A 72,089-nucleotide genomic window follows, 5' to 3' on the forward strand; every position below is an offset into this window, starting at 1 on the left:
TTTAATATCATGAGTCGAAATAGGACCCGTATCAGATATTAAATCACTCTCTAGGTGCTGATAATCTCTAGGAAGTAACTTTCGAAGAACAAGAGCGGATGAACGCACATCGCGCATTTGAACTCTACACTTTCTCTAAACTAGTAGGCAAACCTAATCAGCGGGACCGTAGACATGGCACAGTACTATACGTGCTTTCTCCGTAGTTTGGTTGTACAATATTTCTGCGCACTTAATTTTCTCCTTCAGGAACCGTTTCAGTAACAATAAAATATTCTCTCTTTCATTTTGTCGTATTCCTTGCACTGATATTTGCAGTGGTGTCCTGGAGCAAGCGGGCGCTGTCCTACCGCAATATTTCTTGTGCGCTGTCGTTTTTAGCTGATTTCACTGCACTAATTCAAGTGTAACCTTTAATGGCCCGCACTTTTAAACATAATAATTTGGAATGAAAGTGCACTCTTAGTACAAAAAATTGACACATAGGATTATATGTAAACCTCAACACTACATGAATCATCTTGTAAAAATTTATGATGTATGCTCGCCTCTTACTCTTCAAGCGCCGCTTGATTCCTCGTGTGCCTTATTTATCTACGCTATAACTGGGGCTCTAGACAAATACATGAGCTTAATCGTATCCGATACAGACCAGTTATGACAACCGCTTCTTCAGGTTGTATGTTCTATAACCTTTGTTTCAACACTGTTTTCTTCTGATGTATGGATGCCAATCTTGCCCAAAACATATACTGTTCCCAAGTAGGCTGCTTTCTACTCAGAAGGAGAGCAGAAAGGCGTAATCTAGCAGCGCTCGCCAAAGTCAAAATGAAACTACGAAGAGGCGAACGGCGAAGCAGTACCTCGATCCTATTGCTGCTCAGCAATATGTCGTAAGCAGGTAACCAGCTGAGCTAATGTTCATTACTTTCCATCGCAATGAAGCAAAAGTTTCATTCATTGTTCGGTCGGCGAGGTGCACGAAGAAATGGAGGATATCATATCTACTAGAAAGATGTCATAGCTTCTAGGATGTAGGGCCCTAGGACTCGTAATGCCCTTGAGGCTTTTTTGCTCGGCCCTCTTCGTCCTTGCGATGAATAAATCTCACTTGTATTATTAATATGTAAACACTAGTGTGAACCAAAGGGAAGCCTTTGAAAAGATATATCTTTAAAAGAGAGCCATAATCTCTATGCAGTACTTTTAGTCATATCCACACAGGCCCCTTCAAGCACCAGGAAAGTAAAATTAAAATGCCGAGCGTTGTTTAGGGACCGATAATTAAGTATTTGCGATACAGAAACATTAAGTTTGGCACATCGAGCATGAAAATGAAATCTTTTTGTGAACGAGCAGCGATATTTCTTGTAATCACCATGGCGTACTTGAATTTATAATTAAAAACAAGCACAATTTAAAGCTTCTGGTGCAGGTGTGTTTCTTCTATTTTCTTCGTGCAATTCTTTCCAACATGTATTTAAAATCTTCCACAAATACTATACAAGTTATGGCAGTAGGAATCACAACAAAACATCAATGGCAGGCCTTCTCAGCATTATTGTTGCTTTGTTGGCGTATAGGCACTATATAATTAAAAATCCGAGCCTTTACCGTCATCGAAAGCAGGTGCAGGCATGAAATTCATTGCACCAAAGGTATCCTCATTGTAAGGCCAGTGCGTCGGTAGGTACAGGTTCCTCGACTAGTTTTATGTGTTGAGAAGTAGTGATGTTTACCCTCTGGTTGTGTGGTAACGGTAATTAGAACAAACACTATAAGGAACACCTACAGGAACAGCTTACCGGTGCTGAATTTTTTAGCAGGTGGTGGAACATGTTTTTATGCAACGCGTCACGTCTGTTCGTCATTTGGCTCCAAGTCGTGACTGGTGTCGTCACCCTTTCATAGGCACGCGCGGCATCCTTCCGCTAAATAATTCGAGACCAGTGAGCGCTCGAATTGAGCACTGCGCCGGTAACGCGGGGAATCTTCACTTCACTGCCATTCGATATATTCGAGCGCCCGCACGGAATGCGTCCGCTCGTGGTGTGTCGGTTCCTCGCGGACGGAAAAGTGCGCTTAGTTTGTGTCAGGTTACAGCTCATGTTCTGCATTGCGATCCCCATTGGTCGCGGCGAAAGCTCTCTTAGTGTGCCAAGAGTGGCAGCTAAATGCAGTTCTGCCTTAAAATACCAGAAGCATCAAACGAAACACAACCAGGGACAAAATTACCATTGTTTAGCAAGTCTGGGTACTACGTCTTCTTCAAGTTACTTAAGCTGTGAATTAGATATTTCTTATCCCAGAATAACATAGGTGTGTCATTTTAGCACCCGCAGTTTGGCGTATATTAGCCCAAATATGGTATAAAATGTTTAGGGTTTGTGAAATGTTCCAAAGTTCAATTTTCTGCTTGTTAGCCTTTTAGTGACTTTTGTGACACTGCCCAAGCATGAAATGTGCGTAAGGTGATGACTACCGTGCTATGGAAGAGCGAATATGCTCTGTGCCCTTCGGAAAACGCGGTACGCTAGCTCTACCGGAAATTAATGCCTACTTACCGTCTTGGCTATGCAATGACTGCTCGCGCATCATGGAATAAGATTGTCCGGCAAATGCCAAATGGGCTTCAAGCACGGAGAGAAGTAAAACCAACAGCATCATATTATGCATCCCCTCCTTTCTGCAGCACCTAATGAAAGAAAGTGAGCTTGGTTTAAAGGACGTCATAAAAAATGTGCCTCTTATATCAGCTGTAGTTGATAAATAATACCTTCCAAAACGCTTAAAATCATAAGAATCTATGAATGTGCTGTTGAATGAAGACAATTTCTCTTTTTTTGTCATGTTTCGGAAAAGCGCCGAAACATACGTTGGCACTAGATTTCGTGTACTGGAGAGTGTTTAATTACCGGTCGTGGCTTCCTAATCGCTTTGGCACTTGGATGCTGATCGTAATGCTGCAGGATCCCGTCCTGGCTGCCGCGGTCTCATGTCGATAGAGGCGAGTTACAAAAAACGGCCTTGAGGTGTGGTTTGGCTCCTAGGTCGTCCACGTAATCCCGTAGCCGTCCACTACGGCGTACTGCGTACCCCAGGTGACGCTTTGGGGAGTTAAACGTCCCAATTTACACTTCTGCTATAGGCTCAATCAACATGTCGGCAGCGAAAGCTGGTGTCTTAGTGTCTATGAGCAGACAGTCCTGAGGATAAAAGCTGCAATTTATGAAATGGTTATCAGCAGCCACCTCATGAAACAGTAGGTATCACCTTTGTAAAACAAGCAAAGATTAGTTCATTTGCTGAAGTTCCATAAAAAAGAGCAATTTTGAAAGCACCTAATGTTGTCTTTAAAAGAACATAATTGCCCTATTTTTCACCACTCCTTTGCAGTGGAACATCGTGTCTATGGAACGCTTGTTTCTTTGGAACTAGTTTACACCCACTCGATTGTGAAATAGCCAGCGGTGATACCTACTCTATTTTTAAGCTGGAAAGAAAATACTGTACTTTTCAAAGTCGAAGGCATCCACGATTCAAACGAATATTGCATTATGCGACCGAAACAGAAGAAAAAAACGCTCTAAGTGTCACTTCTAACCTGCTTGTAATTTCCGCGTGGGGAAAAAAAATGTGCGAACGTTTTTATATTTTCAGGTGGAAACAGGATGTTCATTCACCTGAACTTCATTCACTGTCGCTCTCGGTCAGCTCCTTGTCACTCTCCAACCACAACATCTCAATCAATGCCGTCCATAGCATTAAAAACTCCGCATTTCTTGAATGCCTTCACAACACTACCAGATGAAGCCTAAAACCAAGCTTCGGCCACCCACCGAACCATTGTCTCGATTTTGGCACGCTTCAGCCTATTGGTGGCTGTGAAGGTGTGGTAGCCGTTCGTTAGCCACTCACTGTAGAGTGACCGAATGCGGTCCTTCATGGGTTTGTGATGCACATATCTAGTGGCTGTAGTTGCGAGATCACTCCAGCTGGAATCCCCACAAGGTTCGTGTTGCAAACTGCAAGCTTGTATTTAATACGCTGGTCTAGGTGGTATTTGAAGGCGTCCAGAACAAGCATGGAGCGGAACCCCAAGCTACCGCCTTGCCTCTGGCGCCATATAGAGTCTAGGCAATCAATGACGAGGTCCGTGTCCATCCAACCCTCCTCGTTGGCTCGCACTATAGCGCCTCGCAGAAAGTTCACAGCCGTGGGGAACGACTTGCGCTTGAATACAAGAGGAGGAGCCAACTTGCGACCATCTGCTGTACAAGCCAGCATCGCGGTTACCCGGGTCTCCTCGTTTCCGGACGTAAGCACGCGAAACGTTTCGCCCTGTCAACTCTACAGGGGTACTGGAGAGCATATCGAAATAGACAGGAGTTTGTTCGGGGCTCCCGACGTGCCCAAGCAGATATACGTTTGTGTGTCGCAACGATAGAACGTATCGCTGAAATATAAGTTTTTTCTCGAAAGTCTTGTCAGCTTCTGGCACACACCTCTCCGCCAACGAAGCGAAAATCTTTTGGGCTTCATGAATCTTGTGATCCAATTCCAGCTTGCCTTGAAATGGCATCTTGAAGGGCTTCAAGTGCCAGCAAGCTCAGGGGCTTTCACCTTGACCACCTCGGTGGTCACGGGCATGTGATTCACCAGCAGATGTTTCGTGAACTCCGCCAGCTCTTGATCAAGTTCCGGAAGCCTGTCCACTCGCGGTTTGTGGTGGCCGTAGCTTGATAATATGCACTAGAGTATTTACGTTTTCAGTCTTCGCCAATCGCGAACATAAGTCTCTGGCACACTAAAATGACGGCCTGCATCCCTACTGCCGCTCTCTTCTGCACGTATAACATTACGTCTAAAGCTGCTCTCGTGGCGGACACGACGCGTGTTCGTTGCCGCTGCATTCATTCTCGAACAAATTAGCCTACATATTGAACAAGGACACCACCGACACCGATTAAAAACGGCATCTGCCACGCAGAAAGCGACGATGGTGATGGTGATGATGGTACCCCGCATAATGGCGGTGGGAAGCTATAGGGCACTCGTGTTGCCCCAGAGAGCTCGTGTGATCTTTAGCGCTCGTGTTGCGTACCTTCCTCGTTATGCGCTCAGGAACCTCATATGCGGCAGCTTCAGTTTGTACCAGAATCTAACACGCATGCCATTTTAAGAGCTATTTTTCCCGAAAAAGTGCGCGTCGTAATTGAGTGAATAAATTATTTTAAAAATATGCCGCACCGTATTTAAGACTAAGTAGCGCATTCTGAGAAATTTTCGACCCCTCCCCTTCCATGCGTGAAACTTACTGCCCGTTGAGGCGTAGTTTTGCTTATTTTTCGGTTCGCCTAGAGTTTGTAGGATAATTACGCTCGAGGTAAAACACAAAGACGTTGTAGAAAATTCGGAAGAAGACTTAAAAATCAACTTCCAACTGCAGCGCAACAGCGAATTGCGCAACTGAGAAAAATAGTCCCTTGGGCTGACATTCTTCGATGAAGACGTGCAGAATACATGTTTTTTCAAGGCGGATTGGTAGGCCTGTTATTTATAAATGTTCAAAATGGTTACAACCAGCCAGAAAGACGCACACACTAGGGAGACAAGGGCCCAATACAAGGGCTGGGCCCGCTGCCCTGTGCGGTTTTTGTCCGTATGAGTGCCTTTTTTGGCTTATTTTAATCTTTAAAGAACGCAGTTTCTGATTTTGTAGGTTGGTACAATAATCTTATGTACTTTGGCAAAGCTGTTCACCTTGTTCTTTTATTGCGATGAAATGATCCTTGAAACGACATACAGAAAATTCTACCGCGAAGCAAGGGTAAGCTGGTGGACCTTCAACTTGGCAACCTCTCAGCATTAAAGCATATAGTTAAAACAAAATCGCTACGTTTCATTACCAACTGAGTCACTTTTTCAAGAGCGTCCCATTGGTCACTACACAGGAAACAGTAGACTTCTTGTATTATTTCAATAGCATTAGAATAGTGTGTGCAAGCAGAAATGGCTATCTCCGTGTGTCAGCTGCCCGTAGCAGGTGGCACACCTGCTGTCATCGAGCTACGAACGTTGTATACTACCCATACGATCTTAGTATACTACCTCAGAGAGAACGAATCTTGCTATGACATCTCGGACCTAAAGAAATTAAGTGCGTTGACCTCGGATAGAACACTTTCGTTTGTTACTTTGGGTATAGCAGACACAAGTATGCCACCTTCAGCATAACGAACTTTCCTGTCTGGTCCTCGGATGTAATCGTCTGATTGAATTGACCTCAGACTTTACGAAGCTGAGTACCACCTCGGATACAATGAACATTAGTGCGTCATCCTTAAATAAAGAACGCTTGTCTGGTAACGCATTCGCACTATACAGAAAGGCATACCTCAGAAATCTTCTTTGCGGTCACGTGGCGGATGCCATTACACCGGCATTAGGAATAGCCGTTGCACAAATTATGACTATTATTTAGCTCTGTATGAGCCATGATTCCAGACGAAGCCTCTTCAGTGGATTAAACGCCACGCCCAGTACGCTCGAACGCGATGATGTGGCCGAAAGTTTCGGAGAGATAGTGCTGTTGAGTTCACTCGCCTAAATTAATTTTATCGCCATTGTAAAAGGAGGAATATGTCGCACAGTATCTTTAAAATAACTCCTTACCGCTTTTTGTTGATGAAGCACTCATTGATTAGAGTAATGGAGCGGTCTAGCGTCGAAAAAGGTTCGCGCAAAACACAGATGTTTTGCTTGCGCAGAATGAAGGCCAGCGCCTCGCTGATTGATCTGATGTACAGTACCACAATTCGTGTCTTTTGACGCGCAAGCCTTACTAGCCCCATTAGACGAAATACCTTCGGCGATCATCATTGCTGAGACCGGGAGATGGTTCAAAAAGATGGCATCGCAGCTAGTGCGACGCTGGCATGCGCAACAGACAACAGCAATTAAGTCCCAAAAACATAACTTTTCAACACCCTTCGTCTATCGCCAGTAGAAGTTTGTCGACAATGGCACGCACAACAGACACCTGCAGCAGGCACCTCCCTTTCCCGCCCATCACGTCCTACACGACGTTTGGTCATGCGGTATGACAAGCGGACCTCCATGCGGCGCCAGTTTTTCAGACTTTCATATCAAAATTGGGATGCAACTGTTCGCCGTGCAGAGCTCCGGATGATGTCACGCGATTTCTCATCCCACATAGTGTACATCTGCCAACCGATGACATATGTACTGTAGATGGTGTGCCTTTCACCGATTTTCATTTCATGACTGTGACCCAACCTTTCGTCGTACAGCGCTCCGGATGATGCCTTATGATTGCTCGTTGCACATAACACACTGGTAAAGTTGGAAGCTTGCTCCCAGCAGGAATTTGAACCGAGGATATAAAATCTCACAGCGAGACAGTCATGTTTTTGCCTTCAAAGCACCTAGGGGGAGTTTTAAGTGCAGTCCGTATTTTTTCTTAGCTTCATTAGCAGCTTCATTAGGGCCTCATGATCAAACACGCGCAGAAGGAACCTCTTGGTATTGCCTACTGTTCTTCCTTTCTTCTCTTTTCTCTGCCAACGACCTCAACATGGCACACGTTCACCGAATATTTGCAGGTTTAATTGTTTGAACGCAAGGGCAGGTAAACAAGAATACAGTGTTTATACGGGTGCACTGAAATGATTCAACAGTACGGTGCCTGTAAGAATGCATTCAATATTATTGATCCCCAAAATTTACTCCAGTGACGGATTGATTATCTCCAACGATCATCCCAAGATACAATGAAGTAAGAGCAATACACTTCATGTCTGCTATATAAGAAACAGTAATTCTATCTTTTGTCCTTTGCCTGTAACAACAATTTTGGTTGTGCTCGGTTGCCTGCTCCAATTTGAACTACATAAATCTCTAGTAATGTGCCAGATTTGAGGCTGCGCATGGCAACTAAAACTCTCTTCGAGAGTCGTGTATGAAATGTGACCGTATGCCTATGTAAGTTTATTATGAAATTTTGAGACTAGCTATAGTTTAGGATCGCTAAATATTTGGTAAATGATTACAAAGTGAAGTCTTGTTCGGTCAACCTCATGTGAATAATTGTGTGAAGACAAAATGCACACCTCCTTGGAGTAAAATGCACTTGTACCTTTTTACTATAAACCAGCTCCCTTTATCTCTTTCCATGCTTGGTATTCATAAAAATATTACCTGAAGTATACGATGCATATCTATAAGTTTAACTACAATCACCTTAAGATAATGAAGATATATACATTTATGTAAACCTTTAATTCATCTGCAAAGTCTCATTTTGTATCAGCAAATAAAGAATAATTTTACTGTCACTCTTTGAAAAATCCGCAGCACGTATTGATAAAATTAAGTTGGCATCTAAGCAATTCCTATGATTTGTAAATACGAGAGCATCGCTTGTAGCTGAGTACGTCGCAGAGTGGTTGTCGGGGACCTGAAGGGGGGGGGGGCGTTTTATGTTGCAGCAGCTCCCTTCGCACGTTTCGCTTCGTTGCGATGGTCGCGTACTTTGTCGCCATAGAACTACCGCCTCCGGCCACGCTTTGCTGTCTCACCTGATGAAGTAGACACGAGCAATTAGACTTGGACAATGAAGACTCCATAGCCTATCAACCTCACTCTCCATAGTCTAGCAACGTCAATCTCCATAGTCTAGCAACCTCACTCTCCGAAAGCTGAAAGCCAACTGACAGCGTAGGTTGGGACTTTCCCTTTTGTGCAATCTCTAACCTCGTTTACATGAATACGACAGTGGCGCATCGGTATTTCTTAGCGTATCTCAAGGAGGCGACATGCCATTGTTTAAATGAAACACATGAAATCAGGCGGGACAGTGCCATCTCGCCTAGTGCATGCAGCGGAGGGGGCCAGCCGCTTGCATCTTTTGCGCTAACACCTTTCTAATCCGTGTGAATCGTACTGAATACCGACCCACGGAAGAGGCGGGGCGCTCTCTAACTTGTTTCCATTCATCGAAGAACTCGACTTGCCCTTCTCGAATGTGGAGAGTCGCATTCCGCAGTGCGAGGAACAGTCTTCCCCTCTCATGCCTGGGCAAAGGCGGTTACACACAACTTTTCCGGGAAGGATGATGGCATCCCTCGCGTGCGGTATTTCTGCTACGCGTGTGCCACGGCTTTATTACGAAAGTGGAGTTTTCGCACAACGAGCCAAGCAATGCTCTCGCTTTAAAAACTCAAGCGTATAGGCAGAATATAACCGACCTTTATGTATAGCCTTCATTGATTACGAGAAAGCATTCGACTCAGTGGAAACCTCAGCAGTCATACAGGCATTGCGTAATCAGAGGGCAGAAGAGCCTGATGTGAAAATGCTGGAAGATATATATATATAGCAACTGCAAAGCTAGTATAGTCCTTCATAAGGTCAGCAATAAAATTCCAATAAGGAAGGGTGTCAGGCAAAGAGACATGATCTCGCCAATGCTATTCACCGCCTGTTTGCAGGAGCTATTCCGAGGCATGAATTGGAAACAGTTGGGAATAAGAGTAAATGGAGAATACCTAAATAATTTGCAAATTGCTCATGACATTGCCTTGCTGTGTCACTCAGGAGGAGAACTGCAAATCATGGTCAATGAGTTAGACAAGCAGAGCAGAACGCTAGGTCTAAAAATTAACATGCAGAAAACAAAGGTATTGTTCAACAGTCTAGCAAGGGAACAACATTTCACAATTGGCAGCGAGAGGCTGGAAGTTGTAAAGGAATACGTCTACTTAGGGCAGGTAGTGACAGCTGATCCCAATCATGAGAGGCAAATAACTAGAAGTATAAGCATGGGGTGGAGCGGATATGGCAGGTTACCAATTTCTCTCAAGAGAAAAGTGTACAACAGCTGTGTATTACCGGTACTCACCTACGGGGCAGGAACGTGGAGGCTAATGAAAAGAGTTCAGCTTAAGAAACCCGCAGTGAGCCATGGAAAGAAAAATGATAGGGGTAACGTTAAGTGACCGGAACCTCGCAGAGTGGGTGAGGGGACAAACGCTGGTTAGTGATATTTTAGTCGAAATCAAGAGGACGAAATTGACTTGGGCAGGGCATGTAATGCGAAAGCAAGGTAACTGCTGGCCCTTAAGTGCAACGGAGTGAATTTCAAGAAAACGTAGGCGTAGCAGGGGGCGGCAGAAGGTTGGTGGGCGGATGTGATTAAGAAATTTGCAGGCAAAGGGCGGATGCAGCTCGCAAAGGAGACAGTTAATTGGAGATACATGGGAGAGGCCTTTGTCCTGCAGTGGGTGTAGTAAGACTGATGAAGATAATGATGATAATGACAGGCAATAGGCGAATATGCGAACTGGCTCTACGTTCCTCGTCTCATACAGCAGCTTGGCCAGTCTAACACTTCTTCCTATATTCCCTGTGTTCTCCTCATGTATTCGAAGAGAAACACCAACCACGTCGCAGTGGCCGAAACCCACCAAATAGTTACTTGAATTCATGATGGCTAAGTGGATAGCCTCCAGAGGAAACAAAATTATAAACTATAAGTTATAAGTAAATTCACTCACGTGAGCAGCGAAAAGGTGAGAATGAATGCCAATTAGAAATAACGCTGTGAAAATTAAGATTAGGAAAAAGGACACAGCCTGGAAGTAGAGCGCAGAGAACGGGTATACAACTGATATCCCTCCGGATGGCTGGGTAAACACACGCTAAAGAAAAATAGAGCCAGAGGTGGCAGGTTGCAGGTGACAAGTTGTAACAAGAATATATATATATAATATGTGCGTGCGTGTGTGTGTGTAGGCGGCTTTGACGCCGTGACAATCTCGCGTTAGTGGATCGATATTCTTGTTCTTGACGCTAATGTCTCTCAGCTAAAAAATACATTGGCGAAAACTAGATCGCGCAAAGACCACCTCTTGGAGAATTGAACTGCTGAAGCCATTCGGGGGATATTGATCGTGTGCGTGGAAAGCAGCTGTAATATATCTGCGTTCGTAAAAAATCGCACCATGCGAAATAAAGTGGTGCAGAGCAGGCTCGCACAGAAAACACCGGAATAAGAAGCCGGGACACGAATACGGAATAAGCTAGCAAATAAGAGCATAAGAGAAGGCGTTATCAGCGACCTAATAGGTAATATTTATTTATTTTTTTCAAGGAACCACTACAGGCCCTCGTGAACACGGGATTTTACATAGGGGGTGGTAAAAATTCCAACATGAAGGTCTACAACAAGGAACATCTAACATGAAAAACTGACCAGAAACAAAACAATAAAAGTGCATGAATGATAGTCAGCAAGTATAAAAAATTGCGGAACAACAAAACGCAAAATGAACATAATGAAGAAAAACAACGTAGCAAACAGACCGAAAAAAATGGCGGTGGTTTCCCCATGGTTAAACCTGGATTGACGCGACAGCTACAGCTGGCCGATTGGAACTTGATCAGTTGGATTGCAAAATCAGTCTTTCGCCGCTCCGTTTCACTGGACGTTCCTTCCTCATCTTCGTCCCACTTGACAAAGCGCATGCGCATAGCTGTGGCAGCTCGGTTGCACCGGCGCGGCGCCGCCGGCAGCAGCCGCTCAGGTTAGCCCGAGGTTAGCTCATTTTAGCCCGAAAATATGGCGCTACACACACGCAACAACATTTGTTTTGGGGAGTCATTTCTAAGAAGGAAATAAATCAGCTTTGGAATTTTACGGACAAAGGCTTAGAAAGCCTCGCATTAACCAAGCCGTGCGAACGTGCTAGCGTGGGGTGAGGGTACCATGTCATAGTCTCAATTCAAGGTTACGGATTCAATTCGCGACTAATTACCCCAATTTTATTGATGCTCAAGCAGCCCATTCTCGCTTTTTCTGGAGCACTGCCCTACACAGCAGCAAGGATTTAGTTGAAGTTTTGGACCTTATTCCTTGATTAAATTGCTTAATTACATTTTGTTGAGCTGCTGTCTGTATTTCTCTTGAGACAAACGATTGTGGAACATTTAAGTAAATAGTTTGTGTTGGCCTATATAACTTGCTCGCTGCAATGAAAATCCATTAGACATCAAGCACGAACTCCACAGTTCTCATTTATGTCAATGGAAGAAGTTCTTCTAAGCAAGAGACAACACTTTCTAGACGAACACCTTCATAGCGTTGACTCATAATTCGTGCAGTTATCTTGATGCTTGTTGCCAGGGGTTAACCTATTAAAGCTTTTATCACCTACGCCAATGCAATTCAGCTCCGTCCAAATGTATCTGAGAACTGGTACGGTTGTTCATGGAGGAAAGGTTTTGAAGTCCTCGAAAGTCGAGGAATGAATGAAACACATATTAAAGTCTTGTTTGTACCAAATACAGAGTTAAACCTCGTCTATGTGTTGACTATGGTCATGTGAGCAAAAAAAAAAGCCGCCACCTACTGAAACACGTTCAAGTAACGAGCGTTGGCTTTATTGGTCATGCGTAAAACAAAGGTCTTTCCGCATCCAGCGGGGCCAGTGAAGAAAGCCCTCTGCAGTTCAGGAAAGTAACATGACTTTTCCACCTAGGGGACCGATCCACGCCTTGCGCCATCTATCAGAGAAATTACGATGCACGTCTAGCCGATGCTGAGTTACACCCCGTCAAGGCACGTCCCAAACGAAATCTGCTTCTTTTGGGGGGTCAAGTTGGGCGTAGAATTCGGCTTGCGGTGCGATATGGTAACGCTTCAATCAGTAATTGCATGTATACAATGTTTACCTATTATTCATTTCTGGTTTTATTTCTATACCGCAACCTATAGGGTTTCATTTGCCTACCAAATTCGGTATGCAACTCTCCCCGGATGGGTGCCCCGTGTTGTCGGAGTATATATAGTGGAAGAAATGCACACATACACAGCGGCCCCTTAACAGGACAGTTTTCCCAACCGTTCTATGATATTTGCAGGTCGAGGGCGAAAGAGATGGGAGGGCACAACCAATTTTATGGCCGCCATTTGCATTCAAGAAACCGAAACAATGGCGCAATTTCTTCGTCCCTTGACGTCATACTCGCATAGTTCCACCTCTATCCACCATTAGACCGTGACGTCAACATCGGCATGCGGTAGGTGATTGTTTCTACAATGCTGTTGTAGACAGCGCTACAAGTCTCAATGTGAGATGTGCGGTTTTCTAGTTGCTGCCACAGATCGCGCTGGGATCTCAGGGTGGTTGCAGACCGCACGAAATCTCGAAACAAGATGAGAGTTGCTGCCACAGATAGCGGGGTGATCTCAGGCTGGTAGCAGACCTCAGGAAATCTCGAAACGTGCTCAGTAAGAGCTAGCGCTCTTAAAACAACCGTCACAGTTATCAAAATGTTGTTTAGTCTTACCAGCTTTGCACATTGGCGTTGAATATCAAACAAGCCCGCGATTGCGCTAGCCATGTTCTGCATGATGTAAGTGTCATTCTTTAAAAGGCAAACACTGGCTTCCAGTGAGGCACATAGACCTAAAACCAGTTATAGAACTACGATATCGGAGTTACCATCATTTTCAACCCAACTATGCCCACTACTGGGCAAATGCCTCTCTCATATCTCTCCCATTAATCCGGTCCTGTGCAAGCTGCAGCAACCCACTGCCCGCAAACTTAATCTCATCCGCGACAGAACCTTTTGCTACTCCCTGCTACGCTTACCTTGTCTTCGTATCTAGTCCATTACTCCTAAGGACCGTTGGTTATCTTGCCTTTGCAATGTATGTCCTGCCCCTGGCCATTCCTTCCTCCTGCTTTTAACTATGATGTAAATAACCCGGGTGTGTTCTTTGACGGACTCTGCCTTCTTATTGTCCCTTAACATTGCAATAATCATTTTCCCTTTCATAGCTTGTTGCGTGGTCCTTAAATTAAGACGAATCGTTTTCGCTATCTTCCAAGTTTCTGCTGCCCAGGTGCGTGCCATTAAGATACAGCTGTATCAGAGCACACAAGCTTAAAGCGAATTAATTGTGAGAACAGAAACTTAAGAATTTGCGCTTGGCTCTTACCGAGATATCTTTCCTGAGCCTCACTGAATACGTTAGCTTCATGCTCCAAAATTTTTAATTAAGGTGTACTTAAGCCACACGTACAAAAGCACTCTAGAAGCAGCCAAATATTTGGTACTGTATCTCCCCTGCTACCATTAAATACAGTTATTGGGTTTTCACAAAAAAAATCTTCTGGAAAATAATTGTCCATGCCTGAGAGATTTAAAAGATATCTGCATTTCACTCAGGCATTCAGAGCATACTTACACTCAGGCGAAGATTATTCGGAGCGACAGTTCTCCTACTGCTCTGCTGAGAGCGCATAGGTCTTGTTTTATAGCCCTCTGTTCAGCAGTTGCTAGCTGCGATTCGCACTTCATTGTGTTCCGTATTGCTTTTTTTTTTACCCGGTATGCTGTTGACCTTCATGTCAGAAAAACTTTCAAGATGTGAGTCACTCGCTTCTAGTTTTGGCACACGAAAAAAAAGGATTTTTAGTTTTCTTATCGCTCACTTCTCCGGCGACCTTTTGCAGAATACCAATAAGCGAAATCTGTCACCTTCGGCTGAGTTTTCTGACGCACTTACGTTTTTTTTTGTGCTCGGAAACTTCATAGCACTTTGGCTGATTCTGAGTAGGCTTTACAGAGGTCGGCTATATATTCGCTATAAATAATGCTTTTGTTGTAAATGTCTGCCACGCGATGCTCGATGCTGAAATACTTAGATCAGCACCGTTACTTGATATTTAGACAAACAAGAAAGTAACTCCGCAAAATTAATATTGAGGTGCTTTTTAGTGCTATCAAAGGTACGCCTCCTCGTCATATCCTACCCTTTGAAGAAAGGGGTGGGTAGCATGTGCTGGCTTGTTCTACCACCAGGATATATTGCAAGAAGACGTCCTCTGTTCCCTGTAGCAAACAGCTCAACATTGGATCGCTATCGCAGATTTAAAACCAGCTCTGCAACAGCCTTCCCGCAATTTAACCTGAGGTATTCCATATCGAAACGGCATGGGTGTGACAATAACCCTTGAATTCCATTTTAGAGCAGCGAAAAATATTGTAGCCGCGAAGAATTTCAATTACAACACCTTCCGCAAAATCCTCTGAAGACTGGGCTGTACAGATTAAAATTGTGTCCGCAGGCTTACTGCAGTTTTTCAAGATGCTTCTGTTCACACTATATTTGGGAAGACTGAACTTTAAATTCAGCTTGTTTGCCGTAACGTTATTCTACGACATCTGGTGGTTCCTTTTCGGGAAATTATGGGCCTCGTTTAGGCTACTTGGTTATAAGGGCACAATAAAAGACCGTCGCACTATGTTTTCTTTAAGAATAATCACCTGTGGAGACCAGTATCTACCGAAAGAGTGTCCTGTTCACATCTCCGAAGAGATTTGATATCTATTTGCACGAGGCAGTAACGTATTCGCTAAATTGCGTAAAAAGACTTTAAGGCAAACCATATACCCTTGCTGCAATTCATTTCCTTGGTACTGGACGGAATACAGCATGTCTCACTGAAATTAGTGAAATTTGTTGTTATTGTTAGCATCTTGATACTGAATTGTAACCCGAGCCGCCGTGGTGGCTGAGTAGTTAAGGCGCTGGGCTGCCGGCCCGAAAGACGCCGGTTCGATTCCGCCCGCGGCGGTCGAATTACCATGGAGGCGAAATGTTAGAGGCCCGTGTGCTGTGCGATGTCAGTGCACGTTAAAGAACCCCAGGTGGTCGAAATTTCTGGAGACGTTCACTACGGCGTTTCTCATAGCCTGAGTTGCTTTGGGACGTTAAACACCCATAAAACGAAACCACAAAACTGAATCGTAACTAGATAAGTAAAGGAAGCGGGTTCATTTCGTTTTAAATTTTACGCTTATATGTAAGCGAAAAAACAACATGCGGTCGGTCGCCAATTTCTTTGGTATGCTGGGAACACTGAACACTAGTTTTTTCTAAACAAAGATCTTATTCATATACTTTGAACCTGATGCGCAATAACAAAGGAAACTGTTCATTATTCAACTTTCGACTCACTGTTTCGTTTATGACATTTTTACTTCTTTCTTATACTAACATTTCGCCCTTTAATATTTCGGTGAAGTGTCTCCGGCAGCAGAATCGAATGATAGTAGTTTTTTGACCACTAAAACTTCAGCTGGGAATAAGCGGATTTTTTCCTTTTATCAGTCCTACACACTTCAAACTCTTCAGTGATCTAAATGTTTTCACTACAAAATTCGCATAAAATTATGTTTTGCGTTATTGCTTTCCTCAGACTGCAAACACAGCTGAAAAATTGCTTTAACAATCACTTTTACAATTCATCGCCTTAATAAAGACGAAAAAGCTTGAACAAGAAATTTCGAGGGAGACTTAAGCTCTGCTTTATGGCATGTCTCCACAGATGAATCGATTCCATCAGAGGTCTGCCGTCCTCTTTGCATATCATTTCGTTGACAAACGCACTCTTCTTTTAGATGCATGTTAATCGCTTAGGAATCTAACGAAGACGACGCACACTTCATACTGGTCGCGTGCAATCTTTTTGGCAGCGGCTTACGTCAGATCACGGGAGTTTTCCGGTGGCAGCTGCATGGTGGCGCCACACTTCCGTGTCAAGCAAAGATTGCATGAAATGACAGCGCACACTTTATTACGCACCTAACTACCACGTCCGTGTTTAGAACCACTATAGTTCCCGTCATGCTCATTAGCATACATTCGTAACAAACCACTTTACGTGAAAGACAAGACGACTTACATATAAACCCCGGAAGCCAGTTCCGACAAGTGTGCGTGAATGTCTTTATTTGCTTTCTTGAATTCCAGAAAATTAAATGAACAAAGGTACGCAAGCACATTTGTAAGGAAAGGCTGCCAGGTTTTTGTGGTTCACGGTTAGAGTGTCGGACGATAACATAACATGAAAGGTACGCCGGACAAAATAAGAGATACACATATTTGCATTCGCATTACAGTAAGCAGCAAAAAAGCGAGAAACAACACTTTTACAGAAACTATACAGTTTCAATACTACACTACTGTACATACAACATTAAGAAAATCAGCACTATACCACGAATTACAAGAACAACACATGAGATAAAATACAGAAGTGCTAGTTACAGTACCACATATTTCATGGTTTGAAGGGTGAGCAAACACTGCAAAGATTCGCAGCATTAGTCTCCTCTAAAAGAAGCATCGACCAGATGCATTAAAAAAAATAATGCGACTACCAACAAATAAAATAAATCATGCGAAAATAGAGTGTCGAAATGCTTCGTCCTTTATCGCGCATAATAGGGCTTCAGACGGACGACATGACCAAATTCTGGTCGTACGCGGCGTCGCTGAGATGCAGTCATTGCGTCAGGGATGACTTCATAGCCCAGTTCACCTAGCCGACGAAGAACCTTGTACGGGTCGAGATATCGGCGCAAAAGCTTTTCACTCATATCCACGGCGGCAAATGGGCGTCGAAACCCAGACTTGGTCTCCTGGCTTTTATTCCACGTTGTATCATCGTAGGTTGTAGCGTCTGGCATCCGTCCGCTGCTGATCATTGATTCGTAATCGGGCAAGCTTTAGAGCTGCTTCTGCGCGTTGAAGGTAGGTGGCAACGTCGACGTTTCATTCTTTTGTAACGTTGGACAGCATGGCGTCTAGCATGGTCGTGGCCTCCCTACCATGGACGACTCTAAAATGCGTCATCTGGGTTGTCTCCTACACTGCGGTGTTGTAGGCGAAGACGACGTAAGGGAGGACGACGTCCCAAGTTTTGTGTTCTGCATCGACATTCATGGCGAGCATATCGGCGATGGTTTTGTTCAAGCGCTCGGTCCGTCCGTTGGTCTGCAGTTGTCCTCCGTTGGCTGGCTTTGCTGTAAAGCAGTATGGCCTGCGTTAGTTCCGCCTTGAATGCTTCGCCTGTGTATGTGATGAGCACATCGGCGGCGCCGTGTCGCAGAAGATTGCACTCCACAAAAAATTTTTCGACTTCTGCTGCTGTTCTGTTCGATAGGGCTTTTGCATCGGCGGAGCGGGTCAGGTAGTCGGTCGCTACGATGATCCATTTATTTCCAGACGTTGAAATTGGAAAAGGGCCAAGCAAGTCCATGCAGATCTGCTGAAAGGGCTTTGAGGGGAGTTCAATGGGGTTAAGAAATACTGCTGGTCAGGTGCGAGGCGTCTTTCGTCGCTGACAATCTCGGCAGGTTTTCGCATAATGTGCAACATCGGCAGCCAGTCGGGGCCAGTAATACTTGTGTATGCGGCGGAGGGTGCCAGTAAACCCGAGATGTCCAGCTGTCGGCTCGTCGTGTGAAGCCTGTAGAATTTCTTCGCGGAGACAAGCAGGTACAACAAGGAGGTGGGCTGCTTTGTTCGCTGCGAAGTTCTTCATGAGGATATCAATATGTACCCAGAAGGAAGACAGTCCTCGCTTGAATGAAGCGGGGGTGAAGAAACCTTGCCTTCAGGGTATTCGATGAGGCGTTTTAGGTCGGGGTCCGAGCGTTGGTGCTGAGCAAAAGAGCTGAGGCTGATGGGTCCTAGGAAGGCGTCTTCGTCGTCGTCCGGCGGCGGTGCATCTACAGGGGCTCGTGAGAGCCAATCGGCGTCAGAGTGCTTGCGTCCGGACTTGTAAACGACGGTGACGTCAAACTCCTAGAGACGCAGACTCCATCGAGCGAGTCGGCCAGAGGGGTCCTTCAGATTGGCGAGCCAACACAGCGCGTGGTTTTCGCTTGACCACCTTGGACGGTCGTCCGTACAGGTAGGGACGGAATTTTGACGTAGCCCAGGTGATGGCAAGGCACTCCTTCTCAGTTGTCGAATAGTTAGTCTCGGCCTTGGAAAGGGAACGGCTATAGTATCCGAAGATTTTCTACAGCCCGTCGCTTTTTTGAACGAGGACGTCGCCTAGACCCACGCTGCTTGTATCGATATGAACTTCAGTATCGGTGTTTTCATCACAATGCGCGAGGATTGGTGGGGACTGTAAACGATGCTGAAATTCTTTGAAGGCTTCTGCTTGCGGCGCTTTCCATTTAAATGGCACGTCTGCCTTCGTCAGTTGGGTCAGCGGCTCACCAAAGCGTGAAGAGTTTTTTCACACATCGTCGGTAATATGCGTACAGTCCGAGGAATCTTCGCACTGCTTTGTTCTCAGCCGGCGGTGGAAACTGTTTAATAGCAGCTGTTTTCTGTGGGTCTGGGCGTACTCGGCCTTGGCGATGTGGCCTAGAAACAGCAGATCTTCGTAGGCAAAGTGGCACTTCTCTGCTTTCTAGGTTAGGCCAAACGACTTGATGACGTCTAGTACTGTTCGAAGTCTTTTGAGGCGCTCTTCAATGTTCGAGGCAATAACAACGACGTCATCTAAATATACCAGACAAACTTGCCACTTCAGGCCTCCCAGCACCGTATTCATTACTCGTTGAAACGTCGCTGGTGCAGAACCGAGACCAAATGGCGTCACCTTTCAAAAAGCCCATCCAGAGAGATGAATGCCGTCTTCTCGCGATCTCTGTAATCGACCTCAATTTGCCAGTAACCGCTCTTCAGGGCCATCGATGAGAAATACTTGGCGTTGCAGATCCGGTTCAGTGTGTCGTCGATGGGGGGGATGAGGTAGACGTCCTTCTTTGTTATGTTGTTAAAGCGGCAGTAATCAACGCAGAATCGAAGTGCACCGTCTTCCTTTCCCACTAGAACAACCGGTGCAGAACATGGGCTGTTTGAAGGCTGGATGACGTCGTCGCGAAGCATTTCTTAAACTTGGTCCAGGATGGCTTGTCATTCTCGCGGTGACACACGGTAGGGAATTTGAAGGAGAGGTCGGGCCTGTTGGTCAGTTATAATGCGATGCTTGGCAATTGGTGTTTGTCGGACCTTCGGCGATGTCGAAAAACACTCATTATAGCTTCGAAGCAGATTGCGTATCTGGTCTTGTCTGTTCAGGGGCAGGGCTGGGTTGATGTCGAAAGTAGGCGAGTTCTCTTGGTCACGCGAATCTTCTGCGGGTTCGGATAGGGCGAAGGAGTCTCGTAGTCGAATATTTCTTCAATGAAAGCAATCGTGGTTCTTTTGCTAATGTATGTGCCGGTATTCTTCGTTGAAGTTAATCAGCAGTACTTCGGCCTGGCCATTGCGGAACTGTGCGATGCCTCTCCCGATACTGATTCTTCGGTCTAGAAGCAACTGCATGTTCGCCTTGATGATTGCTTCAGCGTTAATGGCTTTCTTGGCACCTACAGTCAGGATAACGCTTTAACGGGGTGGGAAGCTCACTTCTTCCTCCAGGACACTCAGGGCAACGTCGACGTCGCCGCCTACCTTCAACGCGCAGAAGCTCGAAAGCTTGCCCGATTACGGATCAAAGATCTGCAGCGAACCGACGCCAGACGCTATAACCTACGAATATACAACGCGGAATTCAAGCCAGGAGACCAAGTCTGGTTTCGGACGCCCATTCGCCGCCGTGGATTGAGTGAAAAGCTTTTGCTCCGCTTTTACGGCCCGTGCTAGGTTCTTCGTTAGCTAGGTGAACTGGATTGTGAAGTCATCCCTGGCGCAATGACTGCATCCCAGCGACGCCGCGTACGACCAGAAGTTGTTCATGTCGTTCGTCTGAAGCCCTATTATGCGCGCTAAAGGACGCTGCATTTCCACACTCTATTTTCGCATGATCCGGTTTATTTTTTGGTAGTCACATTATTTGTTTTAATGGATCGGGTCGATGCTTCTTTGAGAGGGGACCAATGCCGCCAATCTATGCTGTGTTTTTTCACCCTTCAAATCTGCTGCCATGCCGCTTTATCGCTTTGTTTTCTACGCAAAACGCGACTAGATTTAACTCGATTGACTGCAGCCAGGCACAGCTGATTCTATGTTGTTCCAGAATGTTACAGTAACTTTGCACGCTTTATCTCAAAAATTCGCTATCAGCTTTAAATTGAGCACAGCCGACAGCGGCGGGCATTCTGTTGGACAATGGCCGAGCACGCTTGTCGCTTCGCCGCCGATCAGTGATTCAGTTCATTGTGGGCGCAGATCAGCCCGATAAACATTTTTCTTTTAGAAGAACTTTTCTCCGTCTTCATAGCTCCTTCGAAAGCCGTTACCCACTACGTGACAGTATATATTAGCAGTTTACACTTTCATATGCACAAAATGAGTCATCAGCTTTTTGGGACTAAAATCATCTCTGTGCTTATATTTGTTTAGTACATATGGTAGACTATCAACCAATGATTGCAGTTTACAGTTTGTTCTAAAATGCGGCATTTCCCATACATCAGTCCTCTGACTTTTAATATGCGCACACCTGTAGCCCAAAAAACCCTATATTTTGTCGGAAACATTTAGGACCAGATGTAAAAAAAATATGTAACCTGTAGTAATATAAATTTATGTATACGATCAACACGTATCGTGTTACATGTACTAATAGCATGCATAGTTGTGTGCATTGGCTGTATATTCGCTACGTGACAGTTTTTTTTTCTGAAGAAGCAGATATTATTATGCATGTCCGTTTTAGTTCTCGTGCCCCAGACTAACGTGCAATCATGTATTACACAGGAACAAGGCGTGACATATTTCGAGTTTAGCAGTTTGGGGCAGCATCATTCCGCAACGAGACGATATTCTAGTAACAGTCGAAAGCTTTGTCGCATGTAGTCTGTATAATTGCCCCTTTGTTGATGAGAGGATACGTAAACAGCAAGGGCTTTACGTACGTTTTGTATTTGTACGTTTTGATCTCCATATTGCAATACGTGGATGAAATCAGTGAAAAGAAGGTCCCGAAGACTGCGTTGAGAGAAGAATACTTCATTTCCAAGGCACTTGATAGTGGCCTTGGTGTCCATGACGCGGGCCTGAAGGAGACGCCGTTCTGCTTGAGCGATGGTTTTTCTTCCGACAGACCTCAGGAAATTCTTTCCACTGATTTAATCGACGTGTTGCTGCATGCAAACTATGTCTCATCCAGAACCCAAGCGGAGAGGGTCGCCAGCCAATAAGCAAAGTTTCTGTGCCTACTAGGCAAAACCGAATGCAGCCATGCTATACCAGGAATTTACAACTTGTCGTCGCACAACTTGGATCCTGCAGAACATGCACTCCTAAGCCGTGGTCTGAGTTTCAACACAGGCGCTGCCCCCAAGGTAGGTCAAATGACTTGTGCTGTTGAGCAGGCAGTTCGTCTTGTAGATCCAAAATTTCAAGCTGTAGCACGCTCACGTGCTATTAGAACGCTTTTAATGCAGTCTGCTAAAACCGACACTTTACCCATGTTCGAGAAGCATGCCCTAAAGAGACTCAAGAGCAACGAAAAGATTGTAGTCCTTCCGGCTGACAAAGGAAACGCAACCGGGATATTAGACCGCATTCAGTACCTTTCAAAGATGTCCGAACTCCTCGAAGATGCGGTCACCTACGCCAAGCTTTGCCGGGATTCCATGAAGAAAATACAAACAGAGCTTCAAAAACTACTAACGGATGTTTTCAGATTTGTTCCTCGTGCGAAAAAGTACCTTTACTACCAGCTATTGTGTCATAACGGCTCAGCACCCGCTATTTACGGCTTACCTAAGATTCATAAACCGGACATACCCCTAAGGCCGATAGTTGACTTCACGCGTTCCCCACTGTATAACCTATCCAAGTATCTGCACCAGGCTATTGGACCTCTTGTTGTACGTACGCCGACATACGTGAAAGATTCCGCTGATTTCGTTGCTAATCTCAAGGCCGTGGCAGTTGACAACGAAGGCATCATGGTCTCGTTCGATGTGAAATCGATGTTCACATGCGTTCTAGTAATGCTGTGAGAGGGCACTGAAGAAGACCCATCACTTCCATCCCGTACGCCTTTTGAAGCAGTTGATCTGTGCCGCCTCTTAATCTTCTGCCTTCAGAACACATATTTCGTGTTCAGCAACGTATATTACAAGCAGGTGTTTGGTACGGCCATGGGTGCATCTGTGTCCGTAACCTGCGGCAACCTGGCGCTGGAGTGTATTGAAAGTTGGGCCTACAATCGTTTCATACTCGCCCGAAACTGTTTTTACGGTATGTAGACGATTGCTTCTGCGTAATTCAGCGCTAGGATGCCAAACCTCTTTTGGACCACCTCAACTCTTTTCAACCAACAGTTCAGTTCACAATGTAAGAAGAAGCCGCCGGAAGTATTGCTTTTCTCGATGTTCTCGTTCTCCGCACTCCCGATGGGCTCGCCACTACCGTATACCGAAAGCCCACACATACCGGCAAGTACCTCGATTTTAAATCTTCCCATCCCATATAGGCCGCAAACGCTCCGTCGCGCCCGCTCTGTTCAAGCGAGCTGGTCGTCTATGTTCTAGTCCTGGCCTTCTCTCTTCCGAGCAGCAGAAAGTTCGCGTCGACCTTGAAAATAATGGCTACCCTCGTCAGATACTAAACAATCAAGAACGCTGCTGTAAGGAACCTGCTCAGCCCCGGTTTGTTGGGCAAAAGAAACGTGCGAGTGTCCCGTATTCCCGGAGTACAAGTGAAGCTCTGGCGCGAATATTTGCCAAATACGGCATTCGAATTGCGCACGTACAGTCCAGCAAGCTGCAACAGCAGCTGTGTCACGTGAAGGACCGCCTAGAGTGCACATGTTACCCCGGCGTTGTATACTAAATCCCCTACGAGGATTGCGATCCGTCATACATTGGCGTGTCAGGCGATTTTAAAAGAAGAATAAGGGAACACAACAATGACATCAAGAAAGGTCGCACTTCCTCCAACGCACTTGCAGAGCATGCCCAAATGATGCAGCACTCCATTGACTGGGAGAACGCCACAATCTTGGACACGAAGAAACCTTTATCTTCACGATTACTTCTCGAATCATTTTACATACTGACGACCAAGAATGCTATCAACAGGATGAGAGGTAATCTCCCCGATACCTACGCCCACTCACTGTGCAGTCAAGTCCTCTTATAAGTAGCGGCCCATTCCGCCCATCCTCATTGTGAACAAGGGACCCGTACGGGTCTCGAAACGTCATGTGTTAAATATTTTTTTTGGCGAGTGTACGTTTCTTGTGCTTCCAATATGCTTACCCCTCGCCAGACAGGATTCTGTCGAACCCTTGATTATTTGCTATTGTGTAGGCCCGTAAACGTGTTGTGAACTTCATATTCGTCGGTTGGCGCAAAACATACGGTGTCAGCGCAGATAGACGCGAGAGTGAGTGTCTGCAGAGCGCTTGTTTACGGGGGAGTAACGTTAACAAAATGATTGTTAAAGTGATCTGCTAAAGTACAGCCCCTACACTCAGTTCACGTACATTCGTAGTAATTGTTCGTGGAATTCAAGGTCAGGATCCCGAACAGTGTTTAGCGCTTAGCGTAGACGTCGAGGACCTGGTATATTCTCTGCCACATGCTAACCTTATGAACTACGTCGCATTCAGGAATGCTTGCAAATTTCAATGGAGTGCTTTCCTCGAGCTTTTTTCGTCGTATCTCTCTGCCACTGTCGCGTCATGGGATAACAAGGTCTTCCTACAAAACTGCGGATTGTGCATCGGTTCTCGGATTGCACCTATCCTTAGTGCCATCTTTCTCTCGAAGGTGGATAGGTCTCTGAAAGCGGATTTGGACGATTTCCCCGCAGCTGTTTTCAGGTACTTCGACGACTACACTGTGTTAATCAGAGATCCGAGAAGCATTAGGACGGCGCCCGACGTACTAAAGATATATAAGTAAATGTTACAAGGGCTCAACTTTACTTTTGAGTTGCCAAAGGATGGGTGCTTACGATTTTTAGACCTTGAGTGGAGGCTAGCGAGCCATCATATTGGTTGGATGTATTCCCCAAAGGCCAGAAAGCCTCTTCTCTCCTTCAGTTCGCAACATTACAGACAGGTGAAAGGCGGGATAGCGGTGTCATGCCTGTCTGCAGCACTTGAAAAGTCATGTGGCCACCGGATCGAGGAAGGTTTCTTTGGGCAGGTGGCCAGACTTCGTGAAGCAGGTTATTATGAAAGGAACCTTGCGCGGGTAGCGGAAGGAATGTTGTGCAAGCTGAAGGTAAAAGCGGCACCTGCAGGAAGAGGAACGAAAGGAAAGTCTTGTGCATCCCGTATCTACGCGGTGTCTCACATCCTCGGATCGCTGCGCGGCCTAACTTTGCTGCGCATCGAAGATGGCTGCGCGGCAGAATGTGCAGGTGGTGTTCTCCGCCAAACAGAAAGTTGGGAAGCTCTGCGCTGCTGTGCACAAAAAACTGAAGCCAGCCTCTTCCAGAAAAGATGTTCGGCAGTGCACAGTGTCACACGCAGAAAAGTTCATAACTGCAAAAAAGGCGTCGTACACACTAAACAATTTCTCACCCTTTAGGGTGCAAATCAGCTGTCCCCAGACGAACACCCTTTTCCAATTGTTCGGTGCTAAAAAAGGGTGCAGAGGTCAGCATCCTTAATGAAGGGTGCACTTAGTGATACTTTAGAGGATGTAATGGTTGCACCCTCATTAAAAGGTACTATTTTGCCATAACACCTCTACGACTGCATGTTGGAAGGGTGCTCCACATTGATTCACCCATGAAGCAAAAGCCTTGGATAGATGCGCGCCATCGAAACTTTCATGCTTTGCAGCCTTCCTGAAGGGTGCTGATCTTTGCACCCTTTTTGGGCCCCAAAAGGGTGTTCGTCTGGGGACAGCTGATTTGCACCCTTAAGGGTGAGAATTTGTTTAGTGTGTATATAGAGTCGATCCGTTGCCATGCGGAAAGGTTTATTATGACCAGACGGGAAGGCGCATAACAACAGGCTGAAAAAGCACGAGAATTCTCTCGACATCAAAAAACACTTTCTTCCAACCTAGTGCAGCACTGCCGGGATTGCAACCTTATATATTTCAAGTGGTTTTCTAATAAAATTCAGTTGCTAGACAGCGCCCGCGTCGTCTTCTCTTTCATAGGTCCGTGGTCCATTTTGAGCTGGCCCACAAAATGATCTACTTTTAATCCAGAAATTTTCGAATCGCTTCAACTCTCATAATTCTTTTTGTCCTTATTGTGCCGTGCTTGTGTGAACAAAAAGAGTTCTGAGAATAGGCCAACTAGCCCCACAACGCATATTACTAACTTTACCATAGATTGATTCACATGACCACTGTTATCCTTAAATCCTACGGCCCCAGGGAGCGTGCCTGCGCTTGCATCGGCATCCGGATGGGTGTCACCATATTCGACAATGAAGTGTTCAATTGTTGCCACAGATTTACTACACACTTCCGATGTGACATATTGGTTAAATTTCTTTTCGTAGCTTCGGGTTCTAAGACACCCTGTCGAGCATCAAAGAGTAGCGTTAAAAAGTGAGTTATCCTTGACAAATTCCTTCTTTATCGGCCTGTTCTATTTCGATGTAAGTTTACACTTTGCTTCTCTTTTATTAAATGTACATAGTTTTTCCTTCTGCGTTTTTTCCCTGTCGATTAATGCTTTTTATTTCTTCGTCCTTAAGTCTGGCACAGCTACAGCTTAATTTCCTGATCCATTTTCGTCATTTTGTGCGAATGCTCTTTCTATATAAGTATTTAGATATCTGAGCTGCCCAACTGTTATATTACAATTTCCTCAGGCATCCTTTGTATTATAATTTACTCTCAGCGGCCCCCACATCGAACAATATCCAGCACATATCCGCTAGCACTGGGTAGTTTCGCTTTTCCGTGGGCACCTAGTGCTAATCTACCAACAGCTCTTTAATTATTTCTTGCCTCGACTGAAATTATGTCCCTAAGCAGAACATTGCATTCTCCAAAAGAAGCCCTAGTATTATTCCTTTCCAAATCCATCTCAGTACGTCATATTTGTTGTATCCACATAATGCCCTATTTTTCATTTTTCGGCATCTCTTCGCCCTTTCTCTCTAATAGTCTTTTCGTGCTTTCCCTTCTGTATCTCTCGGTCGTTTACTCATACCCCGTGATATTTTTATTCTGCCACTGTTGATGTTTCATTGCCTTCTAATGTGAGCACTTGATAAGTTTAATCGTTGAAAATCATTATTCTTGACATGATTAAGCTAAAAATTAAGCATAAACTTTCTCTTTCGTATTCGCAAGAATTATCTAAGGTTTGCAAATATTCCTGGCTATTTGCGAACAGTCAAATACCGTCCGCATGGTATGAACCAGGGAGCCGCTGCTGTACGATCTTTCAACCTAATCTGTACGACAGATGGTAACCTAGGTTATTTTCGTGTAGCCTTCTTCTCTTATTCATAGCATAAACAGCAGTGGCGGTACAGAACAACCTAGGGGGTGGGGGTGGGGTGCTTAATTCTTTGTGTACCTCGACAGTTGTACTTCATTTCCGTTCCCAAGAAATGCAAACTTTATTATTTCGGTATGGTTTCTGTACGACAGCGCGGAAACTTAAGCAGAATAGATATGAGCACAAATGAAAGCACTGCGTCCCATCGGTTAGGAGGTTCTTCTTGTCACTGTAGCGTGCCGAAGCAGGATATCCGGCTCCCTGCGAGCAATGACGATGGCTCTCCAACTCCCAGTCTTTCATTTGTCCGATGGCTATCAGGCTATGTTTCTGACACTGCCCGCCAGTAATTAATGAAGAACGCGTTCGTCCTGAACTGCAACATCAGGGGTCGACCATACAAGATAGAAATCAAATCAAATGAAATCAAAATTTATTTGTCTGTATGCGTTATTCATACATTCTGATCTGCCTAAGCACATTTTGCTTGTTGGCTGATCAGGCAGAAGGTGGAGAAGTAACACTGTATGTATACATTTCTTTTCTAAACAGGCATGCAAACACAGAGAAAAAAGTCTGAACACAAAATAGCACATATGAAACAACTCAAGCTATACACAAGGCAATACATTTGCACACCAATTTCTTATGTCCTTCATCATCCTATGCTTGTTATCAGCAATACATAGATCATCAGGAATTTTATTAAATGCAGCTGGCACATAATAATTCCGCATCGTTTTACCATAGCTTGTATAAGCCCGTGGCTTAACAAAACATTCCGTTTTTCTCCAGGTGTCATCGTTTTTTACGGGGGTCCTATATTATATTTGAATAATAATACCTTGAAACATTTGAGTGGAAGAGGAGCCTAGTATCTATGTCTGGTTCGTCAACTTACACACTGTGCAAGCGAAAAAAAAAATTTGCTGCTCAAAGAGGGCGGCCTATTCTGCAAACGGAGACCAGGAGAACCGTTTGAAGACGCCCTAGGCTTGCGTTCAGCTTTCCTAATGACACCATACGCCATGCATTTTCGAAGTTCGGATATGTGAAGCAAGTGACTGGCGACAAGTGGAAAGCAAACGGCTTTGAGGCCGTGGAATATACAGCTTGCCCGCCTTGTACTTCGAGACGACGTAAAACCAGAACGCAACGCTGCAATAACTAATACAGTAAGAAAAAAATGTGTAATATTTGCTGCGCCCGCACTACTTCACTGCAGTAATGTGCATTAATGAGCGATGTTTTGGCGTACGAAGGCAGTCTTCTCTCGCTCCTCTGCAGTCAAAGATCTCGGCTGACACTCCCTTAGAGGTTAAGGACATATCATCCTGGCCTTAAATTTAAAGGGCTCCATCGACATGCGTTAACCGGCGTTTATGCCGTCAAGGCACAAATGACATTTAGAGTGGCGAAAATGTCTTTGCTTACGCGCGTGCGTTCCTCAGAGGCCGCACAGCTAAAATAGGGATCAGTCCAACCCACACCGACGTGCAAATATATGCTAAGCAAAGGAACAAGGCAGAGAGCTATCATTTCTCCCTTGCTTTTAAATATTGTTATGGCAGCGTAGGCTTTACCATATACGCGTATTATATAGCGGTGTGATCCACATAGACTTCCTTTTGTCAGAAAGATACTAGCCTACAGTCAGCAGAATAGATAATCAAGCACTTCACCTCTCAAAGCCGCCTCCACTGCGCCCCGCAGAAATCGGAGGTCACACGAGCACATGGCCTGCTATACGTCTCTTCAGGTTGCAACAACCTCCCGACCAAGGGTCTTGTCACCAGGGAAGTTACGCTGATAAGCATTCTTAGCCTTTGGATACAGAGCTACCACCGTGTCACCCACACCATCCAGCCTCTCAAACCTACCGCAAACCAGATATACATGAGAACAGAAATACATGAGAACTGCTATCTGCACACTGAATGCCATGATTATACAGATTTAAGACACCGCTGCACCTACCTCTAAACACCCTACAAAAAGCGCCCTGCTTTTGAGCGCACACAATACGAAAAGGGAGCTTATCGGGGCCCACCGACAGACGCAATGTCTACTGCTCGCGGACCACTACTGGCAGACACATCCTACACACCTACACACCGTACACAGTAAGCGCCTTGTCAGTGTTCGTTCTTCGTTCGTCCTGTCCACTCTTGCGGCTTGTATCTCCGAGTCCTACACACGATCGGTTTCCGCATACTGGCCACTGATCGATATCGCTCCAGGTCCCTCTCCACAATCACAAGAAGGATTTATTAAACCTCCGCCAAAAACATACCACCCATCTACCACAACCACTGAACCACAAGCACTATGGCACCGAACCTGGCGCCATGTGGGTGGACGCCGCATGCATAGGCGAGGACGTGGCAGTAGCTAACGCCAAACAGTTCCTACAACTCATTTCACCCTTCACATATACCCATCGCCACCTCAGAGGAGGCCGCGTTGCTCTAGCCACCACGCACAGACCCCTGATGCGTACTATCTGCACCTTGTACCTCGGTACATACTATCTGGATCTGTATTTTCACATGCGACGATGCGCAAGCTTTTCCCGATGAGAATGGTTTAGTATGCGCTTCAGGTAATTCACGTATTGCTAATGAGTTAGCGTGCAGAGACTACGCTGCATATTGACAGTATTGATCTGGTGGTTTAGATGTAAGAGATTGCACAGAATCGGCTCTGGTGCACTAAGCTTTGTACTTGCGACCGTTAGTAAGCAGATTTATTTGTTTGCGAAGCATTCCGAACTCATTTTTGCGAACTTTATGTAAATCTAGGCTGGGTAGATGTTTAATTAAATGTATTGTCTCACAACAAGGCAAATATTTAGTGACTGGTTCGCATACTGCAGAGAACTGTACTGATCCTGCCGTTTTCTTGAAGCCAGTTTCTTTCTTTCTTCTGTGTCTGAGCAGTGCCTCTCGAAAATGTTTGCATAAAGATATGTTTGACGCTTTGCTCCCTATCCTTAGGAACAGTTCTCTCCAGTGGGAACACGCAGTCGTGAATGGTCTGCAACGCGTGAAAAATTAGTGCGTTGCCGAAGAATAAAAAAATTAATGGCTTATTCGTTAGAAGTCAATACCGCTCTCTAATAACAGCCCTTTTAACTTGGGGAACGCATTGTTTTATTTCTCTGACAGCTGCTACTATTGATAATCTTGTTTTACACGTTTGGAAGGTTTAATATCTGTGGGATGTGCTCTAACGGACGTACAAGAAGGGGGCGCAGTCACGATGTGAGCCGGCGGTTGAAGCGACTGCCTCGAGCTGACGCTCCCTACGCTCTCATTCTGACGCAGCCCTCTTTGCACCAGCCTCTTTCTAGGCAGTCTCCAGAGTTGAAGTTCGCCCTTTACATTCTCACCGACGCCATACTAGCTGCTGTAAGGTCTTCGTCACCAGCCATTCCTCGATCTCGTTACGCCACCCACCGGCATTTCTCTCGGAGGAGAGCACAACCGCGTCTTCTCGACTGCGAGGCCCGTGTGCACGAACGCGCCAAGCGCAATTTTAATTGATTTTGTGATGGATTTATACGCGCGAAAAATCCACTGGTACTGGCTCCCTCTCCTGGTATACTTATCCTTTTCTTGTGAGAGCAAATAAATGGACAATAAAAGAAAAACTGCTGCGCCATCCGCGTCTGCTGCTTTTTCGATTTGTTATTTTGTTCCTACGGCCACGCTCAGAGATAATATTACAACGTCAATGAATCTCACGGGCACTTCGATTCCTAGCTGAAGCTGCAAGGTGGTAGAAACACAGAACCGATGAGATTGGCTCACGTGGGCGATGTCCTTCGCTGCTCTGATAGTCTGTAGTGGGCGGTATTGGTTGGTTTATCTCACCTTTGCATATCTTTGTCGGCCACAGCGCCCCTCAATTTTTTGCCCAACTTCACTTCTTTCTTCCATCGCTGCCCCTAGATCCACTAGGTCCTCCATCTCTCCTGTCAGCTTCCATCGCAGACTTTGGATAGACTATCTACGCGACGGCTCAAGGTGGCCTCTGTAAAATGGTTCACGCCTTAAAAGATCAGAGATCTGGGGTGCACCTTCTTGCCAATTAAAGATTATCATGCCACGTCACTAGATGAGACAATGCTGTTTGGCATTTCCAACATTTAGTTATCTATTATGACAGCTAGACCTGCTGATTGGTATGCTAGGCCTTCAAAGTCAGATTTTGAATAATCCATCAGCTAAGTCAGCGAGGTATTGAATATCGAGTAACCTCCAACAGAATGGCTTTCTAGAATGAAAGCCTCATTCATTACTGAAAGTTTCATTTGTTTGGTAAAAGTTGTGTAGCGCTTTGCATCCAAGTACATCTTCGGAATGCAATTATTCATGTGATTCCCGGTGTGTAACTAAAGAAAAAGGCCTTGCGTTGCAACGGACTAGCGCAGCAGTTTTGAATGTAAAAACCTGCACTTCCAGCCGTTTGTTGGGAATATTGCTTCTAAATTTTTATCATTTTCTAAGGATGTGTTTTACCTTGCTGAGTTGAATATTTGATACTGTCTCGAACACCCGTAAACGTTCATCAATGTGCCATTCGGCTTTTTAAAGTCCTGCGTTGGCCTGTTGGCCTTGAAGAAACGTCCGAAAGTTTAGTTGTGCGATGACACAGTCACTAGAGTTCTACCGCTCTACTTCGCATATATATATAAGGATTTGTGCCACCTCTCTGTGATCAAGAGGAGCATTTTTACCACATCAAACCGCTCTTTCAATTCCTTGATGAGCAAAGCCTGACAGTAAACAGGGCAAACTGTACGCTTCGTTTCCCTAACCACGATCATCTAGGACACCAAACTGATCCCTACACCAGCCACCTACTCACGCCCAAAATGCAAGTGGTTCGTGCATTTCCGCACCAAATTTCCACACTAAATGCAGGAGTTCTTAGGACTTCACTCTTTAACTTATCTTCGTTCGGTGCACTGAAGTGTTTCGACCCTACAAAGCACATACGAAAAATATTCAAAGGTTTTCATTTCGGGTTGTGTTAAATGTTTCCTTAAGTCGTCTTCCGCCACCACCGCTCAAATACCCTATTCAGGCCTTCCTTTCGGGCTAACTGCGGTGCTCTACTTGGAAGTGCAAAGATTTACGCCACTTCCTATAAACCTATCAGAAATGGCATTGAAAGATTTTCTTCTGACCCTGAAGGCTTGCTAGAAGACATCAGCAGGCATGGCCAGCTGGAGAAGTTCCCTACCGGTTTTCTTGCGTTTCCTTAGGGCTGTCTTTACGCAGTACTTTAGCTGAAGGCCAGCTGACCTATACTAAGGTTCACCGTTCCGCCTGCGAGTAGAGTGTTTCCACCTGGAGCCCACGTCGCCCTGTCTGGATTCGCTGTGTACACAGCATCCTTGCGTGCACCACCTTTTCTCCCGTTACATCTTTTATCACTTGGAGACGGCGTCACATGCGTTCACCCGACGCGACTTATTCTGATAGCCCTTGGAGCAGCCGTATGACGGTGTCTGTGGAATAATCGAGCATAGTGATAAATGTTATGCACTTCATTTCTCCGGCCGCCAAGAAACCGTGTGTGTTTATTGGCTTATAGCGGTCATCGTCGATAGCCCGCCGCTAATACACCTTCGAAATGAAGCCGTCCTGCTTCCCGTCTCTGTCGCCGTCACCGTACCACTGTAGTCGTGAAAGGCAGACGATGCTGATGGTTAGGGCTGCCATCTTCAACTGGGCCCCTTCTGGAGCCAGACAGCTTACGTACAGTACTATCGGCGGCAGAATCGACGAGGCCCCAGCGCCATTCTCGTGCGCGCAGCTCGTGCTGGCAACTTATTGTGCGACCACGAAGTTTGGCTGAGGTGATTTTTGACCTAGTCGGACGTCTACCTTCCAGCGTTGTCGTATAACCTGTATACAGTAGACTCGTATTTTCTTACCTCCAGTGAACACGACCCCCTCACATCTATGCACAGATCAGATGGTTCTTTTAGGCCTTCCTAATGCTGTACCGAAAGGCCACGGTAAATACTTTCTTTACGTGCGCATGCCTGGTTGCAGCAGGGGAGCATTGCTGCAAGCTTAGATTTCAACGCAGCTTTATTGCTTGCGGAAAAATCATGGAATGCTTTAAGCATCGAAGTAGTTTCCCGTTGAACAGTCTCGTTAGTTGCACTTGACTCTCCTTTGGTTCACTTCTCTTACGAGGCGTAAAAAGCGAAATGATCTGTGGCTTCGGATGGTGCCCTTCTGATAACCGGGAATACCGGAATACCGGGAAAAGAAGCAGGAGTATGTTCTGCTGGAACGCTCAGGTGGTGTATTCAACAGCCTTAAATGACGTGTCTATCTTCTGCTAACGTTTTTGATCTCTTTACGACTCTCGACACGTTTTAGAGGCTCGAATGAACAATATTATTCAGAAACATGATATACACAGATGTCTTCCGAACCAGATTTAATGCAGGACTTAGCATCTGCTCCACTCGCTGCAGGCCTGCCTGCTGCTTCTTACACCATGTGCCGTTTTTCGAAACTAGGCGGAATTATACTGTAATCCTTGTAGTTGTTTATCACTCAGCGTTGGAGCAGGAATGTAGGAAAGGAGCTATTTTCCAGCTTTCCATATAACGCATTTGAAGCCGTAAGCGTAGATCACTAAGAACATGGCCAGCGCATACTGTCCATGTTGCGTTTATTAGCTGTGCACAGTCACGATTTTGAGGCAGCTTATTATTGTAACCGCCCCGCGTTTCAAGCAGTATCTATTCTGTTGGTGTTGTTCTCACACGCTCAGACCCATAATTTCTCCGCTGTTAGAGCTTGATTCGCAGCCATGGGGCGCTGCGAAAGCACATCCCTATGAATCTTTTAGAAAATATATCAATATAATTAATGGTAGTTGGATTCTCAGGCAATGCAATGGACGTCAAAACACAAAACACATTGACGGTTTGTTTAATTTAACTGCTGCGATTTATGCCGGAAATCACACAATGCTTACGAGACCGGATATTATCATCTCTGTAGCTGATTTCTTCAAAGCTGGAGGTTTTCGGTAGGACAAAAACTGTACCAAGCCCCCTCGCACGTTATCAGTGAGCTGCTACAAAGAATTTTTCTTAGAGCCGGCATGATATTACGAACCTGCGGAACTCCGTGATCATTGCTTAGCATTTGTTCTGAGTTATTGGATTAATTTCGTGCGGGCTTTTATTATGTGCAGTACGCCATGCATCATCCGTATTTTTTGATGTTGTCTATATGCATTGGCTCTATTACCCTCGTAACTCTGCGCTCGCAGTGTATTATGAAAAGTACTTTATCGCCGAAGGTTTTATAAAAACGTTTCAACAGGCCCAACGTTGCTGCGGCGAAAGGAAGAGGCGTGCTGTTGTCATTTTTATAACTTTCAAGTTCTCATTGCTTTACGGGACCAGTACTTTTTGATTTAGACATGTATGTAGCAAGGGCTATTTTTATTCATCTGTTACTTTGAACGAATCAAGGCATCCCATGCAAAAACGTCCTATGGGCGTCTGTAGAAAAAGCTATGTCCGTCTATGGCCTTTTATGAACGTCTATAAGCACCCATAGAGGTGCTTATTGCCAGCTATTGAAAGAGCTATGCCACTAAAGCTATAGCTTTGGAACCATACAACTGTCTTAAGCTCTCTATAGAAAAATATATCAGCCTTTATCTACAGCTATAGACAGAAATAGGAAAAGTGTATAGCTATTTGGGCCAAAATCCTATAGCCGACCACAGGACATTGTTGTATGGGATATGTCTTATAAAAAACTTTCATTTCAGTTTTCAATCACGGTCCGCCTCCTTTCATTTAAATTAGGGTTTATTGCTGGTACCTCGGGACTTATTCTTTACTTCCGAGCTTCCAACCACTGCGATAATCTCTCATAACAGCCGGGTTCTGGCAACTGCAACTGTATTTCGGGACACAGTATATACAGAGAGTAACCAGGCACAGTGTAGGCTGCATGTTTTGCTCGCTTCGGTGCCGAAAATTACAAGGTAAAGAAGCTGAAACGTGTTCTTCTCCGAAGACATAAGACCGATAATAATACTGTTTGCTTATTGACAAGCGGCTTCGGTGTAGTCACTCTTGTAGGCTCTTGTAAATTCTTGGGAGAATGATTTAACACAGGAAGGTAACAACACTGCTGAACGTCAAATCCTGATAAAAGAGCAAGATATGAATCTATTAATCAAGACTGACTTATATATTAGAAATTATGAGAATTACCTCTACACCTGCACATGCATCTTAAGGTGTTGTGATCGTCACAAGTTAGGATTGATAGCCACAGTGACGTGACTTAGGCGGTGGCGAGGTGACTGGGGCTTAAAAAAATGGCAGTGTGTGGGCTGTGGAGAACATTGACGAGGGTAAACGTGCGCGAGGACGGGCGCTTGGCAATAGATGGTCGGCCGTGTGCGCAGACGGGGGGTACTGAGCACAATAAACCGAGATGACATAGGCACTGAGCGTAGTCTCTGACGTCTAAACTGTGGGATGGATTTTATACAACCCTTCTGTCAAACCGTTTCTGTTGTATTCAAGACAGCTTCTAGGTTAAACTGGCCTCTGCAGTAGTTCGGATTGACACCACCTGCGGGCGCCGAGCTCTCTTGCATAGATTCTGTAAACTGGCTGTTGTAGCGATTTTGAACCCAATAATGACAAATCCTGAGGTGAAGGTGGCATGGTCCTACGGCGGTAGAACTGATGGAATGCGTCGTGGTGGAAAAGAATTGCTCACAAGACAGATTTTGCGCGGCCTGTTTTTTCTTTATGCGCGGAAAAAATTACAGCCGCATCGAGGTAACCAATTCCAATATGTAGAAAAGTGAGCATGAAAAGCTGCTAACCTATCCTTCTGAGGAAAATCAGTGTGGCTGCACGGCATTAGAGGGCATTCGCCTCGGCTTGATGGCGCACACTGTGATAGGACACTGGCGCAGCGAGTAGTAATGGAATGGTTGCGTGGAAGAAATCGGCTGAGTTGCTAGCGTAGAACGTCTCATAACGTCAGGGTAATCAATTGTGGACAGTCGCCCACATTTAATGAAGCGGGGTTCCGACGCCTGGCAAAACGTGACTGCCGGCTGACAAATGCGTCAGCGCTGGAGGCACAACAGGAGAGTTCCGTCTCGTAGCGATTTCGACCACTTTTTGTTTCATCCGCTTGAAAGTGTGGTACTGCTTCAAATTGAATTCCCAATCCTGTAAAAGTAGGATGCAGAGGAAGAACAGCTCATTACAAGGAGTAAATCATTTGACAATTTCAGTGGCGAACCAGTTAAAAATTTCTGCTTGAGGATAACTCAGTCGCTTCCAGCTAGCATGTAGGAATGTAAAATCAAGGTTGCGTTCGACCTCTTCGCCAGTGAACATATCGTACGTAGTAGCAAATGCTGGCGCACCCATGGCTATAGGACGACATGCATAAAGCGGCGGAACTTCAGTGGTTCCGCTCAGTACCGCTTCTAAATCTAAAATTGTCAATGAACAATGAAAATGCCTAATTTCTGAGAGCAATGATAGGTAAAAAGTTTAGTCGCTATATAAACGATGCCCATTTCCTGGAGTGTACCGAATAATAAAGTATATTTTATACAATAAATACCATCAATCGCCGTAAAAATACACTTGATATTGAAAAATTGTCTTTACTAATAAATAACCCCACAAAGAATTTAGCCCTGTGCAAAACTGAAATACCTACAATAATTTTAATGTACGAAAACTACTTGAACGTATGTGCGATCAAAACTTAAAAACAATTGTACCGAAATATTGTGCCCCGTACCAAAAATTTTATTCTAATAATAATAATAATTGATTTTTGGGGAAAGGAAATGGCGCAGTGTCTGTCTCATATATCGTTGGACACCTGAGCCGCGCCATAAGGGAAGAGGAAAAGGAGAGAGTGAAAGAAGAAAGGGAGAAAGACGTGCCCTTCTAAATTTCTACCTTCACAGATCTGGCCTGGAAGCTTCCCCACTGTGCCCTTTTTGTGCCGAACCTGAGACAATAGATCACTTCCTGCGGTTCTGCCACCGCTTTTCTCATTTGAGGAAGCGTCTTTTGCAAATTCCATTTCATCAACTGTGCTTGCCTGTGTCTTCCGCGGTTGTTCTTTCTATTGGCGCTTCTTTGCTTGGACGAAGCGACAGGAGTGTGCGCTCTGCTGTGCAGAATTTTCTTCAAGAAACGCAGCGACTCCCATTTAATTTCTTTTTCCCGCTCTCAGTCAGTACGACATTTCAACTTAACAGGCATTGTGTACTATTGTGCACATTAAGCAATTGTCCCGTCTTCGATCTCCAAGTTAACTGGACTCCTTTCCTTCCCTCTTCCAATCTATCAGACTACATACTATTGCCACTGCTTTTCCCGTCAAAACTTTCCTGTATCCAGTAATTAACCGCCTGTGTCTTGGCCACTCCCCCGTAGTGGGTATGTGCCAGCAACGTCTGAGGCCTTCCTTCCTTCCTTCCGTAGTGGTGGGCTCCGTGATAATTTCGACCACCTGGGGATCTTTTACGTGCACTGACATCGCACAGCACACGGGCACCTTATCGTTTTTCCTCCATAAAAAAGCAGCCGCCGCGGTCGGGTTCGAAGCCGGGAACTCCGGACCAGTAATCGAGTGCCCTAACCACTGAGCCACCGCGGCGGGTAAACGTTTGCTCTACAATCTGAGCTCTGACTCAATAGTTCTGCAGAAGAAGCGAAATCTACAATAGTAGATTATTGTGATGATTTCACTCTAAATAATGCCTTTACGCTTAACGGAAACTGCCCACACGCCAAAGAACATTGCTAGAGGACGAAGGTGGCGCAGGTAGGGATGTTTAAGGGGCGTGTAGGTTGGTCAAGGATGGCGGTCGGTGGGCAGCCGCCTAAGTACGTTTTTTGGGTGGGGCAATTGCTAGTGGGCTTCTCAAGGGCAGATTGCTTTTCTATTGCGTCTTTTGAATTCCACTTCGCCACAGCTTTTTTTTTCCGCTGCAGGATGTACTTCTATAAAAAGGTGGTCTAGTGGACGGTGAATGTGGGCGGCGCTTTTGGTGAATATGGTTGAGTGGTGGCTGCTGGTTCATTTTTCTGGAGGTTCAAGGCGGGCATGGTTGGGGTGGTGGGTTAGGTTGCGGAAGGCGCTGAGAGGGCGCTCCACCGCCTACCTCTGTGTCGGAGGTGAAGTGGCTGCAAGTTTTCTGGAATGCTACAGACTGGTGACGCCGCTTTCGTATTGTGACAGTGGTTCTCCTTTCGCAGTAAAAACGACCCATATGCGCCTGTCTGCTTACAGTGAACTTTGCTTCGCTCCTTAGGAAATATTTTAAAGCGGACGCATTTCAGAAACGTACGGTCATTACACTGTGACAGCTAAGTCTCATGTCATGAAAGTCATGAGAAGTTCAGGACATAGTTTATAGTCACCCTATCAACTGCCTGCTCAAAATACCGACGTACGCTATCGTCAGCAACATAAATTCTTTTTTTTTGCGGGCGGTCAATGAAGGTTGATGATCTTTTATGGCTGCTCAAAATTCTACTGGCAAACGCTCGAGGAATGATAGCTGCCTCATCAATCACTTGGTTTCTTGTATGCGAAGCTTGCTTTGAAACACGTCCACTGGAAAAGTTCAGGCTTTTCTGCATAGTATAAAATGAGTAAAAATGAGTCCTCAAGCAACTTTTCTCGCCTATCCCGGCACCAAAGAAACGCGTTTGAAGCATTGCTGCTCTGATACAAGCAGGTACGTCTTGAAGAATCTGTCTGAACATATAAACTAAAACTTTTGGTCCCCTTTTTTGCGTCTTCTACAAAACAAAGCTTTTCCCCCGCCTACCACCCAACCTGGCCACCTCTAAGACTAGTTAAATAAGTACGGTATGAATATGCTTAAACATGGGCAAATATTCAGAAACATTTAGCTCAAAACCAACAAAATCAAAGGAAAGAGGGGTTGGTTTCCAACAGGGGATCCTTGCGCGTCAGCATTTTCCCAAGGCGAACTGTATGCACTTGTGTTTTGACATAAAAATGGAGGGAAAAGTAAAACACACCAAGAAATATCCGGCATATAAACGTGCAATGCAGCGTTTCTGGTGGACACTGCCATCATCAGGTTCGAATATGTTTCATGTCCTCGACAAACAGCCCTGCAGCTTAGGTGTAGATTAATGACGGCATGTTCCAGAGATACCACCAAGCAGTGTCAGATGCCATGTATCGTATTTCTTTCCTCTCGTTTTCAAAGCAACTATGTACTGAAACGACCTTCATTATAAAGGACCCCGGAAGGTTATTCGGGAAATTGAATCAACCTGAATTTTGAGCAGATTAAGTTTAATATAAAAGCTCAACGAGTGCGAGTACGCAGAAGTTTCATTACAACTATTTTAATTACAAGTTTCCGGGCCCCAGTAGCAAAATTTGTGAAGCTGTCCCGAGTGTATAACTTTTTTCACGCCACTGCGGGCAAGGGGATTTGAAGAATGCAGTTAAAGCTGTATTTTGTGCAAGTTGCTGCTGATACACTGTTAGCCAGCGCGGGAATAAAGGAGAGATGAAAAAAGAACACGTTATTTAACAATATAGTTAAAGAATTTGCCGAGGAGAGCTTGCAGAAGCGCTTCCAAACGCAGCAAGAGAAGTGGGCAGCTTCAATAATTGGCTGTCATTGCCGCTGCCAGCATAAACCAAAAATCCCATCTTTCCACTTTCTTAGGCCATGCATTGATTTCCAGTGACTGCCTAGTTCGCTTCCTAAATAACCCGAAAATCAGCCAATAACGAAACGTTTCTATTCGCAGAAATCCTTCTCCTCCTTTTTCTTGCCATTGGTTTGTGTTGTGAGTTTCAGCAAGCTACTACAATATACTCATCCGCGTGAACTCAAAGCACACTGTCCTTTTTTCAAAAGTAGAGACTGCGCAGATTGTAGGCTCCCACAGTGTGTTGTTCGTAACTTCACCACAAGAGCTGAAACTGCTCTGCGAATTTCACTACGGGTTTTCGCTTCATTAATAGACGTGATGCATGAGTCCTCTCGCGGGTGAAAAGGTACTTCTCCTCTCTTTATTACCGAAGTGTTATAATGTACTTCTATGCGACATGTATCTTAAGAGGCACTGTTTTCACATTACAAAATCGGCAGTAGTGACGCGATGCGACGCGCCTGTAGTGAAAGGGAGTGGGTTCTACCATGACAAGGATATGCGCCATCGCTTAAGAACTGTCACCATCTGCACCTATCCTACTAAGCGACAAAACTTCGGTGCAGTTGTCCCGCCGCGTGTTGGTGCTCAGTGGCGCGTTACGTTTCGCTTGCCCTTGAAAACAGCTTCTCACTTTCTATCAGGTAACTCACTCCGTTTGATTCCATGGCTCGAAAAACGGGAGCGCAATTAAATCACAGGAGCCCTGTTTTAATTAGAGAAGCAGCGCGGGCACGATCGAAAATGCCCACATGCCACTCAAGCACTTTGTACTTCACCCACACTGATGACGACGTTCGGTTACGCGATAACCTCAGTCCGCCACCCAACACACCCCTCGCAGAGACAGCTACCGTCGTGGCAAAGGCGTGGTTCGACACTTGAAAGCAGCGCTGTCTTAGCCAGAAATACGTTTAGGATTTTGTGACAGCTCGAATTGTAGCCTGAATTGTATTTAGGTTTTGAGAGACCGCACACCTAGTGTGCTTGTTGTTAGGTTTTCTATTGGTAGTTTGTATACAACTGCGCACTACACAGTTTCGTGTAGTGCAACTGACTCATTTGTTTTCCTTCGTTCACGAGCAGTAACGCCTGACTAATCTTTGCTTTCAGTGTTTGTTCCTTCTAATAGTATTGTAAATTTTTCTTTCTCGAGCGTTTATTATTATGTCTTCTCGACGACTGACCTTAACCTCCACAATTATAATGATTGAACTGGGGGAAGCGATTACGGGTTCGTGAAAATGAGATCAACGCGCATCTAACGCTACTCGCGTAACATGCAACGTGGAACATTGTTTTTCTCGTCTTGAAAAAAATTTCGCCCAAATTTCTGTCACTGTTTATCATTAAAAAATTCGTTCAATCATCCTGTTTGTTAGCGATTTTTACAAGAGGATGTCGATCACGGGCGCCATCACTTTGGTGAAGTATCAACCTTCTAGTTTATAAGTTATGGGGCCTACAGTTGGTGTCGATCGTCTATCATCCAGCTTACGGTAAGCTGTACTCTTGCAGGTACACCGTGAAACAGAGTTAAAGAATTCACATACGCTCGTTTCTAGGACATGCGGCCTTCTAGCATGCGGACCGAGTGCGTGTTATTTCCTTTGATGAGCATTTACTTAACCATGAACCCGTAACCTTGTGCCTTGTTTCGCAAGCATAGCTGAGAAGTACCGTATCTTCAGTTTATGGTCTCTTTGTGGGCGTAACCGGGGATAGCGAGCGCAGGAAGTGGCTACCCAAAAGGTTGGATATTATGTTTACATACTTGGCACTTACATGTGCCCAACAAAACTCGGGTTAAGTAGGCGGTCAGGCAGAAACCCGGTTGTCGGGCTCATGTATGCGCTATGGGGTCGAGATCTGCGATCGTCGAGTCGACCTGGGACAGCCCAACGGCAGGGGGTGGGTTGACTAGGCCCGGCCTTATCGCTTCCTCTCCTGCCTCCTTTCTGGTCTGGCGGCGCTTTGCAAGCCTGGGCGTTCCTTCTCCTCTTCTTGCATCCGCGCGTGGTTTGCTTGCTCAATGCTAGGGGTGGCGGCGATCACTGCCCGACAGAAAACCGATTCATATAAACGCGGTCGCGTCGGGCTCGTCAGCCCGACATCTGGCGCGCTCCTGCTCGACCCGTCGCTTCGCATTCATGTAAGGGAGAGTGCAAGGGTATCTGCTGAGTGGTTATGGCAAGAGCGGAGAAATCGGTCGCGGACCGTCTGGTGAAGCTTATGGAAACGCGCTGACCCAAGACAGGCTCGGCGATGAAGCAGCGCTTAAGTGACTCAGCGATTCGGTGTGCTAGTCGTATAATGAGTGCCAGGTTTTTAAAGAGGCAGCTTCGTTTTGAATTTTTTTTTCAGCCCTCGGGCTATACTGGCAGCAACGGCGAGCACCAGGTTGGAGAGATAATGTTGTATTAGTTCGCTGACTAAATAAATAGGCTTCCTTTTCTAAACATATTTTAACGCGCGTTAAGAGGCAAGAAAGCCACCCTAGCTCGCAGGCAGATTCACGCCAACTCAGCGGCAATGAGCGCCTCTTACAGATATCGCTCGGCCCTGCTCTTCGCATTCGGGCTCATTCACACTTGAGTGTCGCAGAGGTCGCGCGACTGTTTTGGTTGGAAAGAGACAGTCACGGGCCAGTCGCTCACTGCTCATTTTGCAGCCTCGCGACTGCGAGTCGCAAACCGCTGAACAAATCAGCGAGCGAGCAGAACTTTCGGCAACAACGCCGCTCGCGGGTGCTACGAGCGACGAACTGGGCTATCTGCCCCTTTGCTGCCGTAGTCGTCGCTATGCCTAGCCGGTTTCACATCAATGCCGCAGCTGAAGGCGTTTCGAAAATGACCAGCGCTTTAACCAAAATGCTACTTTCGTTACGGTTTTATTGTCAACCCCGTCTCATAATAATATAAAAATATGCTCGATTTTCGCGACGCCTTCAGCAGCGGAGAAAGCACACGCCAGGCGATCGAGCCGCTTTGGGCAACAGCAGCAAAGCGACAATGAGAAGAAATTTGCTTGTATCCAGCAGCTCGGTATTGACCAACGACCCTCAGAAATGATTCAATTTTGAATTTCGACTTCCCAGAGCACGGTATGAACGCGAACAAACAACGTACTTGCGCATTTTTTGACGCTAGCGGCCGGCATCCAGGCTGGCTGGCAGGCCGCTTGTACTGCCGTGGTGCACATTGCCGCTATATCGTCCTCTTTGATCAGGTCATCGCAGCACATTGCTAATATGGAGGGACCAGAACACTTTCGAGGGCCAAGCGCGAGTGCAGGAAGACCTCAAGAATGTTTGGAAGCTGTGTATAGACAGCAAGGTAGACTATTTTGAAGGGGAGCTGCACAATTGATTTCAGTGTTAAAGGCATATTTTAAAGGACTCACTCTCGGAACTTTACGGACAAAGGTTGTACTTCGTGACCATTGCCCTTTGTAGAAGCGGCATTCTCGCTTTTGACGTATGACAGCATCGGCCTCCTAAAGGCGTCGCTGCGTAAACGAAGGTTATCCAGAGAAGAAAAAGCGGACATGGTTGTCGCATATGTGAGCATGGAGAAGAACAAGCGTCTGGCGAAGCAGTTCTGCGCTTCCATGCACCAGCGGCGCCGGCATCCAGCGCACCTGTCTTTTTCGAAGATATTCAAAAAATTTGCTTCTACAGGTTCTGTCGCGTGAGCAAGGACGTTTAATGCGTACGTTCTGGACGAAGAGTTTTAAACAGGCCTGCTTACGTTTGTAAGAGCAAAACCAGAAGCCAGCATTCGACAAGTACGCCAGTGTGTCGGCGCAAGCATGACGACAGTGTGTAGTGTCTTTGTGAAGCACTGTATATATTCTTTCCATGTGAGCCAGCACCAGCTGCTAAGTGCGGCAGACTTAGAACGAAGGCACGGTTTCTGTATCTGGACCCTGATTCAGTTGTATAAAGATCCTGGCTTTTTGCAGAAGGTTATCTGGTCGGATGAAGCACAATTATGTCGCAATTCATCTGTAATCCTGCACAATGCCTTTATTGGGCGGGTGTGAACCCTCACTGGGTTCTAGCGCAGAAAATGAACAAAAATGGGCAGTCAACGTTTGGTGCGGTATTTTCTACGACTGAATCATCGGCTCCTACTTTTATGAAGAGCCATGACTAGGAGAAAGTACTGTGGAGAAATTCAGGAAGGACAATCGGAAGATTTTGTTGGAGACCTGCCTGTCAAAGAGCTCTGGAAAGCGTGGTACCACCACGATGAGCCAGCGCCTTCTTCTAGACGTGCTTGGAATCATACCGATTGTAGGTTTCCACAGCAATAGGTAGGGTGAAGCGGTCCCGTCCCATGGGCTCCAGAGTCTCGACCCTTGGCACCCTTAGACTTCTTTTTCAGGGGATACGTAAACATAATTGGCACTGGTTTAGCTCTGGCTAAACCTGGAGTGACGCGATAGCTACAGCTGGCTTAGCGGAACTTGCTCAGCTGAATTGAAGTCAGTCTTTCGCCGTTCCGCTTCGCTGGCCGTTCCTTCTTCATTTTCGTCCCACTTGACACTGCACATGCTCACTGCTGTGGCAGGTCGGTTTCGCCGGTGCGCCGCGCCGCCGGCAGCAGCAGCTGCTCTGTTCCACGTGGCTGGTCACGTGACCAACCACGTGACGAACCGCGTGATCAGCCACGGCACCGTGCCGCCGGCAGCTGCTCCGCGCCACATGACCAACCACGTGACAGCGTGGCGGCGCCGCCACGCCGAAGGCTCTAAATGCTACCGTAATTTTGCTATCGCTGCAAAACAAGGTTTTCATTAATTAGCTTGTCAGCGTAGACCTCAAGTCTAGGACTGCAGTTGTGCCTGCAGTTGTGCCTGCGGTGATGAGGCATGTACTTGATTCTGCGCGCGAGCGATACATGAGTGTTGCTGCGGAGGGACAAGATTTCGAACATTTCTTTTAAAAGTTCTGTGTAATTCTAGTATCGCTTCCCGATTTGCATTTGACTTCACAAATTGTAATTTTTCCACTAAATCAACACTTCAATGAAGTGTTTTTGTCGAGTCTGGGCACGCTGCCTAAATGATGGGATGTGAACGAAGAATTCATTTTTGGGTTTGTTCAGAACTCAGACTGTTCATTTTATTTTTGAATATATTCAATGCCAGAAGGTGTTTAATGCCAATCAACCATTATAGGCACGTTCGATTCTTAAAAAACTTGTGCTAAATAGGTTTTCAAAATAGAGAAGTTTACTGTATCAGGCGGTAAACATATCGCCACAGTGTTAGTCATTTACTGGCGCCGCCATGCGGTGGGACGGCACCCGGTGGTCTTCATTGTCTTCCCCGGCTCGTGCGTTCGTTCGCTGAGTGTGTCTGCCTGGCTAGTCTTGGTGTGTCATTCTGCCCTTTCTGCCGGCTTTCGGTGACAATATATTATTGAAGTAATCAGATGTATCATGCACTGAACGGTACATGCACTGTAAACAAGAAAATTGTAAGCCCCTAATTGGTCACTTTAAGCTATTTCCAGCGCGTTAACATCAGAAGATATCTTAATTATTCAGGGATCTCGTATTAATTTTGCCTTGAGAGAAATAACTGCCTTGAACTAAAAATTATATCGGAATCACCCAGGAGCTGTGGCCAAAGCCCGCTTTGCATATTTATTCTCAGAGAGGCTTCACGTTCGAGGTGCTCGATGTCTGTGCGAGCCAGGGTGTCAAGGCAGATAATGCGTGCAAGTTGCTTGAGAAGAGTTAAGCGAATGAAAGTTTTTGCCGACGTGAAGCCTACTGTTGATGTCGGCAACTCAGCGGTTGAAAATAACTTCAGCGTTTTCTTTTTTGCCACCCGCACAGCCGGCACGACTGCTCAGGAATTCTTGAGGCCGGATTGCAGGCGCAATGAGCGAACGCATTAGGATGCAATGCGGCGGCGAACCGGCCGGCCGCAAAGCGGACCGCAGTTTGCATCCAGCCAATCTGCTACTGGCCGGCCAGTCTGAGCCTCAGAAACACAAGGCAGTATGGTGCAAAGCGCTGGGCGCGCTACGAACATCAGAGGCGCTTATTGCCGCTCACTTATGGTGTAAAGCCGCCTACCAGGGTGACTTGTTCTGGTCTTATAACTCGCGCGAAATATTTGTTAATTTTTTTCTCGGCTAAACCGCTTGAAGGACGAGCTCCAAGTCTGCAAATACAACATGCCTCCTAATGGCATAAAAAAGTCTTTGCTAACGATATCTGCCGGGCTATTTGGTGGCGACCCATATGTATCAGCAGTGCATATGTATGTTACCTTGTTCTTAGAGGCACACTTCACATGTTGCATTTTCATTCTAGCCGTAGTAATTGTTGGCGCTCCTCCTTCGTTTCGCTAATCTTTTTGCCGTTTTCTCGCATTCTCATGTTTATAAGATCATTCGCGCCCTCAACTCTGATTTTTCATTTTTGCACCTTTTTTGTCACTCGCGCACACTCAACCCTGTTTTTACCGTCATTTTACACATGTAATTCGTGCTTCATATCTTGGAACTCATTGTATAGCGTGATTTTGTTATCGTTTGATACCTTGGACAACGTGTGAGTGCCAGTTCGTTCGCGTTCTTTCACCACTCCCTGGTGGCTTTTACCTGGTGTGTGTATATAATTAATAATAATAATAATAATAATTGGTTTTTGGGGAAAGGAAATGGCGCAGTATCTGTCTCATATATCTTTGGACACCTGAACCGCGCCGTAAGGGAAGGGATAAAGGAGGGAGTGATTGCGGGTTCAGTTTTTTGTTCAAATAAAAGTTAAAGATCAGCGCTCCGTACTATCTTCTCCTTCTTCTTTCTGGTTTTGTGTTCGCGCTGCTGATTCATATGGCTTGGGCACTAAATAACCAAATCTGACTATTACTTGAGATGCGCCATTGCTCTACTGTAACGCCGGGGCTAAAATAAATGCAAAGAAAGTTACCTTTTCATTTTCTACTTTTAAAAAAATCGGTATTAGTGGAAGACAACAAATTGGAGTACGTTTAAGCTTCGGCTTTATAGTTAAACGCGGCAGCGCGTTGTAGCGCGGCCAGGTAGTGGACGGAACGCCTTCGCCTTGCCCGTAAGACAAATCGCTAGGAGTCTCAAGGAGGCTTCTGATAACAACACAGACGCTGGCCTCCAGTAGCACTCGTATACAACGGCAGTTCCATTACACCTGTCAAGTAACAAACGCCACTATTCGGACGCAGGAAGAAATCACTTTTTTTATTCTGTGCATTGATGCTATGTTCTCCTGAGACATATTAAAACGAACAATTAAGGACATTGACATCACTCTGTACACCATCTGTTTTTTTCCTCGGGAGAAAAACTGCGTTGTGCCATATGATCTATTCATGTTGCTGGCACTATTTAGTCTTTGGAAGAGCAGATTGATACAGTTTGTAGAATGGAGCGCCGAATCGCCGCTGTCGTCAAAATATTTCCTTTGTGAGCAATGCGCTTTGGGGCGAGGAGTATACGCTGCCCTGGAAGAGCGATCTAGCTGGCTCCCCTAACTGGATTCAGGTATTTTGGGGTGTAAACATGCTTAGATGTTTCTTTTTGGCAGGTTTGGCACTTTTTGGCAATAGCGAAAAAACGAATAGCCTTCGTGGCTAAATGAAAGCGCCTACGTTTCGAACGCCAAGGCCCTGGTTCGATGCCCGGCGTAGAACCTGTTGTTTTATTCATTATGTGTGCGTGTCCTCGGATATTTACGCAGCCCAAAATATTTCCGACATGCGGTGCCGACGAGTACAACTACTACTACGATGCTGAGGGCTTTTCGAGGGAACGACCGTGCACGCTGTCGCGTATAATATTGCTGTGTACCTTTGCACACACGCACTGGAAGCCAACGTGAGGCCTCTTTGGTTACAGCGTTCGGCTACTGACCCGAAAGACGCGATTTCTACCCCGCCCGCGGCAGTCGCATTTGGATGAAAACGAAATGCTAGAGGACCGTGTACTGCGAAATGTCAGTCCATGTTTTGGTGGTTGAACTTATTGAGAGCCTTCCACCATGGCGTCCCTTATATCCTCAGTCGTTTTGGTACATTAAACCGAATAAACTAAAAGGATTCAAATTTCTCTGGAACTTTGTATCAATACGACAGGAAGGCGGGCGAGTTGGTGATACATATTTGAAATATTACAGCGCGGAAAACGGGAAAAACGCTTATATTTCCCTCTACGCTGTGATTATCTTTAGTTGAGAGTCAGCGCTTGTCCTGTGTTTTCTACCCTTAAAGTCCCCGTTTTCGCGCTGTAATTTTTCAGGTCTGCACCAATACATCGCAAAAAATATTTTCTTGAAAAGCTGCGCTCAAAGTTCGCTTTACTTAGTAACCTAGTCATTAAGTGAGTTCGTTTTCGTTGAGATGTGTCGTAGCGTTTGAAGACAAGTTGGTAGTGATCACGAACGAGAGGAACGTGCACCGGCCACGGCATATGCGCTGATCGCTATGTCCAGCGGTTATCGCTCTTGATAGAGTCAAAAGGCGATGTATAATCACAGTGACGCCCGTGCTTCGAGACGAAGAACCCTTACCTTTTTCCTCCAAGGCGGGTCGCATGAAGGCACCAACCAACTTGGCCCCTCCATGCTCCGACCGCCGTTCCCTCTTTCGAATTCATACTACGATTCCACAACTATGAAGTCTTACTTGTAACATTTTGTCGCGCTGAATTAGTTGGCAAAATGAGCGAACTGTAAAATTTTGGAGAGCATTTACCATCGAAATAAAAGTGGCGGCCTCATATTCACAAGAGTATTTGTGCACGACTCACACCTATGTTTAGATTTACTTCGATTGTTTGAAAATAGCTCTAAAAGATATATAGAAAATAGCGCCATACGGAATGAGAAATGAACAACAAAACGATGGTTTATATGCAATACGACCTCATTTCTCTAACGAAGGCTAATCGCAGTGTCTAATATTGTTTTTGACTTTAGCAGTGAATATTTCCGTATCTTCCCAATGTTAAGCAGGTGACTTCTTTTCATAAAAGCATAACATCAAACGAGAGTCATTAGCACTTCCTGTGGAATCAGCTGTAAGCAATTCATTTTTTCTATTTCATTAGAGATTTCGGCATGATCCCTAGATTTTATATTTGGAACCGACACCTATTTCAGATACGAAAGTAACCAACATGGCGCAAGTGCTGAAGTTTCTTCTGTTATCTGTTATGATTCTCGCTTGTGCTGCATTAGCCGAAGGTGAGAAGCGGGAAATATCTTCCCTCAAGAATGTCAATGGTAAGCCAAGCAAAATTGCATTGAAATGATCAGAATGCGTATTTCTCGTCTTTTCGAAAGCATCTAAGAATGTAGTCTCGAAGTGAAGAAGGGAGGGGAAAGCCCTAGGGTGCTTGCGAAGTTCCTACAAGAGGACCTACCTACACAAAGCGTTATACACAAAGCGTTTTAAGCCTGAAGCTTTAATCTCTCTTGTTCACTTTATCAGTGTCAAGAAGTCATGGGCCTGCTTTCCCTCTACCGTAGATTGAGAATATGCATGATACGCCATACTTAACAGCCTATTTCGAGCGCCGTTACAATGGTGCCAGGACTGTGCCTTTAGGTGGAAAGTAGAATTTTATGGTTTTATTCTGTGCGGGGTATTTGTGTTATGTAATTATATCAAATGAAGAAACAGCTGTAAGTAGAATGACCTGAAGCACTGTTTTACGCACACTTTAGGACACTATAAAAACAGTATTTGCATGCTTGCTATGGCAAAGAGGAAGCCTTTCCGGCAACACGAAAAAGTACTGACTTCCATTTTTAAACTTTAATGACAGTACTCTACAGTTCGAAACACTTAAATTTTAATTTGCAATGAGGACATGATAATGAAATGAGTACATTCAGCTTTGAGGGTGTGTTTTTACTCAACTATGTAGTCATAAAGAGCGCCACGCCGAGAAATGTTCTACATAAAAGATGCAAAGAGATAGTAGCACTCTGGATTGAAGAATGTAGCAAAACTGGTCCGGAGTTCACTATTTAATGGTTGCAAATTGCCTAATGGTGACTGGCACAGTTTTGCTTGCTTCGTGCTGTTTTGTCAGCAAATTTAAATGAATATTTCAACCGTAGCAGTGCAACCGTCAATACCACGAGCTTTCTGCAACCTTACGATTTGCAGATTTGAAAAAAAAGAGTAAAGAAGTAAAGGTCTGGGCGTATACCAATTATGCACAAAATGAAAGAACGGCGAAGAGAAATAAAAGCGACACTAAAGGCTATTGCGTTGGAAAAATTACCTTTGAATTACTCAAACAATATTCTAATTACGCTCCCACGTTCTTCAATGAGTCAAAAATAGTATTACTTGTAACATATACTATACTATTTCAAAAGCTAACTTCTCGGATCACATTTCGCTTTGAAGGCAAGTGCCATTACCAAGGAATTGTGCTTAATGACGGCCAATCGATGAAAGCAGGCGATTATTGTGAGAAGTGGACTTGCCGTAAAGGAAAAATTGTGATAAAGGGGTAAGTAGCTTGTTGAAGCTTTTTATTACCTCAGACTATGCGGTGATAGTTTTGGATGATAATCCGAGAATGCTCGAACGTGAGCTGTTTGAAGCGGAAAAGATCGCTAGAAGTGACAGATGCATTAGAACGGCATGAGTACTTGTGACCAAGAAAGAGCAGCGTTTCCTAATATGTTAACCTGTTTTTTGTCTCCACTGTTCCCACTACTCTTGCCCTTTAAGTTTATATTCGCCGTTCTTATGAGTGAGATTTTACGCATGTGTGATGGCTCCCGTAAGGTACTGCGTACTTCAATAAATCTGTTGAAAGTTTGCGCTCGTCTTGTCCGCTTCTCTGCTGTGTCTTTGTGTCTTCGCGCTGCCAGCACTTCATCATGGGCTAACAACAGGCCCAAACTGCTACTCCTTTGGACCGATGAATATATGACACTACCGTCGGTGTCACTTCATTTTTGTTTTCCGGTGCTTTCTTCCGTCCTTCCATTTTCTGCATTAGCGCCTGTCTTGCCCCGCTTTTGTGTACAGCTAAAAGAGGGTTTCCCTAGAAAGAAACATGAACCAAGCAAACCCCAAGCAAACGCTGCTGAAATATTTTACTCCTCTACGGATGTTGCTGCTGCCCACAATGCCTCACTATTTAATGCGTCTCATGTCAACAAAGAACTCTTATAATTTACTAAACTAGTACGCGCCGAACAAAAGAGAGGAAAAAAGGCATTACCTAACTCTATATCTTGTTCGTAGGTTTTTTAGCCCAACAGTGGGGCCGAATTCAGGAAGTCAGTACTTGAAATGGCTGCCAGGTGAAGCAATTAAAGTAGGAGGAATCCGGGGCTGCTGGATCAATGCTACTGCAGATGTTAGAAAATGAGATATGGCCAACTAATAAAAAGAGCTTTCGTGACCAGGTGTGGCCCAGTAGGGTTCCGTGCTCCTTTGGCTACCTATTAGGCAGCGGATCCTTTTTAGCTCCTCCTCGGCATGGCGTTCTCGGTAGCTTTTTTGATTTCGAAATTTTAAAATCGGCTAGTTGTTGTTCAGCGGCTGTCAGGGGATAATCGCGAAAGCCATACGGATAGAGTAAATGCCCCACAAGTCTCGTATCGGTGACAACACGCCGGCAAAGAATACGCTGAGGTGCTGAAATGCAAACATCTTTTTAGCGAGCTTCCTTGCTGAAACGAATCTGATCTTAGAAGTGGCGGTATCACCAGGCGCGCTCGGAGGTCAGCGAAAAAAATGTTTTCATTTCATTATGGGCAGCACTTAGTTCAAGGGTGCAAAAATTCTCAGCTACTCTCAATTGCAACATCAGTTTGGTATGCTATATTGACAGATAATGTTGAAGCCTTTACCGCAAAGGACGTAACTTCCTTCCAGCAAATGGCAATTATCTCGTTTGAGAATGTCCCTTTCCATCAGCCGATCAAAACTATCTAGTCTGCTAAGTCACAGCACTCAAGCCAATGGGAAATATTCGGTCTCCAGACGACACTTCCTCCCAGTCATCGGGCGAACTTTATGACTGTCGACACGTTTTTTTTTCCTCGATGAAGCTTCTAACGCAAGCACTCGAGGTACTGTGCGCGACATGGCTACAGACTCAGATTTGTAATCAAGGCATACACGATTGCAATATACTCCTATCGCTTTCTTCACGTCTTGTGTGACAGACAAAAGATAAGGGCGCTGGCCGTCAGCAGTAATTCCGGAGTACAACTAAGAAACAAAATCTGTGTGTTTCGGGGAAGTATGTGCAGAAATAAAATTTCGAGCACAGCTCTCAAGCTCCTATTCGTTGGTTGAGCGGCGTCTCTCGGTGTTGCCATCAGCGTAACCGGGCACTGAACCTAAAACTCAAACACGTGCGTGCCGCACTGGTGCATAGAAGGCCGGCTCTCGCACAGAGTTGGCGGCAGAGCCTTACGAACAGTAAAGCAGCGCAAAAGAATCACCAACGCGCGCTGCAGAACCCAGAATCTCCGTGAAAGAGCCCTTGTTTACTTATAGATTGCCCTCTCCACTTCGGTCGACCGCGGTGGCGCCGGTGCGGACTCTCGCACACAAGAAACTCAAAACATCTGGAAACCTCACTCGTCACCTGAATAATGGGGACGCTAGCCTCGACGAGAGGAGGAGAGACTTGTGCTGTCAACGCTTTGTGTGCGCACGCTTGCGGCGCTCCTTATATGTAGAGGCCATTCTCAGGCGTCGTTCAGCAAATGCCGCAGTTTCAGCTTTGAAGAAGCCTGCGCGAAGTGAAGTTGCCTCGCATCGAGCCGTGGTATGACATGCGGAGCCGCCATATTTATTATTGCGAACGCCGGGCGTTAGACGCAGGCAGTGAGTTATGAGCCAAGCAGCTAAGAGCACGGCAGCACTTCCAGCTGGGAGCCTGAGCGGTTCGCTTCCACTCGTACTCACCTTTTCGAGTGTTCAGAAGCATTGGCGCTGCTACCTAAATCGCGGCGCTCAAATTTCGCTTTAAGAACTATCGTAATCATCGGTGAGTTTTTTATATACGAATAGCGACCAATTAGTAAACTGCAAATTAGTAGTCATTATTTGCTAAGCAACTCAACTTATTTTATAAATTACATTCAAAGAAAATATTGAAAAGTGCTGCCTTAAGGGCTGTATCCTCTTCATATCCTTCCAGTTTTGCATACATCCCATAGGCGAATCAGTAAATGTGGCTTTACGCAGTGGGACTTCAGTTCCACCGTTGGAGAACGGATGTCTCGCGTGCCTTACGAAAGCAATTAGAATTTGTGGGCCACACCACAGAGAGAGAGAGAGGGAAAGACGAACGGAAAGGCAGGGAGGATAACTAAGCAACACCCGGTATGCTACCCTACACGTGGGAAGGGGAATGGAGGAAGAGACAGAAATAGGAGAGAGCAAAGGGAGATCACTTTTCCACATATCCGTTGGCCGTTACTTGCAGGGTACGCAGGGCACACACCGATAGTTTACAACCTTACACTCAGTCTTGAGTCCTTCAAGAACTTGAAAAGTGCCTTCAAAGCTGCCATCTGCGATGAAGGCTTACTCCAAGAACCCAGAATCTTGGCTTCAGTAAGGGGTAGAGGATCTAAACTGCGGAGTGTTGCAGTCAGGAGTGCACGCTCAAGCTGAAAACCGAGGGCAGTTACAAAGAAGGTGTTCTATAGTTTCGTCGCACTCAGTGGGCCACACCAAATAAACACTTCACTGCTGATGTTCTTGAACGCAACACGCATAACCTATATCAAGCGACGATATTCCTCAGAGTGAAAACCAGAGGTGCAGTAAAGAAAGGTCGGACGTACGTTTACCCAACGTGGCATTGTCATCCTTCAGCGAAGGAAACACAAAAGCTAATCACAGTCGCCGAAGTAAGTCCGCGTCGTTCTTGTGTAAAACGCTTCAGCATTGCTGGAAAGAAACAAAAGACATGTATCAAACATCACAGCATTATTTCTGTTAGAAACATTCTGAAACTGATCTAATCGGTAGGGCTATGTGTTTCCACTTGCATGCAACTTCAGCGTCCTGAGTCACTTATCTGTCAAAATCTCACTGTTCGATTTCAATGTACTACGCCGCTCGAGCGCTCTGTTGTAGGGTGGCGCAGAATCAGCATTGCTGCAGGCGCTGGTTGCATTTGCTGATTGCCGGGGAACCTAAGGCAATACAATTATTTAAACGCACACCGTTACAATTCCATCACTTATTTGGAGCGCCACAGCCTAGGTGTTAAACCTAATACACAAGCCTGCTTCAGACGTCACAACAATTGTCAGAAGATTGCACTGATACGAAATGAGTTTCTCTTTATTTTCCGGCGGCCTAGTGTTCAGGTTGTAAAAGAACTCACGTTTTGTAATTCTTTGTAACGACAAAGACTCGCGCAAATGTGCATTGCATAGCCACACTGCGCAAGCCTTTCATGATCTTCAAAGTCGAAAATGTAAGCTTACCTTCAATGAAGAACTGTTTTCTTTGTGTGCAGGTGCAAACTCCCACCAAGGTACGGGAGCTGTACCTACTGGAAAGGAAGATGGTCCTATCCCTCATGCTGCTCGTACGAGCGCGTCTGCTGAAAGCTGGATGTTATGTTCCTGCGGTCATTAAACAAGTCGACTATTTTTGAAACAATAATAAAAGAGCTATTCTAAGTATGGCTGTTTTTTGTGCACGCAAATAGCAGTTTCTTTGCTTCATCTGGATTGGAGATCATTTATAGATTTTGTTTATATAATACTGCCAAAGTACAATAGATGTTGACAGGCCTGCCTGCCGAGCAGGTTCGTGTGAAATACGGTTTATATGAGGAAACAAATGAGCAATAAACTGTCAGAAATTTGAAATATACGCCTAGGAACCGGTTCTTTTCTCTTCAAAAACAAAACGGGGGGGGGGGGGGTAACTCAAAGGAGTGAGCAATGTGTCTAAGGAGTAATTGCATTTACCAATATACCGCTCTTGCATTATAAAGTGTGTCCTTCGTAGCCTTACATTGTTGTTTAATGAAAAATGATAACTGTCATACATTTCTTCTTGCTGTGTACCTTCAAGTTTACGACTATTCTCCTGACTGTGCCGGATTGCGCCGTTAGTCGGCGCATTAGGCTGCCAAATTGCGCTAACTGCGGCCAAAACTATCACAGCACGAATCTTTGTATTGGCTGTACTTGCCAAGCATTGGGCGACGTCGAGTACACTATATATGAAGAGAGGAAAAAAGCGACAGTATGGAAAAGTGGTAGCGTCTGGCGATTTCTCATACACACTAAAGCAGCCAAGTGGAGGAAACAGGAACAAAAAACCAACGTGCCCGGACGTCACTTCCTTCTTCCCATTTATATTTACTAGTTTGTTTTTGTGCCTAAGTAAAATGCGCCGTACACATTAACAATGCCGAATCAAATAGGCAACTTGCTGTCTCTGCTAACGCTGTTCATTGAAACGGCACATTAGAGCGTTTTAGACCTGAGCCAGCGCAATTTCCGCTGAACATGCAGTAAGCTATAATTATTTAAATTTGAAATATACAGTTCTGTACAATACCTGGAATCGTAAAATATGCTGCATTTCATTCAGATATACGCGCATACAGCGTGAAATTGCCAACGCCTAATAAATTTTATACGCGGGTTGCACACTTTGCTTCTACCAAATATACACAGGGTGCGGAGAAATGGGAAAAAAGGCAGCATCAGTGGTGCCCTGTGGACTATATATCAGGCAAAGAGAGCATACACAGTACGTACACAAAATAATTAGAACATTTTCAAAAATAAACCTCAGTAGAAGACGTGCATGGTCGGAAGGTTTCGTGTACTACTCACGGGACTTCAAATTGAGTGGAGTGCTTAGATTTCTTTTCCTTTTTGATGGGCGGTGAGCTACATTTGTACTCCCAGACGAGCAGAACGCACACCTTTGGAAATAAGTGTTTTGTACCTTGTACCAAATACAAATACTTTTGAATATAAAATAATAACTGTAGAACACTCTTGCAATTTGTTTTCTCCTAACAAGAAGACAGTGCACCACTCTTGGCCAGCACCTGGCAAGGATTCTAGCACGATATGAGTGCCCTCCTAAACGTCATTGATTTTGATCTGGTGCGTGTAGGGCAAAAAATCGTGTTCCCTCATAACGTATATATATATATATATATATATATATATATATATATATATATATATATATATATATATATATATATATATATATATATATATATATATATATATATATATATATATATATATATATATATATATATATATATAATTAGTAGTGCCAATAATTCGGTTTAAAGAAAATTACTTATAAAGCAGCAGAAAAAACAACCATGCCGCCGGTGGATCTGTTTTTTTAATTAGTAGTGCCAATAATTCGGTTTAAAGAAAATTACTTATAAACCAGCAGAAAAAACAACCATGCCGCCGGTGAGAGTGGATGAGCATCCGCCTCGCATGCGGGAAGTGCAGGGTTCGATTCCCAGTGCCGCCGGGTACCCACCGGCTATACAGTGGGTACAAGCTCTCCCCTGAACTGGTGCTCGACTTCTTTAGGGTGAAATGCTTGGGAAATGGGTCTTTGACCTCACCTTGAGGCCGCAGTTATGGCCTAGCGGTCTGGGCGTGCGCCTCGGCTGCGGGAGGTGATTGGTTCGAAACCAACCGTCGCACACCCACCGGTAAAAATGGGTACAAGCTACCCCCGGCCCGGCACCCGGCTTCTTCAGGTGTGTGTGCTTGGAGTAGGCTCCGCATACCCCGCTGCGCCCCTTCGGGGGAATACCCAGTTTCGAGCAACTCAGCCTGCAAAGGTGGTTCGTGTTTCACTCCCAAAGTGAAGAGTTTCGACTCAAGGCTCGTACGCTCTAACCAGTGTCAAGTTCCAACACTAAGGTCCTTCGTCAGGGGAGATTCAGAGTGTCACTGCGGTGATGGGCAAGTCCGGGTTTCCGGCTGTCCGACTTTGTTGCATAAGTTGGAGATTGTGTTGCAAAAGTTATCCGCCTCATTAGCCGGATTCGGTTGGCGTGAGCCTGTAAAGCAAGCCAAAGGCGGGCTGAGGTTGGATTCTCAGTAACATGGGTGATCTCTCACCCGAGGCGGCTCTATTGAAAATAGGGCTAATCCAACATGTGTTGCAGCGCGAACCACAAGAAGGGACGACGACAGACAGAGTGAAAAGAGCGCTGACTTCCAACTGTTTATTTTCCTGATAGGCCACGCATTTATACACATTTGAACCTTCAGCAGGAAAGGGCAGGCAAAGCAATCAGCATGAAAGGCATAGGAGATTAGGACAATCACCATCGATCCAGAAACTTCAGCTCTTTCTTCGTTAGAACAACTGATGGCATGCTTACACACCTGTCCTCTGCACGAGCAATACTTGCCGCCTCTATTATCTCCCTAACACACTGATCATTGTGTCAAGCAACGATTGTGCTTTCGAAGGTGACGCGGATATTACGGCTGATATTCTACGCACCCTACAGCTCGGGCCAAAGTGTGCCGTCCAACCTAGGATGAATGCGCCAGAAAAGTTGGCGATGGTCAGACAAGTTGCAAGACTTGCACCGGAAGATCAGAAGAGCAGCTGTATATCCCAGGGAGTGGATGTTCTCGAGCGTTTAGTGAGGTCGAGACGCACTGTGCTGTTAAAATCTGTGTCTGACTTTTTGTGCAACAACCAACTTTGCGTTCTTTCGGCTGATAAAGAGGGTGGTTTTGCCGTTTTTCCGCATGACCTCTTCCGAAAGAAAGCCTCCGAAGCTATCGAGAGCAATTTTAATAGAATGAACGAATTAAAACTAAAAAAAGCTAAGGCCGTGGCAAAAAAACTGTGCAAGCGGTTAGGATTGCAAACACTCGTCAAGCAAATTCAGGACAAGAAGAAACCTTGTTTAGACATGTTCTTTTCCGCAAAAACACATAAGGATGGCTGCCCACTTCGTGTGATTATTTCAGAAAAGGAAACGTGGCAGAAATGTTTAGCTCTTTTTCTGCAGGATAAGTTGGCCATGCTAACAATTGAAGACCCATTCCTTGTTAGGAACTCCAAACAGGTTGTTGGATACTTGCGGCAGCATAAGACTGCAAATGTATCTGCCTTTTCCATAGACGTAAAAGACCTTTTTTACTCTTTGCCGCATGATGCTCTGCTATCATGTGTTGAACAGGCCATTGATAGGATGGGTGCCGTTTCGTTCCAGAACAGTTGTGGTTTACATGTTAGTGGCTTTCTAGAATTGCTTGATGTGTACCTGCGATCTACGTTTGCCACCTGGGACAAAGGTTTTTACCTGCAAAAACGCGGAATATGCATTGGATCATGTATTGCCCGGGTCCTTAGCGACTTGTTTTTAGCCATGCATGACAGAATGATTGATGTCTCGAAGGTACAAGTGTTGTCCAAGTCTTTAGATTTGTAGATGACTTTTTAATCATAACTGACAACACCAATGCGGATTTTCATGTAACAGCCGAAGACGTGCTTGACACATTCAAGCGAAACTTAGCACCTTTAGTTTTGACGCATGAACTGCCCAGCAACAATTCCATTAGATTTTTGGAACTAAGACTAAAGTTTTGCAATGACCATGTTTGTTGGGGGTATGAACCACGGATGAAAAAAGGTTTATTACCCGCTGTGTCTGCCCACTCCAAGCTTGTGAAGCGCAGTGTTGTAAAGCACTGTTTTGTAAATGCCCTGACTAAGTCCTGCGACCATATGATCAAAGAAAGTCTAGCCCTGCAAAATAGACGCCTGTCTGACGCAGGGTACCCGGAGGCCCTTGTGGTTTCTGTGGCCGAGGGCTTGCTCTAGAAAATGAAAAACGTCCGGCAATCTGAAAAGAATGCCGTGACAGGCCCGGATGCACGCAAAAAAGTGGCAGTCATTCCGTATATTCACCAGACTTCCCACAACTTGAAGAAGATTGGAAAGCGCGTAGGCGTTAATGTTGTGTTTTCGGCCCCACTCAAACTATCAGTTCTGTGCAAGAAGACTAACCCGTGCTACAGCAAAAAGGAAAAATCGTGCATGATTAGACACCAGAATCAGTTTGTCACTTGCGACGATGGTGTCGTATATCGCGTTCCGTTGTCCTGCGGACGCGAATACATTGGACAAATTGGCAGGTGCATAAATACCAGATTGAAAGAACACAACAAGAATGTAAATGATGGTGACCAGGGCCATCTTAGCACGCACTGTCGTAATTGTAGCAATGAGTCTGCACGTCGCCGCAGAAAACCTTGCGCGCCTGCGTTCCAAAAAAGCACAATCGTTGCTCGACACAATGATCAGTGTGTTAGGGAGATAATAGAGGCGGCAAGTATTGCTCGTGCAGAGGACAGGTGTGTAAGCATGCCATCAGTTGTTCTAACGAAGAAAGAGCTGAAGTTTCTGGATCGATGGTGATTGTCCTAATCTCCTATGCCTTTCATGCTGATTGCTTTGCCTGCCCTTTCCTGCTGAAGGTTCAAATGTGTATAAATGCGTGGCCTATCAGGAAAATAAACAGTTGGAAGTCAGCGCTCTTTTCACTCTGTCTGTCGTCGTCCCTTCTTGTGGTTCGCGCTGCAACACATGTTAGATATGAACCAACTAGCCCGCCAAGCAACCATTCAGGGCTAATCCGTGGTCCCTAAAGGGGGTATGGCGCCTCGGGACCGACGGTTGTTGGAAGGTGGTGATGCGCGCCCCCAACCAGAACATCGGCAGTTTCGCTGATGATGGGCTGGATTGACTGGGCTGTCTGTTCTCGGCGTCCGAACCGGAGGGTTTGGCTACCTGGACGTAGTCTAAGTATACGACCGGGGCTGAGGAGTACGAAAGGTGTTCCCAGGCCGGGTAACAGCGGGAGGGGTAGCGTCCTCCTGCAACCCAGCGGGCGGCGGGCCTCGGCGATGAAGGCCCTAGGCGTAACGCCGGGAGTATTTGCGTGCTCCTGAACCCAGTCGATTGGGGGCGACTGTCATTTGTGAACCTGGGAAGGGCTGTAGTGACCCTCTCCCTCTAACCGAAAGCGAGAGAGTTCATACGCCATGGCAGCTTAGGGATAGGCTTCTGTGGCTAAGTCTCAAGCGAATACGATGCAGGGAAATCGCCGCTGACTAATGCCATAAGGGGTAGGGGCGTCCCTGTGTAACCCGAGCCCTACCATCACTCGGGAGCGCTGCTTGGGTCTCTCCTCGGTCCCCCTCTGGGAAACCAGGTCCATTTCTGGGAAACGCTGAGGCCTGCGGGCGTCTCAGTAGGCTAAGAGACCGAGGGCGAAGCGAAAGCAGGACTGGCGCCTGCGTCCTTTGAGAGCCTGCGAGTAGTGCCGCTGTGAGACCATAGGGGTGTGGGATGAAGCCCACACTCGCACTTCCCGGTACGTAGGCGGTAGGTCCTGACTTAGTACACCAGGGCCGGCGTCAAAGCAAAGACGCTTAATAAAACTTCGTAGAATCGGGCTCTCGCTTGGAGTGGGCACGAAGAGACTACCCGAATTCGAGGGCGCTTCGGCGTCTGGCAGGAGTGGGCAGCTCCGAAGCGCACCACGGGGAGTAGCGACCCCGCCTATCCGACGCTCCTGGGCGTGACCCAGACACGACCAACGAGGTGGCAGTACTGGACCAGCCCGCCACGCTCGATGGGAGGGCTTTCGGGCCCGAGGATGACCAAACCTAATTTGGCACAAGAGCAGTCTCTGGTGCCGGGGCCCACCAGTTTTCGAGCTTGCTCCAACTTATGGGACTTGCTTCTTGGGAAGTGGTCTGGCCCCGGCCTACTCCGTGTATGGCTGTGGGGGGGGTACTTTCTGGCAGACCGAAAAGTTCTTCACAGTTGATCTGACGGATCAGCGATAAGTTCCGCCGTCAACAAAGTTAAATACGCCTCGTGCGGTAGAAGCCCATCTGTGGTCCTTTTTTTTCTCAAGGTCGTGTCAAAGAACCATTTTCCAAGCATTTCACCCTAAATAAGTTGATTACAAGACCAGCGGAAAGCTTGTACTTATTGTATCACCGGTGGGTACCCGGCGGTACTGTGGATCGAACCCCTCACCTCCAGCATATATATATATATATATATATATATATATATATATATATATATATACATATATAAGCAGGGGGCTGAAGGTCGGATAGATCCGGTACAACATAAACGCAATATAGTGGGCACACGGTGGAAAAATTAAGTTAGAATAAAGATTGTTAATTTTTCCAACGTGTGCCCACTCTTTGCGTGTTTATATATATATATATATATATATATATATATATATATATATATATATATATATATATATATATATATATATATATATATATATATATATATATATATATATATATATATATATATATATATATATATATATATATATGCTTTGCTCTTTTCTAATTAATCATTTTTAAGCAATTAAATGTTCTTTTATAGTCTCCAATGATCATTGCCACAAATATTAAAGAAAATCTCGTATCCATCTTGCTTTCTGTGGCAGATGGCTTCTCTCTTATGTATATATATAAATATATATATGTGTGGAAGCAGTCAGGGTTACTCAACGGGCCAGTGAAAACTTGCACAGTGAAAAGGTCACAACTGGTTCGATTATCTAGGTTTGTTCACCAACGGTTTCAGACGGTGGACCGTCCTTCATCAGGGTTAAGTCGAATATGAATACACAGATGTGCGCATTTACGGTCCTAAATGCAGAGGGAGAGGAGGCACTTTCTCTCTCTCTCTTTGTGTCGGCGTCCACTAAGGGAAAAGGAGCACGGATGTGAAACAAGTTAAAAAAGCTAGTTAAAATACAGAGGTGACAGACATGCAGCAGAGCTGAGACGGTTGGATTTTCGCCGAGAAGACTTAAGCAATAAAGGTTTCCTTCTGCGGAAGCGAGAAATTCGAGCACAAGGGAAAAATAACGAAAACACGGAAAACAAGAAAAGAACAAAAAGGAAAACACCAGAATACACTGAAACAAAACACAAAGGCGCACATAGCATGACCCGCTCTCCAGCGGTGCAGGTTTTAAGAACTCTTGTAATGTAATTTACTGTCAGCTGTCAAGACCGCGTCATTTCGCCCTGTTCAAGAGGCACCAGTGACCGCTACGAGGGCGGCGTGTCGCCTCAGCGGCGGAAAAGCGGTCGTCCAGACGCCGTGTGGAAACCCGATCCCGCAACTAGCCGCCGCAGAAAGCAACCACCGGCCGGTCGTCAGAGGGCGCCTGCGCCGCGCGACCCACCGCTGACAATTCCGAGAAGGGGGCTAGGAGGACAAGGAGGAAAAAGGGAAACCGGCATGGAGTAACGAAGAGGGGGGGGGGGGCGCATGGTGAGCAGGAAAAAAGGAAAACAAATGGAAAATAACAGACGGGAGCTTCTTTCTCAATTGGAATGGTTTTTGAGGAAGGCAAAATTGCCCAAGTTCTCATTAACGCCGTGGGTTAATGTCCGAAATTTATGTATGAAATACGATTCCCTTTGTTCTCTTTGGCGGCCGGTTTGAAAACCCGACTGTAGGAGGATGACCCGGATGCTTTCAAATGAGTGTTGTGGTAGACATAGGTGCTTAGAAAAGGGTAGGTTTGGCAGTGTGCGAATGTGGGCCTTGTGGTTGTTGAATCTCAACCTGAACGGAGTTTCTGTCTGGCCGATGTACTGCATGCCGCACACGCTGCAGTGAAGCATGTAGACCACATTTGCACTGTCGCAATTTAGAGTTTCTTTGATTTTGAAGTAAAGTCAGAGAAGGTACCTTTTGCAATTTCTGTTGTCAGCATGTGACACACAAACCTTGCAGCGTGGTTTTCGGCAGGGTTGACACCCGGGGTTTGGGCTAGCATTGGGCGATGTTCTAGATTTAACTAAAATGTCCTTGAGGTTCTTGCTGCGCCGGTATACCGCTCTTGGTGGCTGCTTAAAAATGCGGGACAGGTGACTAATTTGCTCGATAATGTTAAAATGTTTTGAGGGTTTTGTTCACGCGTGGCATGTTTGATGAATGTGTGAGAACGAGGTTGGTTTGCCTTTCACCTTGCTGGAAGTTTTGGGCACTCAGTATTTTATTTCTGTCTAGACCGCGAGCTTTCTGAATAGCGTCTTCCACGATGGAAGCGGGATATTTTTTTCAGTAAGAGATTTGTCTTTAGTTGTTCAGCATGGCGGTCAAAGTCATCGAGCTCAGAGCATATCCATCGGTGTCTATGAGCCTGAGAGTAAGGTATGCTCGTCTTTCAGTGGTACGGGTGGCTGCTCTTAGAAAGTAGATACTGCGGTCGGTCGGTGGGCTTTCTGTAGAGGGTTGTCTTAAGTACGTTTCCTTTTTTTCTGTATTGTCACGTCCAAGAACTTTATAGATGTTTTGGAGATGCTGTGGGCGAACGATATCGATGGGTGAAATTTGTTGCAGTTTCCTATAAATGTTAATAGGCTAGTTTCATCGTGAGGCCAGATGAGGAAGATATCGACCAGAAAACGCTTGTAGAGGAGTGGCTTCGAAGGTTGAGTGTCCAGAAATTGTGTTTCGAGTGCCGCCATGAATATATTGGCATAGGCAGGTGCCATCTTGGTCCCCATCGCCGTACCGTTCACCTGAAGAAAGTGCCTTCCCTCAAATTCAAAGTGGTTATAATTTAGTACTGAACCAATAATAGTTGCGAGAGTTTCCCCATCCAGGTGAAATGGAGGATCCGTCCGCAGGTATGCATCCACCGCCGCGCGTATGCCGTCTGAGTGGGGGATATTTGTATATAAAGACGTCACGTCCATTGTGACCAATAAGCTCTCATCGGGAATTTCAATGTTAGACACCACTCTGAGGAAGTGATTAGTGTCTTGAACGTAGGCGGGGATAGTTGGTATAATGTCCTTGAGTAAAAAGTCGAGAACGCCAGAAATTTTTTCGGTGAGTGTGCCATTACTTGAGACAATGGGACGACCGGGACGGTTTAGTTTGTGAATTTTCCGGAGGAGGTAGAACCGCCCTGGTACTGGTTTGACCGGCTTCATTGCTTTAAACATGTCCTGGGATATATTTTGTTTTGGGGGGAGAGATTTTATCTCACTGTTAATTTTGACTTCGAAGTCTCCTGTGGGGTCGCTTGTGAGTTCGGTGTAAAATTGTTTATTTTTCAATTGTCGGAAACCTTCTTTTAAGTATTCGGTTTTGTCCATAACGGCGATAGCGCCACCTTTGTCCGCAGGTTTGATGATGATATCGGACCACCGACTTAAAGAGTTAAGGGCCTGGCGTTCTTCGGACGAGAGGTTGTTGTTGACCGCTCTTGGTTTTGATTTTGGATACGATGATAGGATATTCTTTTGAACGGCAGTGATGTACATATCCAAATGTCTATCCCTGTGTTCGTTTGGAGTCCCCGACTTGTCGGATGTCCCTGGTATGTTGACTTCCCGGTTCGTTTTGCAGTTTTCGGAATACTCACGCAGGCGTAAGTTCCTTGCGAAGTTATCTAGATCCTAGTATAATTTAAATTCATTGAATTTCCCGTCGTGGGGCAGAACGTTAGGCCTTTAGAGAGTAACGCACGTTCCGAAGAAGTGAGAGGCAGGCTCGACACGTTCATCACGTTGTCAGCTCTAATGAAAGGCTGACTAGTAGTAGGCTCACAGTTTTGCTCAGGGTCTAACGTATTTCTAGCAGGAGACGGGCTTATCGAACGGGGCGCTCGTGCCACACCGTCCCGCCGGAGTTTCCTAAGCTTCTCCATGCTTGTTTCTCTTGTTTCTTGTTCTTCGAATTCCTTTAGTTCCGTTATTTCTGTCGCCGTTAGATCCGGTTCGAGACGGGTGCATTTTTCAATGTGCTTCAATTCAATAGTTTTTCGTTGACTGTGCCGTATAATTAGGTCCACAAGGCGTAGTGAACTGTCGTGTAGAATACCTTTCCACTCAGCCTCCTCGCCAGTATTTAGGATGGTCATCGCTAAGGTTAGTTGCGACCGCAAGCCCTTGGGTACGTTTCCCACTTCTGAATATCGTGTTTGTGTTGTTCCGTGAGCTTCATACCTGATCCGTTTTTCGATACATTTTCGCAGTTTCAGAAATGAGGGTGAGTGAGTTTTTGGGGAGCGGGTCATACCTGTGGCGAGTCAATCGCTGCGTTGTGTCGGGGCGTGGCGTGCCATCTTGGCGCAGTCTCGTCTCGTCATGTAGCGGCGGGGGGGGGGGGGGGGCACGGGGTCGACTCGACCTCTTGCACCAAGGGGGCGAGTAATAGACTGTTTCTGTCCTGTTGCCTGTCCAGCCGCCTCTCGGAGTCTTGGACACCGGACGCTGACCAGAGCTCCATCTTGTCCCGGGGGCTGTGGCGCATAGTACGCGTCGGAGGTGATCGCACACGACGGCCACGTCCTCAAAGCTCAAATGATATCCATCAGCCGCGAGAACCCTCCACGGTGGCAGCTCATGCAATGCATGGTTGAGGTACGCCACTCCACTGCCAAACTGTCGTCGGTGGCACAGTCGACGCACCTCGTCCACAAAGTTCTGCGTCTGGCCGCTGAACCACGTGACAAATCTTCTGTTCGCTCCACGGCGTCGATGGTTCAGGGCGCGCTGGAGTGGCAGGCTCTTGCATAGTCTCATCGAGGGTCGCTCGCGGCTGACTCTGCCGATGACCGCCTTCATGCTGGACAGGGCGGCAGAGGCACCCGCTGCTGCGATGTCGGCAGCTCCGATGTGAACTATCACTCGGTCGATGGTAGCGGGCAGGTACTCCAATAGTGCGGGGATGTCCGGAAATTTCGCTGAGTGGTAGATGATGAAGCCGGGGCTGTCCTCTTGCGCCGGATCGAAGTATTTATATACGTGCTTAAAATGTTCGTCACTGATTACTGCAGTCTTAATAGGAATTTTTGGAAAGTGGATAGTTAGCCGTTCAGTCGTGTGGATGCTGGCAGCCATTGTAGTAAGAGCGGAGAGACGCCGAATGCTTCCACAATATATATATATATATATATATATATATATATATATATATATATATATATATATATATATTGTAACAGTTGTGACACTGAAAAGGAACTGCAGCGGCTGTACGAGGGCACCAGAGAAACGGACCTACACTTCAGCGTCGTCTACTTCTAAAGGCTGCGATCTCTTCTTCTACTTCCAATCCTTGTGTCACTGCCCCCTGTTCAGGAGCATCGCCCCGATGCGGTGTTACCGGCAGACCGAATAGCGGGGAGAAAAAGTGTTCGAGGTGCACCACGAGTCTGACATCACGGAATATGACTACATGCAGCCGGAAAGTAACTCGGGGGGTCGCTCGTAGTAAGGCTTCATTCGCACCACATGCACAACGTCGCTGCGCTTGCGGTTGTGCGATGAACGAGCTGGCGAGGCTGGTGCAACTTCGTACGTTACGTCGCTGAGGCGGCGGACAACAAGGTAAGGGCCGAAGTAGCGGCGCAGTAACTTTTCGGACAGCCCGCGACGACGAATGTGCGTCTAAACCCACACATAGTCGCCTGGGTGGTAGGTAACGTAGCGGCGTCCAAAGTTGTAGCGGTCAGCATCGATCTGCTGCTGACGGTGAATGCGGTGTCTGGCCAGTTGCCGTGCTTCTTCCGCGCGCTGAACATAGGTGGCGACGTCGACAACAATTTCACTCTCACTGTCAGGGGGGTCCACGGGTAGCATAGCATCGAGGGGGGTGGTAACCTGTCGACCGAATACTAATTCAAACGGAGTGAACTGCGTCGTCTCTTGCTGTGCGGTATTATACGCGAATGTTGCGTATGGGAGAATTACGTCCCATGTCTTGTGCTCGATATCAATATACATGGAAAGCATGTCGGTCAAGGTCCTGTTGAGGCGCTCTACCAAGCCATTTGTCTGCGGGTGGTAGGCTGTTGTACGTCTATGTCTGGTGTGCGTGAGCTTGAGTACAGCCTGAGTGAAGCGGGCCGTAAATGAAGCTCCACGGTCAGTGACACGAGGATTGGAAGTAGAAGAAGAAAGAGATCGCATCCTCTAGAAGTAGGCGACGCTGAAGTGTAGGTCCGTTTCTCTGGCTTGATCGTTAGTTGTGCAGACTGAAGAGCTTGAAGGACAATGCGCAATCGCTGCAGGTGTTGTTCGAAGCTAGACGAAAAGATGACCACGTCGTCCAGGTACACAAGGCACGTCTGCCACTTCAAACCAGCTAAAACAGTGTCCATCTTGCGTTGAAATGTGGCCGGAGCGGAGCAAAGTCCAAACGGGAGCACCTTAAATTCGTACAGACAGTCGGGTGTCACGAAAGCCGTTTTCTCGCGGTCTCGCTCGTCCACCTCGATCTGCCAATATCCGCTTTTCAGATCTAAGGAAGAGAACCTTGCGTCCCGGAATCGGTCAAGGGCATCATCGATCCTCGGGAGTGGGTATACGTCCTTTTTGGTAACATTATTCAGTTTCCTGTAATCAACACAGAATCGCAACGTGTTGTCTTTCTTTTTCACCAGGACCACCGGCGACGCCCACGGACTTGTTGACGGCTGTATAACGTTGTCTGCAAGCATTTCATCGACTTGCGTCCTAATAGCTTCGCGCTCTATAGGCGAAAAGCGGTATGGACGCTGACAAACTGGTGGCGTGGCCGAATCGGTGACAATGCGATGCTTGTCTGCCGGCGTACGTCCGACCTTGGAGCTCGCCGCGAAGCAATCTTTAAAATCAAGTAGCAGCGACGACAGAAGGTTCTTCTGATGAGGTGACAACGCCGCGTTGATTTTAACCTTCTGAAGGGCGTTACTTGGTGCGGCATCGTCGTGAAGATTCACCTGTCTGTACGGGGCACAGATTCGGCAACCTATCCACGTCGTCGAGGAAAGCGACGGCCGTTCCCTTGGCGAGGTGCTGAATTTCGTTCGTGAAATTCGTAAGAAAAACTGTCGCACAGCCGTCATTCAGTTCAACAAGACCGCGCGCGATAGCCACACCCTTCTCGAGCAACACCGAAGGGTGACTGTCCGGAATACCTTCGTAGACGTGAAACGAGTCGTTCCTCACTAACACCAGCACACTGGACCGTGGTGGCAGCATTACGTCGTCTCCGACTATACGCAGAGCGTTGACTCCTGGGCCTTCTGTGTTACTGTGCGCCACGGCTTGCTTCGTCGAAAATGTGGCTCGCGCCTCGTGTATATCGATCACAGCACCGTTTGCCTGTAGAAAGTCGAGGCCCAGGATCAAATCTCTCGAACACTCGCTCAACACGACGAATTCACCCACGTAGACGAAACCGCGGATGCCGACTCGGGCTGCGCACCTTCCGGCCGGGCTAATGAGGTGACTTCCAACCGTGCGAATGCTAGGGCCCAACCATGGTATCAAAACTTTGCTCAATTCCTGGACGAGGGTGTGGCTCATCACGGAATAGTCAGCCCCAGTATCAAGTAAAGCGATGGTGTCAGTTCCGTCAATCGTCACACGCAAATCAGAAGTAGCGCGTCGGATGCTGTCGCTATCCTGCCCCGGTGAGGAATCAGCGTATCGGTATATCGGCGGTGGAGGATCTTCAGTTTTCCCGACAGCAGCGGCCTTGCCTCCGGAGACCGCTAGAATTAGTTTTCCCGGCGTGGACTGGGAGAACGCCGCTCAGGGTAGCCGGCGTCTCGGCGAGGGCTTGGGGAACGGTAACGCAGCGGAGATGACGACCTAGGATCGTAGCGACCGTATGTCCCAGGCCTCTGACGGGCCGACAGATGAGCTTCAATTTCGAATGGTCGTTCGCCATTCCGGGGGCAAGGATCGTCGGGCGCGAAACCACGGAGACCCACTCGGCGGTACGGGCAGGCCCTGTAAAGATGTCCCGCCTCACCACAGTGGTAGCAAAGGGGCCGCCGGTCCGGTGCACGCCATACTTCGCACTTCCGTGGCCGCTGATAAGCTGGTCGAGCAGGCACACGGGAAAGACCAGACTGCTGCGCTGCGTGAGTCGCGGTATTCACGTCGTAGCCTGGTGTTGGGGTCCGGCAGAGGACAGATGCATAGGTTGGTCTGACCTCAGTCTGTCTTGGGATCTCAGGCAGTTGTTGCTGCTGTGCCGCTAGGCGCACCTCGTCCCGGACGACTTCAGACAGCGATGTAACAGACGGCGCGCTGGGAGGCAGCTGGAGGGCGGGCTTGTAATTCCTCCCTGACGATCGACCTGATTAGGTCCCGTAAAACGGCCGCATCACTCCCTAGCGGCATCGAAGAAACAGCGGGCCCAAGCGTGCTTACATCCCGATTGTATTGCCGGGCTCGTTGCAGGAGCGTCGTCTCCATGGTAGTCGCTTCCGTGAGGAATTCGGCAACAGTACGCGGTGGACTGCGCACAAGACCGGCGAAAAGTTCCTGCTTGACCCCGCGCATGAGGTGGCGAAGCTTCGTCTCCTCCGCCATCGATGGGTCAGCACGCTTGAAGAGGCGCGTCATGTCCTCTACATACATGCGGACGCTTTCGTTAGTCCGCTGGTTACGGGAGCGAAGCGCAGCTTCAGCTTTCTCCCGGCGGTCTGCGTTGGGGAATGTAGCTATGAGATTTTGGCGAAATGTCTCCCAGGTGGACAGGTTGCTCTCGTGGTTCTCGTACCATGTCCTAGCGGAGTCCTCGAGCGCAAAATACACATTATGGAGCTTACGGTCGTCGCTCCAACCGTTTTAGCGGGCGACCCGCTCGAAGGTGTCCAGCCAGTCTTCCGCATCTTCGTACACGTCGCCGTGAAAAGATGGCGATGTTCGCGGCGTGTGGTAGAGGATGGGCGCCGGGAACCTACTGTCTGTGGCCATTTCCGGTGGGACCGTCGGTCGAGGCTGCGTCTTCCTCGTCGGGTTGTCAAGAGGCCCGAACTCAGCTGTCTCACCGCGGAGGCGGCGGCTTGGGTGCTGATATATATATATATATATATATAGCAGACAAGTTGAAGGAAATGAGGGGCTGGTTTGACAAACTTATTAAGAGCGCCAACAGTCACCGAAACCAATGTGCCAAGGGAATGTTTAATTTTTTGTGTTGTGCTTATCTGTGGAATAATAATACTTAGATTAATTTATTGCTTAAAGAAAAATACTTATAAAGCAGCAGATAAAACAACAATGCCACTGGTGGGATCCGAACCCACAACCTCCGAACATTGTGTCCGCTGCTCTACCAACTGAGCAATGGCGACGGCTGTCCAATCTGCTGCTCTCGTGGGTATTTATGTTTATTAGGCGTAAACGAACAATGAGTGTGTTCACCAGCGCCACTCTCGTCCATAGCGGCCGACGTAGCACGTCCTGTAATACCGCGAGTGTGACGTGAAACTTCATCTAACGGCGAGTGCGGAAACAGTGCGAGAGCCCTCTTATGCTACCTTTGGCATCAAGACTGTCAGAACCGAGACCCTCGTTAAGCTATTAGCAGACAAGTTAAAGGAAATGAGGGGCTCGTTTGACAAACCTATGTAGGGAGCAGACAGTCCCTGAAACCAAGGTGCATAAGAGAATGTTTAATTTTTTTATGTGTTGTGCTTATCAGTGAGATAATATTAATTAGGTTAATTTATTGCTTGATTAAAATTACTTATAAAGCAGCAGAACAAACAACCATGCCACTGGTAGGAACCGAGCCCACGGCCTCCGAATGTTGCCTCCGGTGCTGTACCAACTGAGCTACGGAGAGGGATGTCCAATCTGCTGCTCTCGTGGGTATTTTTGTTTATTGGGTGTAAGCGAACCTTGAGAGTGTTCAAAAGCGCCACCCTCATTCATAGCGGCGGACGTAGCACGTCCTGTAATGCAGCGAGTGTGACGTGAAACGTCATCTAACGGCGAGGGCGGAAACTGTACGAGAGCCCTCCTATGCTACCTTCGGCGTCAAGACTGTCAGAACCGAGACCCTCGTCAAGCTATTAGCAGACAAGTTAAAGGAAATGAGGGCCTCGTTTGACGAGCCTATGAAGGGAGCTAACAGTCACCGAAACCGAGGTGTATAAGGGAATGTTCAATTTTTTTATGTGCTGTGCTTATCAGTGGGATAAGAATACTTTTAATAATTTATTGCTTAATGAAAATAACTTATAAACCATAAAAAAACAACCATGGTATTGGTGGGATCTGAACCCACGATATATATATATATATATATATATATATATATATATATATATATATATATATATATATATATATATATATATATATATATATATAGCAGACAAGTTAAAGGAAATGAGGGGCCCGTTTGACAAATTTATGAAGGGGGCCAACAGTCACCGAAACCAAGGTGCATAGGGGAACGTTAATTTTTTTTTTTTTTTTAATGTGTTATGCTTATGAGTGGGATAATAATACTTAGATTAATAAATTGCTTAAAGAAAATTACTTATAAAGCAGCAGAAAAAACAACCATGCCGCCGGTGGGATCCGAACCCACGACCTCCGAATATCGCGTCCGGTGCTCTTACCAACTGAGCTACGGCGACGGCTGTCCAATCTGCAGCAGATTTAAGGACCAGCTTTTCGCCACCTTGCTTCAGCCTGCTCTTTATCTCAACCTTACCGCTCATTCTAAACTGTTCCTTAACCATGAGACTGAATTTTCAACGTGACAACCCAGAAAAAGCCAGAAAATTATAATGGCCGAGAAGGCTCCCGCAACGGAGCCTAACGCAGCACATCGGGCCGACAGCGACAGCAGCGCCGCGTGGGGAAGCGGCAGGGGGTCAGCTTGTCATGTGCTGCCCGGGGGAGCTTGCAAACTGATAAGGGATCTAAAAACGTTGGTATGCAGCACTAAAAACCTGGAGACAACACGGCTAACTGCAATTCATCTTGTATGACGAATAGAAGCCATGGCAACGCGCGGCGCACTTTTGCCGCTCGTCAGCATGTCAGCAATGCGATAGCGGCACCGCGCGTCGGCGCAATTCAAATGGAAGCTCTGCTCAACGTTTTGCAGAATCACCGCGCGTTGGCCCGCGCGCCCAATGATAGTATATCGGCCGAGGAAAGGCGGGCGCTGTGGTTG

Source organism: Amblyomma americanum, chromosome 8 (assembly GCF_052857255.1).
Source record: "Amblyomma americanum isolate KBUSLIRL-KWMA chromosome 8, ASM5285725v1, whole genome shotgun sequence".
Taxonomy (NCBI): domain Eukaryota; kingdom Metazoa; phylum Arthropoda; class Arachnida; order Ixodida; family Ixodidae; genus Amblyomma; species Amblyomma americanum.